We start from the raw sequence: 55,140 nt of genomic DNA on the forward strand, positions 1-55,140 counted from the left end.
GAAAAAGTTTTTTTAAAGGCTAAGCATGTACGATATCCGCCTTATAAGGCATCCGTAGATGTAAATGTTATCTCTCTTATTCCATATTACCTTTCATATCTATATTATGCTTTTATCCATGCCTTACATACTCGCACATTATTCGTACCGACGTCCCTTTTAATGTGGGACGCGCGCTCATGCCCGCAGTAGGCAGAGAGCCGCATCGAACCTATAGTGTTCTATCGGCCGGATTCTCGGGAGCACTCCACTTTCTCCGAGCTACGCTCCTTATTTGGTATTGGTCCTTGTGATCATTTGTATCTCTATGTAGAGGTTCGTGTATACAACTTAGACATTTTATAGCTCCACCGGGGTCATATTATCGTATAATATATTAGTATTCCTTGTCCTGTTGATGATGAGCATAGTTGTCGACGATTATTATATTGCAGATGCACCGTTATGTTATGATATGTGTCCTTACAGGTTATGACAACCATAAGCTACCTTTGGGGTCCACCTAGAAATGATTTTGAGATGTATGCTTAAAGGTGATCGGTAGGTTAGCTCCGGGTGCCCGTCATGGCCCTCTGGTTTGGTCGTAACTGTCACGACCCGCCTAAAGGGCCGTGACGGGTACCCGGAGCTAGGTACCGAGCACCATACATCGTACTACTATCGTCTTGACCTGTACACATATATGCTTCATAAAACATGTGCACATATCCACATATACAAGCCCTCACGGCCGCAAAAGAATATGCATACAGACACATCAAGAGTGACATAACCTTCGTTACCCACATACAATCTACACAGCCTCTAACCGAAACTCGAGGTCATGATGATGGACGATTTAACCCCATCATATCCAAATATGTACACAAAAGAATATATCAAAGACGCGCACCTCGTGGCCTACGAAAGTGCTCCGGCAAGAGGATCCGGCTCCTAGGAAGCCGGGTCGTCTCTACTCCGGGTATGAGCACACGAAGCATCCAAAAGAAGAGGATGTCAGTACGAACAATGTACTGAGTATGTAAGGCATGCATCATAAAGTAACAGGAGAACAAGTAGATAAAATAAAGGTAAGGGGGATATCGATAATCGCTTGCCTCTCTTAGGCGGAGCCATGCATGCATACGCGTAAATATCATATCATGTATTGCTGCGGAACGTGCAGCCCGATCCATATATCGCCGTGGAACGTACTGCCCGATCGATTACCCATATAGCCCGCGTCCGGGCATCCTGCGTCCAGGATAATATCATAATATGCCAGCTGATCAGGTGACTATGCGTCTATAGCGCCTCTCCTTTCCCCATATCCCCTATATACATATACATATCATATATATACATATATATACATACATATCATATACGTAGCATGCATGAGAGCCCAAATAAAAGTGCGCTTTCTCGGAGTGACATAAGGTCGTAAACCTCCGAGTACATTATGACGTCATCATCATCATTAGATCGTGTCTGGTAATCCATGACGTAACCTACGGCCATATGTAATATAGCTCGAACATAAGTCGAAGCTATATGCTTTATAGCACGGGGGCCATATGTAATATAGCTCACTGAGACACGAGCAGTGGCCATATGCTTTATAGCCCACTCAGTCGCGTCACGCAGTCATTTGGAATGTTAAGCTCGAAAATTCTTCGAATTGGAGTCATTGTAAGATTTTTCAGGAACTATAATCTTTTGGCATTTCTGGGAGTAGAAATATAGAGAATGACATATATAGGATCAACATATAGGGGTCATGCCTTTGAAAGGAAGAGGGGATAGCCTCACATACCTTTGTGTCTCCTTAACGACGTCGACTAAAAGCTCTCCTTCTGACTTACGATTATACATATAAGAGGGTTCGTACAAAGGTTAGATTATTGAAGGCATACTTAAGTTTAACCTAAAGCGGATAAGGCTAACGAAAATTGGACAAAGATTTCGTTTGTTACGACAACTTTTCCTCATACAACAAAACAGCTCCCAAGCAACACAACAACATCCATAATATCATAATACACAATTTTCCCTCAATTTAAACATTATTTAACCTCTAAACTCATCTCCGAAATTCCCCATGACCATAGCTATAATACAACTTCATACTTGTTTATAATTCCAATTCTTCAACTACTCAACACCCTTCCTAACATGAAATAATTGTAATACTCACCTTGATTATGTAAGGATGATCTTTGGATAAAAATACTCCACCTGAGAAGAACTCCACTTGACTACCAAGGATATTTCCAACTTCTATCAACCTTTAGGAAGCATTTACACCCTTGATTCTACTAGCTTTTGATGTTTGCTCCTTTAATTTTCCATACTTGGATATGTATTAAGGTGTTGGGAAGAGAGTTCTAGAGGTTTTTGGAAGTTTGGAGAGGTGAAAAATGAGAGAAAAGAAGAGGAAACCGTGTATATATGAAAATAAATTTTGGACCCGACCCGGAATATACGGTTCAATATACGATCTGTACAATTTATACGGTCCGTATATTGGACCGTATGTTCCTTCAATCTCTAGAAATTTCACCCTTCATCGGAAGGGTTCTACGGCCAGCATCTCTGCGCCGTATAAAATATACAGTCCGTAAATTGGACCGTATAATCCAGCTTTTTCCGATTTCGTTCTCGTCGCCCGTTTGATCTCGAATCCTTATGGAACTTTCTTGGTACTCGTGTAACACTTCCTTAACGATCTAATGGACCTTACAACTCGTCCTCAAGACCTTAATAAATACTCGTTAGTTCAATGACCACGAAATCTTTCCCAAACATGACGTGTACTCCACTTCCTTTTGACGAATCTAATTTCCACCAAGTCCTATGACTCCAAAAATCTTATCGTCTATACATTAAGGCTGCCAATCACTCTCTGGTAGTCATGAAGGTCTCGTGTCCACCTTGACCGACGTCAGTCCATTCACGACGCAACGTCACGAAATTACCGAGGTATAACAGTAACAAAACAGTCCCGATATTTTATGCCTTTGTAAAACATATCCAATTAAAACTTGGTATGCATAGTGTGAGCACTAGATTTGATCACGGTACTAAATTCGAAAATACAAAGTTTGATGAGTTCTGTGTTGAAAATGTTATCAGTCACAACTTTTCTGCCCCTAGAACACCTCAACAAAATGGTATTGTGGAGCGAAAAAATAGAACTCTTGAAGATATGGCTAGAACGATGTTGATAGCGAGTGGTGTGTATAAAAGTTTCGAGGCTGAAGCTGTCAACACAGCTTGTCATATAATAAACTAATGTATGATCAGGTCTCTGCTTGAAAAGACCCCTTATGAGCTGTTAAATGGAAGCATGCCCAAACTGACATATTTACTAACTTTTGATTGCAAATGTTTTGTCCTAAACAACGGCAGGGAAGCCTTGGGAAAGTTTGATGTTAAAAGTGATGAAGGGATCTTCCTAGGTTACTCATCCTACAACAAGGTATACAATAAAAGGACGCAATGTGTAGAGGAAAGTGTGCACGCGGTCTTTGATGATTCAAACTCCTAAGGAAATGACAAGGCTCCTAATGATGAGGATGAACATGGACCCTTTCCAAAGGTACCAAATGAAGCAATTGAGATACCAATGGAAAGACAGAGTTGATGAATCAAATCAAACAATTTGCTGAAGTAGATACTGATAGCCCCTTAAAAAGTGCGGAGGAACCTGATTCTAAGATTACTACACTTGAAGCAGAACATAAGGTGGTAAATGGGGTCTCATGCACTCTTGAAGCTGATCAAGTAAGTGGAAGCCAAGTATTAATCAATGCTAATGATGGATCCAACACTGAGGAAACTGGTTCTTCCACTTCGGTAGTTCAAGCCTCTAAATGGAAGCAGAGAGGATCTCATCCTCTTCAAAACGTGATTACGCCCTTAGACTCAGGTATTCAAACCAGATCTAAGACGAGAAATATGTTAACATTCTCTACCTTCCTATCCCAAATTAAGCCCAAAAACATCAAAGAAGCATTGAAGGATGCTGACTGGATAGTTGTTATGCAAGAAGAGCTTCATCAATTTAAAAGAAATAAAGTGTGGCACCTGGTCCCCAGACTATCAAATAGATCAGTGATAGGGACCAGATGGGTCTTTCATAACAAACGTGATGAACAGGGCAACACTACCAGAAACAAGGCCAAGCTGGTAGTTCAAGGGTACAATCAAGAAGAAGGAATAGAATATGATGAAACGTTTCTCCAATGGATAGAATGGTGGCAATCAGGATTCTTATAGCCTTTGCATCCCAAATGGAATTCAAATTGGTCCAAATGGATGTCAAAAGTGCATTTTTGAATGGGTATCTGAAGGAGTAAGTCTTCATCAAGCAATCCCCTGGCTTTGAAAATCATGAACATCCAGAGCATGTGTTCAAGCTTGACAAGGCATTATATGGTCTGAAGCAAGCTCCTTGAGCATGGTACAAAAGATTGTCAAAATTTCTTCTTGAAAATTGCTTTACCAGAGGAAAGATCGACAACACCCTGTTTCTGAAGAAAAGAGGAAGAAACATGTTAATTGTACAAGTCTATATAGATGATATCATTTTTGGTGCTACAAAATTCATTGTGTGAAGAATTTACAAAGCTCATGGGGCGTGAGTTCGAGATGAGCATGATGGGAGAGTTAAACTTCTTTCTCGGTCTGCAGGTAAAACAAACCTCAAAGGGGACTATGATCAGTCAACAGAAGTACATCAAGGAGCTACTCAAGAGATTTGACATGAAAAATTCTAAGCCCATTGATACTCCAATAGCTACTGCCACTCGACTTGACATGGACTAACCTGGTACTCCTATAAATGAGATGATGTCTAGAGGCATCATAGGATCTTTGTTATATATACTTGACGGCTCACAGGCCTGATATAGTGTTCAGTGTAGGGCTGTGTGCAAGATTTCAATCCTGTCCCAAAGAATCTCATTTGAAGGCTGCAAAAAGAATCTTGAGATATCTCAAGGGAACCCCAGACTTAGTTCTTTATTCAGGAGACAACTTTGAATTGATTGGGTATGCAGATGCTGACTATGCTGGTTATTTCGTAGGTAGGACGAGCACATTTGGCATGGAACATTTTCTAGGATCATGTTTGATATCTTGGGGAACAAAGAAACAAAACTCAGTGGCTCTCTCCACTGCCGAAGCTGAATACAAAGAAACAAAACTCAGTGGCTCTCTCCACTGCCGAAGCTGAATATGTTGTTGTTGCATCCTGCTGTGCTTAATTGTTGTGGATTAAGCAACAACTAGAACACTTCGGTGTTCTAACCAATTGTGTACCTTTGCTACATGATAATACAAGTGCACTGAACATGGCCAAAATTCCTGTGTATCACAAACGAACCAAGCATATTGATGTCAGACACTATTTCCTGAGAGATAATGTTGAAAAAGATCTAATATGCATGAAGTTTTGCAAGACAGAAGAGGTTGCTGATATCTTCACAGAGGCCTTGAGCAAGGAGCATTTGGAAAGAAACCGTCTTGAGTTGGGCTTGATTAAGCCTAACTGATTTTTCCTTATTTTTGGCTATGATAGGAGAAAATTTACAATACAATAAAGTGTTTTTTGATGGCATCCAACTCAATCTTATACTGTTACAGGTATACACCCATGACAGTCTCAAAACCAATGCAATCTTATGTGACAGTGCACACCCTAGAGTCTCTCTTAAATCTGTCATAAACCAGTCAAGGGACATGCTCCTTGTAACTCAAGTTAGTAATCCTTTCAATGCGTCTATAAATTTTGCAATTGTTATAGTGCCATGTCATCTCTAAATCGATCCACTCAACTACCTTTCCATAAATTCATGATTCTTCTCTTCTCTCTCTTCACTCAAGTTCACAACCCTACCTTACTCCTCCTTTTCCATCGTTCTAGATTCGCCTTCAACATACCTTTCTCTTTGACCAATTTATCATCAAGTATTGGTATTATTATTTTCAATATGTCTACCTTAGCTAAAACTATTTCTACTTCCTCCCCTTTTAAATTTGCATCCCCTGCCTCTGCAACCAAATCTTCAAGCTCCTTAGATAACAATCTACCATCCTTCATAAGATCCAAAATCTCTTGCCTCTCTCGGACTCGCAAAAATCTATCTCCTAGAAAATTTTTAGCCTTCCTGCATAATTCTGACCAAGCTGACCAGCTATACTGGACCAAAGAGACTGAAATATAAGGTCAGAAAACTACACATAAAGCTATTGCCCATACGCCAGAAGGGAAGTCCGTGGGAATTGAAATGAACCAACCAGTGAAAAAAGATGGGTTTGTCCTTCCTGCTATAAAAGGAAACTTGCCTTCCTCTAAAAGAAACAAGGACGTTGTTGAATCGTCCATGGAGCTAGATAGGTGCCCTTCAAAAAGGAAAAAGGTGGATCTAATATCCCACACAGCGACGCTGCGATGTTGGTTGTTCTTGCACAAACTTTGCAAGCCATGGAAAACGGTGAAGGTGTTATTGGTAATTTATCGTCTGGGTTTGTAAAACTAACAAGGGACTCCAAAGAGGCACCTGCTCTCTCAGCCCGAGACGAATCTGGGTCTTCTGCGTTGTGTGCAAATTCAATTTCTGATGATATGAAAGGTGTGATCCAAAAGAGAAAGTCGTAGACAACAAAACCCTTCGGGTAACAAATCATCCGATCACGAGTCACCAGACCTCGTTCCTCCCTAAGGAGCACAAGTAGAAGTATAAGGGAATCCGGTTTCTCCATGCACCAGCACAGTGATAGAAGTTCTTCTCAACTCAGAAGAGAACGCATATAAAATTCGAAAGGGTCTAAGAGACGTGTGTCCAGGGTAGGAGGCGTTTGCCGAGTCTCTCCCATCTCTTCACTTCTTGGATCTCCGAAAGAAGCCAAGCTATTGGAACGACACAGGAGTCTGGCTCCTCTTATGCCTTGGAGGCCACCATTGCTGAAATCGTGCGTCTGAAGGTCACAAATGAATGACTTAAGAAAAGGGTCCTACGTGCCCCGTGGGGACCGGATGATGCAGATCGGCGCGCCGCATGCACATTTTGATAAACTCCTGACGGCCCTTCTTCCTCAGCTTTCATCTTCCTCTCCCTCACCGGTTCCTCCTCCTTCTTAAGTCAGCATCTATGCTATTTTTTTTTCTGCTCTATGATTTGGCACTATGGCAGGTAACTTCTTATACACTATTAATCTGATTGATATCTCCTGCTTGCCATCTCCGCTATTTTGGGTGTCCCTCTATCTTATGCACTGTTACTCGCTTGCTCGTTCATAAATTGTACATGCCGTGTTTCCCTAGTGGCTCCAAATTAATGCTATTGAACTTCTTTGTGCTCGATTAACTTTGTCTCATTTCAATGATGCCAAAAGGGGGAAGGAGACATGAGTGATGCTATGATTAAATGTTACACCTCGGTAATTTCATGACATTGTGTCGTGAATGGACTAACGTCGGTCAAGGCGGACATGAGACCTTCACGACTACAAGAGGGTGATTGGCAACCTTAATGCATATACGATAAGATTCTTAGGTTATCAGACTTGGTGAAACTAGGCTCGTCGTGAAAGTGAAGTATAAGTTACGTTTGGGAAAGATTTCATGGGCGTCGAGCTAAGGAATGTTTAGCAAGGATTTAAGGACAAGTTATAATGTCCATTAGATCGTTAAGGAGGTGTTGCACGAGTACCAAGAAGGTTCCATAAGGATTCGAGATCAAACGAAGCGACGAGAACGAAATCGGAAAAACTGGGGATTATACGGTCCAATGTACGGACCGTATATTTTATACGTCCCGTACATCTGGCCGTAGAACCCTTCCAGTGAAGGGTGGCAACCTGGAGGAAACATACGGTCCAATGTACGGACCGTATAAATTATACGGTCCGTATATTGGACCGTTTATTTCGAGTCGGGTCCGAGTTTTATTTTCATATATACACGGTTTCCTCTCCTTTTTTCTCATTTTTCATCCCTCCAAACTTCCAAAAACCTCTAGAAACCTCTCCCTAACACATCAATACATATTCAAGAAGGGGAAACAAAGATTAAACATCAAAGATTAGTAGAATCAAGGGTGTAAATGCTTCCGAAAGATTGATAGAGGTTGAAAATCTCCTTGGTAGTCAAGTGGAGTTCTTCTCAAGTGGAGTATTTCTATCCAAAAGATCATCCTTACGTATTCAAGGTGAGTATTACAATTATTTTATGATAGAAAGGGTGTTGAGTAGTTGAAGAACTCGAATTACAAATAAGTATGAAGTTGTATTCTAGTAATGGTTATGGAGGACTCCGGGAATGAGTTTAGAGATTGAATAATGTAATTTGAGGGAAATTTGCGTATTATGATATTATGGATGTTGTTGTGTTGCTTGGGAGTTGTTTGGTTATATAAGGAAAAGTTGTCGAAACAAACGAAATGCTGCCCAATTTTCGTTAGCTTTAGTCGCTTTGGTTTAAACGTAAGTATGTCCTCAACAATCTAACCTTCGTACGAACCCTCTTATATGTAGGATTGTAAGTCGGAAGGAGAGCTTTTAGTCGACGTCGTTAAGAAGAGACAAAGGTATGTGAGGCTATCCCCTTCTTCTTTCGAAGGCATGATCCCTACATGTTGATTCTATAGATGTCATTCTCAATATTTTTACTCCCAGAAATGCCAAAAGCTTATAGTTCCTAAAGAATCTTACAATGACTCCAATTTGAAAGATTATCAAGATTAACATCCTAAATGGTTTCCTGACGTGACTGAGTGGGCTATAAAGCATATGGCCACTGTTCGTGTCTAAGTGAGCTATATTACATATGGCCCCAGGCTATAAAGCATATGGCTTCAGCTTATGACTGCGTTATATTACATATGGCCGTAGGTTACGCCATGGATCCTCAGACACGATCCAATGAGGATGATGTCATAATGTACTCGGAGGTTTACGACCTTATGTCACTCCGAGAGAGTGTATTTTTATTTGGGCTCTCATGTATGCTACGTATATTATATAAATGCTATAGATGCGTAGCCACCTGATCAGCTGGCATATGATGATGTTATCCCGGACGCGGGATGCCCAGACGTGGGCTATATGGATAATGGATCAGGTCGTACGTTCCACGACAACATATGGATCGGGCTGCACGTTTCGCAACAATATATGATATGATATGTCACGCGTATGCATGCATGGCTCCGCCTTAAGAGGCAAGCGATTCACAGCTATCTTTTCATCTTTGTTTTGTCTTTTTGTTCTTCTCTTACTTTATGATATATGCCTTACATACTCAGTACATTGTTCGTACTGACATCCTTTTCTTTGGATGTTGTGCTCATGCCCACAGGTAGGCAGGGAGATGACCCCGCTTCCTAGGAGTCAGATCAGCTTGCACCAGAGCACTTCCATAGACCGGAGGTGCCGTCTTGATATATTCTTTTGTGTACATATTTGGATATGATGGGGTCTGTCCCCATCGTCACGACCTCGAGTTTCGGTTAGAGGCTCGTAGATACTTGTATGTGGGTAGCGTTGTCATGTGCCCTCGATGTATATTTCGTACATTATTCTTTTGCTGCCTTGAATGCTGGTATATGTGGATACGTGTACATGTTTATGAAGCTTATATGAATACAGGCTAAGACGATAGTGGTATGATGTATGGTGCTCGGTACCTAGCTCCGGTACCCGTCGCGGCCCTCTAGACGGGTCGTGACAAAAGTGGTATCAGAGCAGTTCGTCCTAGGATGTGTCTACGAGCCGTGTCCAGTAGAGTCTTGTTTATGGGTGTGAAGCGCGCCACACTTATAAACGAGAGGCTGCGGGGCATTTAGGAATAATGACCGTCTTTCTTTCCCTAGATCGTGCGATAGAGCTATAATGTAAGGTTTCCCCTATTCTAACTGTGCGTTATGATTTCAGCGATGCCGACAAGAAGGAAGAAAATTCGCACCATATTGGATGCCGCCGGGGAAGGCACCAGTCGAGAGCCTCCAGCGGAGTCGGGACATGGCGAGGCCCAGAGTGCTACTCCCTCGCCTACTGCTCCCATTCCTATTCCTCTAGCGGCAGAGGGGCACGAGAGGGCCCCAGTCCCTCCCCCTGTTGCTCCAGATCAAGATTTAAGGGATCTTTGTCCAGTTGCTGACTCAGTTAGTTGCCGCGCAAGCTCAGCGGCAGAATGCGGGTTCAAGTGATAGGGAGACCAGTGCCCGAGCTCATGATTTTATAAGTTTAAACCCTCGTATGAAGACCCGCACACTTCTTCGGGTCGAAACCGGATGAAGCTAATCCTATTTAACGACGGGGTATATCTATTAGATGAGATATTGAGGACGTTGAGGATTATCGGTGGCTTTATTGATGAGATATTGAGGACGTTGAGGATTATCCATGCTTCTGATACGGAGTCCGTGGAGTTGGCTTCGTATAGACTCCGGGACGTGGCTGTTTTATGGTATAATAATTGGATTTCTTCAAGAGGGGAAAATGCACCTCCTCCAAAATGGCAAGAGTTCGTTGATGCTTTTATTCGGCATTATTTGCCACCTGAGGTTCGGCGGGCTCGCGCAGATAGATTCCTGAATCTCAAGCAAGAAAACATGAGTGCCCGGGAATACAGTCTCCGGTTCAATTCATTGGCTAGATATGCTCCGGCCATAGTAGCAGATATGGGAGACCGGGTACACCGGTTTGTGAGAGGCTTGGGGCCACACTTATTTAAGGATTGCTTGACAGCCTCGTTACTAGAAGGAATGGATATTTCGCGCATTCAAGCGCATGCTCGAACTCGGAAGAACAACGGAAACAAGGAGAGATCGAGTTATGGACAGGGGACATGGTAAAAGGACTAAATCAGCGAGTACAGAGGAGGCCAGGGGCAGTAGTATTCCAGACATTCTAGCCAGTCTGTATCTAGTGTACCTTAGGTTTGCGGCGAAAGTTTGATCGTCCTACTTATTGCGGGGTCGAGTCGGGGCTCGGGAGCCGGGGTCCCGATCGTGGCGATTCTAGTCGGAGGCGGCACGGCGGTACCACGGTACGGTCGGTGCGACAAGTTATATCCGAGTCAGTGTCACCGAGGCTCAGATGCTTGTTATGCCTGTGGTCAGGTTGGCCACATTATGCGCGATTGTCCAGTGAGGAGCGGCCGAGATAAGGCCCAACCTACAAGTTCAGCAGGAGTTCATCGTCATCCGTACGCCCCGTAGGGACGGGCTTCCTGAGTTCCGGCGGGGCGTGGCGAGCAGCAGAGAGGAGGAGCCTCTAGTTCGAGTGGTCCCCAGAACCGTATTTATGCATTGATCGGACGACAAGATTTGGAGATCTCTCCCGACGTCGTGACAGGTATAATGACAGTATCTTCTTATGATGTTTATGCATTAATTGATCCGGGCTCTACCTTGTCATATATTACTCCGTACATTGTCGGTCGTATCGGGATAACACCCGACCAATCAAAACTTTTGAAGTGTCCACTCCGGAGCCGGTGACCGGTACTAGCAGGCAAATCATAGGGTTGTATAGTTGTAGTGTGCGGTCGACACACCGTAGCTGATTTGATTGAACTGGAGATGCTGGACTTCGACGTTATTATAGGCATGGACTGGTTAGCTTCTTGTTATGCAAATGTAGATTGCAGGGCCAAGGTGGTCCGGTTCCAATTCCCCGGAGAACCAATTTTAGAGTGGAAGGGTAATACTTCATCCCCAAGAGGCAGATTTATTTCTTATCTTAAGGCAAGGAAGATGATTGCCAAGGGCTATATTTATCACCTAGTTCGGGTCCATGATACGGAAGCAAAGCCGCCGACTCTTCAATCCGTTCCAGTAGTGAACGAGTTTCTAGATGTATTTCCAGACGAGCTTCCAGGTCTTCCACCAGAACGGGAGATTGAATTCACTATTGATGTATTGCCGGACACTGAGCCCATATCTGTTCCTCCCTACAGAATGGCTCCTGTAGAATTGAAAGAACTAAAAGCGCAGCTGAAGGATTTACTCGAGAAGGGTTTTATTAGGCCCAGTTCATCGCCATAGGGAGCACCTGTTTTATTCGTAAGGAAGAAGGATCGATCCTTGCGGATGTGTATCGATTATAGGCAGCTGAACAAAGTGACAATAAAGAATAAATATCCACTTCCGATAATTGACGATTTATTCGATCAATTGCAAGGAGCTAAGTGGTTTTCCAAGATAGATCTGAGGTCAGGATACCATCAAGTGAGAGTCAAAGAAGAAGATATTCCGAAGACGGCTTTTAGGACCAGATATGGTTATTGTGAATTTCGGGTGATGTCGTTTGGTTTGACTAATGCTCCAGCAGTATTTATGAACCTAATGAATGATGTGTTTAGGCCATTCTTGGATTTGTTTATAATTGTGTTCATCGATGATATTCGCAGTATACTCCACATCTGAAGGAGAACATATAGAACATTTGCGTACCGTTCTTGGAATTCTCCGAGCTCGCCAATTGTATGCTAAATTTTCAAAATGTGAATTCTGGTTGAACTCTGTGACTTTTCTGGGCCACATCATCTCAGCTGATGGTATTCGGGTTGATACCCAAAAGATTGGAGCTGTGAAGACTTGGCCAAGGCCTACAACGCCCACAGAAGTCCGTAGCTTCCTGGGTCTTGCCGGGTATTACATTAAAAGGAAAGGATTGAAATTAAGGGGGTTGGTTTGTTCGTTTGTGCACTACCACTGATGAGTGATTTGGTTATTATGCTTAAAACTGTTCTATGTCGCGCGGGGGGAACAAGTAGGACTTGATTCTCAAGGGGAACAATTGTGTTAAAGTTTATTATCATCAAAAGGGGAAAATTGATAAGACAAAATGCATTTTACGTTTTGATGATTGTCAAACTACTGGAGAAATAGAGAGAGACCTGGTTCGCGATTTGCTCTCTCTCTATACGTCATACAGTCAGCAGCAACAATTGAAAAGCTACATTGCTAACTGCTTCAGCCTATGCTTTAAATCAAACATAGGATGAGTGGACTCTATCTAACCCACATGCTCCCCAATATATATACAACATGTTCCAACATATTGTGTAACACTTGGAAAACCTAGAATCACTCTAAAAGTGTCCAAGAGTTCAAAACAAAGCTGACCACTGACTGAAGGACCAAATCCCAACAACTGAAGATGCAAACGTCCCTTAGTTTGTTTTGAGCTTTGTTTATGTTCTCTATCTTGTAAACTTACTCTTCTCTAAAGACGCTGTTGTAGGTATTTTAAATTCTCAGTAGTTGTACACTTGTTTGTAGCTATTGAGTGGTACCCTTGGCTAGAGTTAGCCAAGGTGCATTAGTTGGTTTGGCTAGAGGCAGTCAAACTTTGTTGAGTGCGTGGCTAGAGTTAGCCATAGCGTGCAACTTACAATAGGGTTATTTTAAGGGTGAGGGATTAAGGGTTTAATTACTAGATTACAAGAGTATGTAATTTGAAATTGCTAAGTGTAGTGGAGTTAAAATCCTACGTCGTAGGTCGTGATTTTTAATCCGTTGAGCAAGGAGTTTGCCGCAATAAAATCTTATCTTGTTTTCTTACTGCACTGCATAAGGGAACTGGTAGACAACCAGGTCCCTTCTACCAGTTCCCTTCATATATCGTTTAGTGAACACATAGCCTACATCAACCTAACTTGGGATAGTTGGGTGTCGTCACGACTTAAAGGAAATTGAGTCATGGCAAAGTGGTATCATAACACTAGGTTCCTAATTCTTACAAGTAATGAGACGTCTCAAATAGAGTCTTGCGAGTCGATACAAAGACATCTGTACTTATCTCCGAGAGGCTGCAGTGACTTTTAGGAAAAACTCCTTTCTTTGTCTATTTATCATAGAGATATTTTTTTCAGCTCAAAGTTTGAATCTTTATTTCATAATCTCTCACGAGTGGCGATGATGCATTCTACTATGTCAAGAGCATGGGGGACAATATCAAATGTTGGAGCCTCTATGGGAGGTAGGGATAGGTTTAAAGGACACACTCATACACAAACCAAGGCTATCATTGTGTCTTAGGCTAGAGACAGAGCACCTACTGTTACTCATGGCCGTGCTAGAACGGTTTTAGTTGATCCAAACATTGCACTAGACTTGCATCACGCGCCAATATAGACACATAAGGGCTTCATTACTATGCTCGTACTTGGGTCTATTGGATAGTTTTGTTGGGATGACACCTACAACTGCAGTTGGTTCACAGGCTTAGGTCGGTGTAGAAGCACAAACCCTCACTATTTGTACTCCGATGCAACAGGATATACATATGTTTCAGACTCATAGATTCCAGCTTGATATGGCACCTCCACCTACTATTGCACTGCTACCTATTATAGTACCTCCACTAGTATTTTACGCTCCAATTACTGAGGACGGGTATGATAGGATGTATAGATTCCAAAAGATGCATTCACCTTCCATTATGAGTGAAGAGACAATGGTTTATATTTATGACACTCCGCAGTGTAGATATATTGTCTACTTGAGAGCCATGGGGTTGAGTTGCTACTTTCTAGTTCATTGGGAAGGAAACATAATGTTGGAAATCATACAAGAGGGTATGATGAGCTAACTTACATCCTCTCACTTGTGCTCACGAGTAGATATTCTTGGAGAGGTTCATTCCTACTAATCTACTAAATGGTTGGCTTAGATAGTTTGATCCGCTTCGTCAGGGTTCTAGGAATATGAGTGAGTACAAGATGAAGTTTATAGAGTTGTCCTGTTATGCTACTATCTTGTTACCTACTGTTGGAAACGGATGTACACCCATTGATGCGAAAACCCATAACTTGCTTCATTCATGAAGACAAGTTACAACTCAACTAAATATGATTCATCAATTAAGTGGAGTTAAGGCATAAAGGGTGATGTAACTCTTGAATGAATTGGAGTTATAAGTTTCAACATTGTCCTATAAAAGGGATCAGTAGAGATCATCCAAAAAACAACACAAAATATATTGAGTGAGTTTTTCCTTAAACAAAAGAGTGTAGTTGTTGTGGATAATTTACAGGACTCCACAAGTGATCTTGTAAGAAACCGTTTGGTAATTGGTGGTAGTAACACACATCGATCCTAGGGAAGAAGGTTTGTATTATTCCGCATAAATCTCCGAGTTCAAATTGCTACACCTACCAAGGAGGAGAAAATGAAGAGGTTCTTGAAGGTCTTGAGTATAGCTGTAGATGGTACCTATAGCGAAAGGTTGAGTTTGGTACTCTATACATGTAGGTAGATAATATGGCCGGACGTATTAGGAATGTTTGTAGACAGGAAAGAGAGAAGTGCGAGGGAAAGAAGCCCCCCAATTCTAGTGGTTTAAGTGGTTACTCATTTTGAGGGAGAGGTTTCGTTGGTAGAGGCCCATTTATGCTAGTACACTCAACTTTGCAGACATCTCACAATGCACCACCTAGATTTGGTGCATACAATGCTCCTGTGGGATATCACGGGCAACCTCAACAGTCATGTCAGTAGATGGGTACTCCTGGAGCTTGCTGTGAGTTTGGTTAATTGGGTCATTTTCAGAGGGTTTGTCCTAGACTTTATAAAGGTGTTCCACATAAAGATATTCCTATTACTACTCAGCCTCTAGCCATTATTTGCTACATCACAACCAGATAAGAGTGTTCCATAGCCTACTAGAGGCTGTTCTTAGATAGGATAAGGATGTAGTAGAGGTGGAGTTCAGATAGCGGGCGGTTAGGACAATTAATATCCATTTTCTAATATACTAGAGGCAATGGCATTAGACGTAGTCATCACATGTATTATTTCGATTTTGTTATCGAGTATGCACTTGTTCTATGTGATCAAGGTTTCACTTATTCATATGTGTCATCATATTTTGCATTAGGTTTGAGTATGCTGTGTGACCTATTTTATATTCATGTATATGCATCCACCCCTGTTGGTTATGCTATTATGGTAGATCAACCTTATCGGTCTTGTCTGATTTTTATTCATGGTTATGATATGACAGTTGATCTTTTATTGTTGGATTTGGTGGATTTTGAGGTTATCCTCAATATAGTCTGTTATATTCTAGGTATGTGACCTTGGACTAGTGTGCCAAACTCGTGACTTAGCTTTGGCTATTTCAGGCATGTCTAGTGTGGTTTGGAGAGGGGCATGTAACTTGTCCTCCTCAAACAAAGTGATGTCGTTCATGAAGGCACATTATATGGTGGGTAAAGGCTGTCTAGATTATCATGCTTACACTTGGGACACAAATATGGAGTCTCCAACTTTTGGCATAGTATCTTATCTTTCGTTAGGGAATTCTCTTATGTATCCCTACAAATTTCTAAGCATTCCACTTGATCGTGACATCGACTTTGGTATTGATTTGGTTTGAAGCACATAACCATTTCTACTCCGCATTATAGAATAACGCCTGCTGAGCTGAAGGAGTGAAAAGAACAGTTGCAAGATTTGTTAAGCAAAAGGTTTATTAGACTGTGTGCTTTGTCTTGGGTTGCTCTGGTCTAAAAATCTAACCAACACTGCTTCATCTAAAAAACTAATCAGACTTTAAGAAAAAAGAGTATAGAAGGAGATAATTAAAGAACTTGTACTGAATCGGTTCTTCTTGTGGAGATTAATGCAAATACCCAGAGATTACTGGGAAATTGATTCCCAAAAAAAAAAAAAAAAATTAAAGAACTTGTAAGAAAGAAAAGAGAAGAAGCAACCCAATCAAAATATTTGAACCAAAGCAACTGATGGAGGATGATGCAACTTTTGATTTGTAGTTTGCAATTTGATCATTTTCCTTTTACCCGGTTGAAGACGAAAAGAAAGAATGAGAATTAGGAATAAGAATAAAATATCTTATCACTTTTAAGTTTTCTTTAAATTCTTTAATTTAGCAACAAGCCGATTTTGTGCTTTTGGTATTAAATTGAGGACTTATTAGTAATATTTATTTTAATTTATAGAGGTTTTCTAGACTCATACCCCAAAATAAAAACTCGCACAATGCCTAAAACGTACGTCCAGAATAATGAGGTTTACGCCTCGCGATATTTTCGGCCCCAGATAACCCCGATGCAATATTGTTATTGTGCCCTTCCCTATGACTCGCCCCGAAATGCCCAACAATAGTTTTTAGAGAGAGCATACTTTTTAATTAGTACATATATGTCTTCAACACGCCCCTCACGTGTGGCTCTAACTCTAACCCAGAAGCTCTACCTGCTTTGATACCATATTAAAGTGTGTTACCGTTTTCATTTAAAAGATTAAGCTGTTCATTAGAGAGCACACTTTTAATTATACTTAGTATGTCTTCCAAACAAATAGTAGAACATTCTCAGGTTATAATTGATGAATTGTTTAGTGAAGGCTGTGCAGCCACATATCTATAACCTACTGATCCAGAAAAAAAAGTGAAACAAATGATCTCCTCTCGTATTATATATATTAACAGTTCAATGTTCTCAATGAATTAAAGTAACAAAGGTAATTGAACACCTAAAAAGAACCAATTATTTGCCACTAGAACATCCTCCTAATTTAGAACTCCGATGATGTTTGAGTTTGGAACGTCTCTCCACGTGTTAATCCATACCAAATTGCCATGCGCACACAAATGGAACGATTAAAGTAAAGCTAGCCATAAACTTTAAAAGATCGAAAACAGACAAAAGCAAAAAGAAATAAAGAAGAAGATGATGAGAAGAAGAAACCTAACAATAGTGTGTTATTAGCTTTTTATTATAAGGTACCATAAAAATAGAACTAGTAGTACTATAGTAAGGTAATAGTCATTACTTATCCCAACACAAAGCTAAAAAGGGGGGGTCCAAAGAATATCACTCTCATGATAATTGTGAAGTTTTCTATGATAATACACTGCCCCATTTGGAATTTCAATTACGTAAGAGGATCCCACCATAAGCAAATAGATAATGTGCACATTTTTTATCTCTCTTTTATTCATGCAATGCAAGTGAGGAGTCACAACACTACTTTTCTCTAGCACTATTATATAGGAAAAATTACATATTTCGCCGTCAATCGTCAAATATAATTACAGCTGCTAGTCATATATACAAAAAAATATACATTAGTTATATTATAAAATATGTAGTCTTTCTGTCCCAGTTTTTGTGATATTTTTCGCTTTCCGAGATTCAAACTGCATAAACTTTGATCAACATTTTATGATGTATGTTTTCACGAAATTGATATGAGAAAAATGCATCTTACAGTACTTTTCAAGTAGTTTTCAAATCATAAATTTTAATCTTAAAATATTGAGTTAATCTAATCTAATTTAACTTCAAAGTTTAGTCGAATTGACTCTCAAAAAGCGAAAGTATCATATATTGGGACAGTTAAAGTACATTACATGTATACGTACATTACTATTAAAAAAAAATTATACATTGCTGACTGTTAATTTGGTGAATGGCTATTCAGTGTGAAAGTCCGTATTATTTATATATGTAGTGAGTCCAAGGGCATCATCAACATAGAAAGCTTCAACGCGAAGGAACTTATTCGCCCACTCAAATTTTACAAAACCCTAAAAAGATATAGTAATAAAAACAAAAAGAGAGATAAAGGGAGAATGTGATGAGGGAAAAATAAAAATTAAACAAGCTAAAGTTCCTCTCTTCTTTAATTCCTTCGTCTTCTTTCTTCTTTTTCCTCTCTTTCTCTTTGTTGAATGCTCTGGTATTCCCTTCTTCTCTCTTTATTGTGATTCTCCCCCCATATATTTCCAAAAAACCCATCAACCTTTATTAAAGATAAAGAGTAAAGACATCAAAGAAAAAGAATTGAACCATGGTTTTCTCTTCTTTTCCAGTCTATTTAGATCATCCTAATTTGCACCAGGTATGTCTTTAATCTTCAATTTCACCTTTGATACATCAAAAAGAGTAATATTCATATTCATATTCCTCTTCTTCTTTTTTTTTTCTCTACTAGTCTTTTTTGTTGAATATACCATATATAGCTAGATGACTACTTGAGTTGTGAACAAATTAAATTCCCTAACTTGCTTCTTTTTTCTTCTTTCTTGGTATTTTTTGTAGTTACAACAACAGCCTGATCATCAGCAAGGAAACCCTGGCCTTGACAATCCTCAGCTTCCGCCTCTCCTGCCACCCACTCAGATGGGTGGCGGGCTGGGCTCGATCAGGCCCGGTTCTATGGTCGATCGAGCCCGGATGGCCAAGCTTCCGCTTCCAGAAGCTGGCCTAAAGTGTCCAAGGTGCGAATCCTCGAATACTAAGTTCTGCTACTACAACAACTACAACCTTTTGCAGCCACGTCATTTCTGTAAGAACTGCCGCCGTTATTGGACGAAAGGGGGTGCCTTGAGAAACGTGCCGGTGGGAGGCGGCTGCCGGAGGAATAAAAGAAGTAAAAGCAGTAACAACAACAATAACAACTCAAAAGCAACAGGAGGAGGGCAAATGGGTAATTCTAATACTACAACAAGGGCAAGTCCTTCAAGTTGTAGCATGGAAATGACTGGACACCACTTTTCACAAGCATCTACACAATTTACACCCCTTATGGCTGCTTTCCAAAACCTAAATAATTATGGAGGATTTCAGCCTCCTCTTGGTGAAATGGGATTTCAGATAGGGAGTACTAATAATAGCAACAATTTATTGCCATCTTTGGCAGCTAACTTTGAGCATCATCCAACAAATTTGTACCCTAATTTTCAAGCTGATCAAGGTACTAGTATTGAAGCATCAAACGGGGTTTCTCAAGTGAAAATGGAGGATAATAATCGACAAGGGATGAATTCAACCAAACAGTTTTTGGGTACTCTTGAAAATAATCAATATTGGGGTGGTGCAAATGCAAATTCTTGGACGGGATTTTCTACTCTCAATAACTCATCTACAACCAGCCATCTTCTATAATCATATGTTAACTTCAAATCTTGAAGCTTCTCACGTTGTTCAGTTCTCAAGCTAAAGTGGAAATGACTCGTGGATGGTAATTAACTTCAAAATAATCAGCCCTAATGTTAGATGAAAGTGAAGATTCCCTTAAAGGTTCTTGCCAGTGGCGGAGCCACAGTGCTGGCTAGCTACGGATTCAACAAAACTCATAAACTAAAAGTTCTAGCTCCGCCTCTGATTCTTGTCTCATCATGACCGTGTTGTTGTCGAGGAGCAATCAGTGAGATGCATGGTAGGTTTTGTTTTGGATTGCTCTAAATTAAATATATCTTTGTGATGTTTGTTTCTTTACTGTGTTGTAATTTTTTTGGAGGTTCTTTTACGATGTATGTGAAGTTATGTGAGTTTGGTATCTGACATTATTACGTTGTACTGTCCATTATATAATTATTTGTACTGTTGTTTCACAAATCCCAACCCTAGCTACTGCAAGATGACATATATGATTTGCTTAGTACTCCTATTAGAATATTTGTGAAGATATATATATATATATATATGATATATGAGTTCATGAGCACAATATGCTCAAGCTGTATGTTCATGAGTTAGTTATAAATGTTTACCTCTTCATGTAAGGCGGTCTCCTATGATCACTTATAAAATTAGAAAATAATATTTTCAGGTTTCATATTTGTTATTTTCAGATCTCTTAAGTATAAAAATGAACATCTTTTGTAAAAAAGGCATAAAATTAGAAATAAATTTATAAAAGGATTACAAATTCAATTAATCCAGTTGATGAGTTTGGCATTATTCTCTCCGTCTCAATTTATGTGTTGCATTGTGATTGAGCACAATATTTAAAACAAATTAGTAAGGCTTTTACAATTTTTGATTTTAAACAAGCTATAAATATTTATGTGTTACAAATCATCTGATTAAAGCTTAAAAAAAACGTTGGAAGTTATATTATTTTTAAACACCGTAAAAAATCTATCATTCTTTTTTTAACAAATCAAAAATAAAATGCATCAATGAATTAAGACGGGGGACTACAAACTTAGATTTAACTAGACTACTATTTGGAATGTTAGATCAGCAGAATTTATCTTTGGAGATATGTTGTCGGTCGAAATAGAGAAAGCAAATGAAGCTAATCAGCTTTAATTAGTGTACGTAGTATCTTTAAAACACAGACAGATGAATGCTGCCACATGTGGGTGTGTGAGTGTGCGAGATTCTTCATGGATGTTACACTGCTAAGCTATATATGGTGACATTCTCTTGCACATTATAGCCATTTTCCTCAAGAATTTAACTTCCTTTATACTAATAGTGCAAAAAAGCTTCTGTTCAACCGAGTCACCTCAAAAAGACCTATATATAACCATTAACCCGTCCATCAAAAGTGAACTTAGTATATTTTCTATCTCAATTCATGTGACATTATTTGAACTTCGAGAATCAAACAAATTTTATTAAAGTTAATAATACTTTTTACGTAGTTCCCAAATATGTAATTTTATTTTAAAAAGGATTACATATCCAAAATTCATGGTCAAAATTAATTAAGAGGTTTAACTCTCGAAATCCGAAAGATGTCACATAAATTGGAACAGAAAGAGTACCATTTTTCTCAAGAATTTAACTTCCTTTTTCTTTACTGATAGTGCAAACAAGCTTCTATTTTACCAGGTCACCAAAAAAAAAAGTATCAAAAGTGACATTGGTAACGTGTAAATAAAACATGTTACTTGTATATTTTACTACTAAATATACTCCACCAATAGTGTAAGAAAAATTTGTACCGTCTGTCTGTGTGTATAAATTGAATTTACGTGAACATGGACAACGCAGTGTTAGGCTATCCATGGTGACATTCCCTTGCGGTACTATATATTTCTGAAAGGAAGAGAGACGGGAGATAAGATTAGTAGTCAAAGAAAGAAAACGCCAAAGTTCCACTAAAAACAATGCAACTGATTATTAACTGCATGTAACCATAAAACACAATGAGGGAAAACAAGGATATAATTCTCATCATATTCGTCAAAGAGAATAATACTATCATGATATGATGACACCACCCCCTTCCCCACGCTCTACGTCAATCCTCTATCTCTCTTTCTCGGTACTTTTTCGTCCCAACTTATGTGACCGTGTTTGACTGTACATAGAGTTTAAGAAAGATTTTTAAAAAATATTTATGATCTAAAATAAACCATAGATATTAGTATAGCTTGTGCGCAGATTTCTCAGGAGGTTTTTGGTTTTATGTCCCCCTCCTTTGTGTAATTATTTCTTTATGCTATATAACGAGGTAGGGGTCAAAGCCAAACCCCCCACCACTGCGGGAGGTAAAAGCCCGGGTGGATGGTTTCTCAAAAAAAAAAAACGAAGATATTTGTATAGCTATAAGTCATCTCATTAAAGGTAAAATGAAAAGTTTAAAATTAAATTGTTACTACTAATATAAAAATATGTCACTCTTGTTTGGACTGACTAACAAGGAAAGATTGTCATATAAACTGGGACGAAAGGAGTGTTATTAAAGGATAAAGGGATAATTTGGAGGCAAAATCTTCAAGATTCATGATTACAATACATGAAAATTACATCACAAAAAGAAGTGGTCTAAAGAGAAAAAGGAAGGGCCATCAGAGGATCTTAACTTTTTGTAAGGACCCATGCTACATCTAGAGCAATAAGGGTTCGATTAAAGTGATAGTATATAGCTGTGTATACATGAGGTAAAAATCTAAAGCTGACACTGTTATAACACAATAAAGCAAGCCCTTAGCTCCTTTAATTCCTCAAAATACTACTTAGTATACCAAGAAAAAGAGAGAATAAAGGGGGTTGGGGGGGGGGGGGGGGGGGGTTGGGGGTTTAAACCTGTTTGTGGTCTACTTGAGCAGCGAATACAGTTATCGTTTCTAAACGGTAAACAAGAAAATGAATTAAAAGTGGAATTGGTACGCTATATCTTGGCTTATTAATGTTGTATGTATGTAAGTACGAGTGGATGCAATAAAATCGAATCCAACCAGGCATATTCAAAGGTTGAAGTAATACTTACGTTATGAGTGTTTAATTGTACACCATGTTTAAGAAAAAAGTTTATTTTTGACATATATATCATAAGTATTCTTAAAACTTATTGTATTAAATATATTATCATATTTTTGTGTCTATATGAGCATGTTACATGTAAGGAAAGTTTAGAGTTAAAGATTTTTCAAATAAATAAAATATCATTCTCTTGATACGGATTAAAAAAGAAAGAGCGTCACAAAAATGGAATAGATGTAATACAAGTTTAAGTAATTATATTACATTTCAACTTAAAGATTATATGTATCATCATTGTATTTAACATATGATAGCAAATTGATTGTCATTTTTACCAAGTTAACTACCATTTGTCCCAATTTACGTGAAGGGTTCGAAGTATGATGCAGATCAAAATAGCTAACATTTGGTTTGGAATCAAGTAATGATTCTTCAAAATTTTCAAAATAAAAATTGCATACTTCATTTGAAAACTACATATAAAATACTATAAATCAGCATAGCAATAATTCAATATAAAAAATTATTTGATTCCTTGATAATAAAATTGTCACGCAAAATGGGATGGAGGGAGCAATCAAAAATAATCCATATGTTCTCTTTTACTAGTTCAGTTGTGACTTTGCACTCCCTTAAGAAATTATTTATTAAGTGTTACTAAGTTGCTCATTAATTATATTTTGAAAATCTAAATATGACTAATAGTACATTAGTAGTTATTTAATGATAGGTATAAAATTGAAAAATATTAAATGTATAAATCTCTTGATTTGTTAATACAGATCAGTAAAAAATAAAAAATAAAAAATAAAAATAAAAAACTATTTTTGACATACTTTACTAGTAGTAAAAAGGAACAGATGAAGTATAATAATATGTGCATGGATGAAGGGATAGATAGCTTGGGGATGTGCTCCTCCGCTGGGGCATGGATAAGTGTGAAATGTTTTGCTTTTTGTTGCTCTCTTTCCCCTCTTTCAGCTTTCGCTTTTTCTAAGTGCCTAGCTTCTTCTCTCTCTCACTCTCCAATGGGAAGGCTGTAATTTGGATGTAAAAGGGTACTTATAAGGAGCTGTTTGGACATGGTTTGAAATCATGTTTGGACTTGTAATTTGGATATCTTAAGTTGTATATCTTATAGACATAAAAATCCACAAGTTGTGAAAACTATCAAAACATTCCTAATTCTTATACAATCTTACCAAATGAGCAAGTCATAGTTCATAACAAAATTAATACGCTACTAGAAGGCCTTTCTAAAAAATACAATATCAATTGATCAAAAGTTAGTTCAATAAAAATGAAAATTTAACATGAATAGTAATGTAACTACTCTTTAATATAATCCTCTCACATGATAGATATAAATAAAGATTGGTGGAAGTTAATGAGGTTGGCAAATGGTTGGTGGGAGTAATTGTTAAAAATATTTACGAGTCTTTTTTTATAAAATATAAACTTATGGGTCAAGTTTTATATTTAAAATTTTTGAAACCATGGTTTCAAACCCCAAATCATGCCTTCTTGGATGATTTGGATGGTTTGAAACCATGAGATGAAATGCATGTCCAAACGCTGGTTTCATCTCATGGTTTCAAACCACATGTCCAAACGCCTACTTATAATTTTGTATTTTGTTGTGTTCTTTTCTCTTAAAAACTACTCTCCAAGTCAAAGAGTGTTTACTTAGCCATTTATATACCCCTTAAGAAAATACTAAGTCCTAGACAAAAATAAGTAATTTGACTAAACTATCCCTAATTAAATAGGTATTGGATTTGATCACATAACACTTCATAGGGACAAATCTAGCAAAATAAAGTTAATTTTTTCTTGATTTGATAAGTGGACACTCTTTTTAACCTAAAAAAAAGGCTAAGTGAACACTCTTTTTGATCCGGAGGGAGTAATAATTATTGTAAGTACCATTTTGAAGAACAATTGTTCCAAAAACCTTCCCTCTAGATTTCTCGTCGAGAGTGGACTAAATTAAATGCTACTCCCTCCGTCTTGATAGGTTATGTGAAATGAGAAGTTCAAAATTAAATTATTACTCTCTTTGTCTCAATTTATATGGCAATTTTTGAATTTTGAGATTCAAACAAGTCCTTCTTTTACCGTAATGTTTTCATATACCTTTTAGTTATTTTGAATTATCAATTACTGTGACTTATAATACTTTTTACGTAGTTTCTAAATATGTAAATTTATATTTTTAAAAATTTAAAGACTTCAACGCCCGAATTTACAATCAAAATTAATCTGTTTAACTCTCGCAATTTAAACTGTGCCACATATGTTAGGAAATAAGGAATATTAAATATAAAAATATGTCATTTTTTTAACTGACTAAAAAAAAAAAGTTACATGCATAGAGACGGAGCGAGTATATGTCAGCTTTAGATTTTGGTTTTGGTTTTGGGCACTAGGCAAGCACTGGATCAACCATTGGCTCTCCAAATCCAAACCTCTTTTTTTTTTTTTTTGTCAAAAAGAGTGTCCACTTATTAATCAAGAAAAAATTAATCTTATTTTTCTAGATTTGTCCCTATGAAGTGTTATGTGATCAAATCCAATACCTATTTAATTAGGGATAGTTTAATCAAATTACTTATTTTTGTTTAGGACTTAGTATTTTCTTAAGGGGTATACAAATGGCTAAGTAGACACTCTTTGACTCGGAGGGAGTGGTTTTTAAGAGAAAAGAACACAACAAAATACAAAACTATATATACGAACGTAGAGTTTTCACCTTCAATGCGTCTCCCCTGCTGGCTGGAATGAGTACTACAAGTGGTGACAGAGCAAGGAATTTGGGAAAGGAAGTGCAAATATTCTTTCACTTGTGTTGAGGGCGTACAAAATTAAATATGTACTTATAATAGCTACTCCCTCGTCACAATTTATGTGGCACCATTTTCTTTTTAGTCCGTCCCAAAATAAATGTCACATTTTCTTATTTGACAACTATTTAATGGAACAATCCTCATTTTACCCTTATTGGATCTCACTTACTTTTAAAGATGTACTTATTGTGAAGAAAAGTCAACAAAAGTAGGCACTAAAGTAAGGACAGTTTAGTAAACATTACAAAATCTTCCCTTATTTTTTAAACATCGTGGCCGGTCAAATAATGCCACATCAATTGGGACGGAGGGAGTAACATTTAACCTATATACACCACGTAATTTCCCGGTGAAGGATGTGCACCTGACCTCCCTTCGACTAAGGTGGCTCCGTCCATGACTACAAGTGAACTTGATCGAAGCTTGTCACTTTTATTTAATTAATTTTGTGTTCATCTGAAACTAAGCAAAATAATCTAGTGAGAGGGGCTGCCCTCCTGTCTCTTTAATAAGAAACCGCTACGAACAAAAGGTCAAGGAAAGAGTGCAGACTTACACTGGCTCTCATTTCTAGTAAGAATTTGACTAATTAAGCTTATATTAACAAAGGGGGTTTTGTAATGGAAAGCATCTCCTTCGATAAAAACTGAGGATGATTACACTTGTACAACTGTTACAATGATACATCAGACATTTTTTTTTTGCATGTCAATTTTTCCCTTTTGTGTATACGCCTCAACCCAAGAAAATCAAATAAATAACTTAATGAACGGGATTGGTGATCTTCCACCTTTCCCTCACCCCACCCCCTTTCTCTAAGCCATGCTAAGTGTCATCAAATGCTTAGAAAAGATCCACGAAAGAAAACCCACGCGAACTTGAAAAAACAAACAATAAGCATCCAACTGTCATATAGCCGACCCCAACTTGTTTGGGATTGAGGCGTAGTACTTTTTGCTGTTGTCGTTGTACGCATTCAACTGTCAAAAGAATTACTCGATACGGGTGGCGACCGGGACAGCTGGTTATGTGTCTGAGACTCGGCTTGTGCCTGGAGCTCTTTTGGCTGTTCAGCAAATCTGTTCATTCTTTCAAGCAATTGGGTTGCTTTCCTTCTACCTCTTTCTGTGCCATTTTGTACTAAATCCTTTAAAGGACCCATCAAACCTAGTCGCTGCGCTTCGACCAGATGATGTTGGTCCCCAGAGCAGAGATGTACTAAAACTGCAGCTGAGTTCTCTTTGTTTCTGGGAGAACCATTTGAGATCACATCCACCAAAACAGGAACTGCTTCTGCAGCTCCAATAGCTGCCTTTGCTTCCGGGTGACTCGACAATATTGCTAAAATAGCAAGTGCTTCATCAACCATACCACCTTGAGGTTCTGTGAGCAGCCGCATCAGTGTAGGTACAACTCCAGCCCTTATTGCCTTGCCCTTGTTCCCTTGATAAATGCATAGATTGAAAAGTGCTGTAGCCGCGTCTTTCTTTCCCCTTTGTGTACCTTCACTTAGTAATGCCACAAGCGGAGGAATTGCTCCTGAAGCACCGATGGTGACCTTATTTTCATCTATCACTGAAAGGCTGAACAGGGTGGCTGCTGCATTTTCACGTGCTTCCATGCTCCCCTTCCTGAGCACATGCACAATACCAGGCACTGCCCCTGAAGTTACAATGTTTCCTTTATTGTTCTCACATATGGAAAGGTTAAGAAGTGCCGTAACAGCATGCTCTTGGGTGCGAGAATCAGGTGTGGACAGAAGATGGACGAGCAGAGGTATGGCACCAGCTTCAGCTATTGCGACACGATTATCAGTGTTACGCTTAGCAAGAAGGCGGATCTCACCAGCAGCAGAACGCGCCTCTTCAGGGCTGCCAGATTTGAGCTTTCTCATGAGATTTTCTATCTTCGAGCGCTCAGCAGGGGTGCATGCAGATGCAGACTTATTGGGTTGAGAACTACCTGGTCTTTTGGGTGGTTCAATCCCATTCGCTTCACACCACTGTGCTATAAGGCTACGCAATACATAGTTGGGTGTCAGAGCTTTGCTTGTGAGGGCTTGTTGGGTCTTCGGACAAGTGCTATGCCCAGCTTCCAGCCACTTCTCAATACAAGAACGTTCATAGGTCTGCAATGAAGTAAAATATTAACCTGTTAAAAATATTATAATATGGAAATCAGAACTCTTACCATTAAATGAAATATTGTCTAGAGGAAATCACGTGTCTTGTTTCTACAGACATGCATGAACGAACCGCCACTAGTGAGAACAGTATTAGGAGATACAAAGGAGTTTCTATAACAGTGGGTCTACACCCAGGATCGTCATTGAACTCCTACTTGTCTACGGATGAGCTATCCAACAAGATACAAGAAAAGGTTCCATGATGTATGCTATTTGCCAATGATATTGTGTTGATTGACAAGACCAGCAACAGTTTCAACCAAAAGCTTGAACTATTGAGAAGCACTTTCGAGAGTACGGGTTTTAGGACAAGCAGAAGTAAGAATTAATGATTAAAAACACACCTAAACTATCACTTTTTCTCGAGTTTCATACCTCAACTATCCATAGTTCCCTTTTCCTACCTAAACTATCACTTCCTCTGTATTAAAACGCACCTCGATGCTGAGCTACTGGTGCCTCTGGCATTTTAGTAAAAAAAGAGTGCCAAGTGGCACTCTGCGTGGCTAATTTTGTGCACCTAATCTAATTAGGACATTTAATAGAGATTTGAATTAAATGAGTAAAATCTAAGGGGGGTTAAAAATCAAAATTAGGATTCTAACATCATAATTAAATAGGTAAAACTGCTCAGCCTCAATTTTTCCCCTATTAACCTTCAATTTCAGCATGAATTATCATTTAGCTTTTGATTCTGGTAAAACAAATTAGGGTTCTATAAAATTCTAGGGTTGTGTAAAACTCTAGGTTTCATTATATTATAGGGTTGCATAAAATTCTAAGGTTGTATAAAATTCTAGGGTTCATGGAGAAATGAAGAAGGAAAAAGGGGAAGAAAATCTGAGAAATAATGAAAAAGTAAAGAAGAAAGGGGAAGAAGAGAAGGATTCAAAAGGAACATAGAAAAAAAATTAAAAGAATTATTCAGCTCAATTAGCTGTTGTAGATGATATGTGGATCAATTTTTATGGGTGTTTTAAAGCCCCCACGTCTATTATTGAGTGATTTCAAACATCTGGTCAACTCGGCAACGAGGTGTGTTTTAATACAAAGGGTGTGATGGTTTAGGTAGGAAAAGGGAACAATGGATAATTGAGGTATGAATCTCGCGAAAAAGTGATACATTAGGCGTGTTTTTGACCATTAACTCTTGAATATATGCACAACAAGTTTAGTCAACATGAGAAGAGGAAAGTTGAGGTAAAACTAGACGGGATTGCGGACCCAAAACATATGGAATTTAAATACCTAGACTCATTGTTGCAAGAGAATGGAATGATAGCTGACAATGCTACTCATGTAATTAAAACAAGATGATTGAAATGGAGAAGTGCTACCAATGTGTTATGTGATAGATGGATGCCTACCAAAGTCAAAGATAAGTTCTGCAGAATAGTTATAAAACCAGCAATGTTATATGGTGCTGAATGTGGGGCCGCTAAAGTCTAACCACAAGATAAGAAGTGTTGCATAAAATGTGGATGCTAAGATGGATAAGATAACCACATTCGCCAAAAGGTGCAAGTAGCACATATTGAGGATATATGAGAGAAGGTCACTTGAAATGGTCTGATCATGTCTTGCATCAGACATGAGATAGACCTAAAATCACATGGAAGTGATTTATCAGACCTACAATTTCTTGAAATCAATGCAGACTAAGCTAAAGATATGGAGAAAAAAGATCCATATAAGTGATATCTACCAGCTGGGAGTAGATTTTAGTCTTGTTAGAAGACTTCTACGACTAATACTACAGTTACTTACATAGATTTAACTTATTTTCACTTTTATTTTTATTTGGTGTGATGATACCATGAGTTGAGCTTAAATGAAGTAGTAAGGATTCATAGCCGACCCCAACTTGTTTGGGAATGAGGCATAGCTGTTGTCTTGTTTCTATTGATGTTTGTGTATACAACATCAGCATGTATGATGGTCCATTTATTAATTCTTTTTTTGATAACTAGTAGATGTGATAGTTCTTCAAAATCATTTCTTAAAATATGCATATCAAATACTGCCACCTAATAGAACGAGAGATTAAGATCTGCAGCAATCACTGATGAAATTATAGCGGTGACAGACAACTAATAAATACACAAACACGAAAAAGCAAGATATTAGTTATCTATCCTCGTAAATGTATGACGCGATGAAAGGGAAGAATCAGGTAATAACATCTTTCTGTAATGAAAGAATAAGAAAAAGATAGTTTCAACTAACTTTTATACCAATAGGGTAAAAGGACCCGGCATCAATACCTGCCCAGTTGAAACAATGACGGGATCTCTCATCAACTCCAGGGATATAGGGCAACGAAAATCATCTGGTATAACTGGGGCCGCCTTCTGGCTTCCGTCTGCAGATGCTTGTCCACTAACAGTTGAAGACTTATCCCTTGGATAAGAATCGATGTTTGGATTCTCAGTCTGTACAAAGTCCTTAATTTTCTTAAGTAGCATTGACATCTTCTCTATTCTCTCCTCGGGATCCCCATCAGTAGCAATGACCATTTCATGCAAAGCTAGTGATTCTTGTTTAAGGTCATCTAACTCAGACAGCTGTAGCTTATCAACTAACCTCCTTAGGACAGCTTGATCTACAGCGGCATCATGACTCCTGCTATAAAGAGACAGCAAATCTTCGTGCAGTTCATCATCAGGTGTGTCAACCCTTCCTTTGGCTCTTCGGAACTGAGAAAGAACAAGCTCAACCTGAAAGCAGAAGAAGTTATAGATGGCAAAGAACTGCAGATGAAATGTGTTTCTAACTGTAGGCCATCTATGCCATCACGTTTATATGCTACGAAAGAGGAATGCATCACTTGAACCACTTTAATTTCTGACTAAAATATGGATTGAACTTATTCACTCGTCTAGTTCTTATGGACAGATGTTCTTGAGTACTTAGAAATAATTAATAGATCTATTGTGCCAAATCAACACATGTTGGGTACATAATTGGAGAGTGAAGAATAATTATTAGTTAAAAATGATCTCGTAATCATGAAATCTGATACTTGAGACACAGAATTATGGAAGGGAATGAGGTAAAGTAGTTATGTTGCTTCTTCCAGAACAATATCCCCCTTTGGAATGAAGAGTTAATTAGAAAACGATGTATACCTGTTCTTTAACTTCGTCGGATATCTCAAGCTTTTCATAATAAATTCCACTCAAAGCTTGTTCGAGTTGCGATGTCACTTCTTGAAATTTATTCATGATATGCTCCCTTTCTAGCACCTGCAAATACAAATAGACACCATTTCCTTGAGTATTTAAATTAAATTCTGTAGTACATTGTAGGGCCGATGGTTCAAAGAATCTCACTGCATCTACAAGGATTAGATATCCTACTTGCAAGGAATGCATTACCCACAATGAAGTAGAAAACTGTCCGATACCAAATGCCAGCGTCAATACAAAATTGGTTTCTGAGAAAATTATTTGGCAATGCAAATTGTGAATCACCAGATGAAAGCATCACATTCAGACATCTCTTGACATCCTAAGACCGATTCAGTTTATCGTGTTTGGATATCAGGGCAATCAAGCAGTTTTGGATATCAGGGCAATCAAGCAGTTAATGTAAAGTTCACGAGAGACCAAATTCTTAAAAGTTAATAGCTATATATGAAGAGCCCCGCCCATATTAGCTTTCACAATTACCATCAAGTCCAATAGCAATTCCTAGTAGCAGCTATCAGCTAAGAGGAGGCAGGTACGCTTCTCTTACTGTTTATTTTAGAATTTTCACAGTTTCACCAATTTACTCGGCATAATATGATGTTCTTCATAATCTAATTAAGCTTCTCAAGTAATTGTTGAGGCATGATCAACTTGATTCAATTGCAATGGCGGATCCAGAATTTTTAAATGGTGGGTGCTCAACTATTTTTAATCTGAAAATTGCTATTGAGACTGGGTGCTCAGTTAATGTATTTATATGGATACTAGCTTTCTTATGTAACTAATAGTGTTTGGCTCTAAAAGCAATGGGTGCTCAAGCTCCCATAGACCATAGAGTAGATCCGCCACTGTTCAATTGCACATAATTAGAGATAAGAACATGCAAAATGCCCTTTCAATGTCGTTGAGAAGATTTTGCCACAAATGCCTTGGAAGGGAAAAGAGGATAAAGAAGAAAAAAAAAATGTGATGACCTCAGAGTCTCAAATTACCAAAACTACATCATTAAGTATTGATGCTAAACAGGTCGTAAAGCATTGTTAGATTTTTCTTCTTTTGATATGCCACACCCTTTTAATTCGTTTAGTGGTCATGTATTCTACTAAAACTTCTCAAAAAATCTTATGTTCCCTGCTGGCAACTCTCTTCAATTCTCGCAGTAGAGCATCCTATAAAGATCCTAGAATTGCTTCCTTTGCAGCTGTGGATGATTCCAAACACCTGCCAAAGGTCCTCAAAAAGCTTGTTATGGTCACCTCTGCCCATTGTTTATACCAATCCAATAAGTACATGGCATGTGTCTTGTGCACATACTTTTGGTGTTTAACCGTGGTTAATTGATATATATTAATTAGGCCAAATACATAAGCGGCCCCTTAAAGTTGCCACGATTTTACAATTTAGCACCTTAACTACGGGTTGTTCCTATTAGACACTCCAACCTAATAAGTGTCCATTAAACACCTCGTTGGTAATGAGTCAAAAAAACAAAGTGTGTGTACTACACACGCAAATGATGTGGCAAAATCACAGATTAAATGCAAACGCGTGGCATTTAGGCCCAAAAATTTTATTAAAAACATTTTAACTAAAAAACAAAATAGAAATTCTATTTTTACATAAATCCCCAGCCCACCCCACTCGGTTCCATTTTCTTCCAGCTCCCGTCCCCCCCGGTTTCCTCCGCCATCTCCATTCCCTTTCAATCATCTTCTCTGTCATTACCAATATACCTACCCAGCAGAAACTATCATCCTCTTCCTCATCTTTTCTCCTTGTTTGTTCTTCTGTGACTTTTATCCTTGAAAGTATCATGAATCAGATGGAAGATAGGTGATGCCTGAAGACATTTATGGTCATCCACAAAAAGAAGGGATTTTGGTCTGAAATTTAGCTTTTCGGGAACGCAATATTCTTGGGAACGATATAGTTTTTCTCTCTAGAAATTGTCAAGACATTTATGCCTGCATATGGAAAGAAAGGAACGAAGCTTAAGTGAGAAAAGCTCAATTAATTGATCATGTCGGCGATACTTAAGGTAGAACACTGGCTTATCAATGGCATCAACTGAGATGTTCTTGAACTTGCTTGAACCAAATGATGATTGAAACATATGAGAAATTTTTGTTTTTTATAAGGTAATTTAAACTACAGTAACCAAGTACCAAGAAGGAAAAAATATATTTTGGAATGGGGGAATTTATGCAGTGAATTGGCAGCAGTGGCTCGACGCAAGGAGAAGATGGTCGGGATAGAAAATGTGATTTTTAGAGAAGAAAAAGGAAAAATATATTCTGGATCTATTCACGTGCCTAAAGCATGCTTAGAACACATCTTTTGTCCGGTCAGAATTTTGTGTTTAATAGACATGCTTTGAAAGTTTGAATTAGGTTGGAGTGTCTAATAGGAACAAGCCGTAATTAAAGTGCTAAAATGTAAAATCTTGATAACTTTAAGGGGACGCCTATGTGTTTCGTGTATTAATTATGACCTAAAACTATCATTTGACCAGAGTAAATTATTATGGTTTTGTGTAAACACCGGCGAGGGTAAGTTTTTTTCCTAACTGCCCCAATAGCTAATGTCACGGGACTAAAAATTTTACACACATAATATCTCAGTCTAGAGCCTAATCTTCGATTTCTTTTTCCATCTTAACATGATATGTATAGGTTTATCTCCCTCCCTTTTCCTTCTTAATTTTTAAACGTTGCTTATTTTTAGGACAGCAGGTTAATGAATCACATAAGTCTGATAAAAATATTCTGCCATGAAGAAATCCATAGACAAAAGATATAGAATTGTGCCAGAAGAATAGGATCATCTCTGAGAGGCTAGGAGGAAAAAGTAGTGGAATTTCTCTAAGAAATCTTTAGTCATGAGTTAAGATAATGACACTCCTTCCAGTAGTGTTAGATTAATGCATGAAGTCATACGAGCATCCTGGGTAGGAATTGATTTCCTTGTTACCATATCAAACTCAAGATGCGAGAATACATGGAGATTTCAACTGAAAAGATTGTAGGTGGAACACCAACCATGTGGAAATAAACTTCGCGAAAAATTTGAATCATAACCCTAATCAGGTAAGTGTGTATTGTTGCATTATTAATTGCCAGCAATCCTGAACCACAGTCCGCATCATGGATTATCGAAATCCATCAGCGTCGAGGATTGTGGGAATCCAGAAGTACATCCGGCATTAAAGCCATGTGAAACAAAATGAGTCAACGAGTGAGCCATGTCTATTAATAGAATCTTCAACCGTCTAGCGAACAAAGTATAACGAATTTACTAGGTTTAATCTGTTTTTCTATTTGCTCCAATCATTTCAGCAAGTAAACAATTTCCTAACAATTCGAATATATCACAACTATTTCAAACAGTAGAAGCAAGGAAAACATAAATCAAATAAAACGAATCTAAAAAAAATCGAAAATGTAAAGAATTTACTAGGATTAATCTGTTTCTCTATTTCCACACCAAATTTCATAAACATCACAACTATTTCAAACATCAGAAGCAAGTAAAACACAAATCAAACAAAAAAAAAAAATCAACTGAACGAACTTATAAATTATAATTAACCACGAGCACAAATCAAACAAAAAACCTAAAAATAAATCAGTTGAACGAACTTTTAATTAAACACGAACACAAATTTAAAAAAAAAAAAATCTAAAAACAAATCAGCTGAATGAACTTATAATTTTTTGTATGACAAGGGAACCGCAGCTGCTACCCTTTGGGCGCACAGGGTAAACCCCGCTCCTATGCAATAGCTGAATGAACTTATAATTAAATGCGAACATAAATGAAACAAAAAAATCAGCTGAACGAACTTGTAATTAAACATACGCACCAGATTAATTTGAAATTTTCAAAAAATATATCACATCTATTTCAAACAGCAAAAGCAAGGAAAAACACAAATCAAACCAAAAAAAAAAAAAAATCTAAAAAAATCAACTGAACAAACTTGTAATTAAACGTACAGATAAATCCTAATAGACATGCATTAAAATACAAAATCCAAATAAATTCTACAAAATAGAAAATGTAATTTTAAGAGAAGAGGGAGGAAAAATATATTTTGGATCTATTCACTGCCTAAAGCATGCTTAGAACACATCTTTTGTCCGGTCAGAATTTTGTGTTTAATAGACATACTTTGAAAGTTTGAATTAGGTTGGAGTGTCAAATTAGGTTGGAGTGTCTAATAGGAACAAGCCGTAACTAAAGTGCTAAAATGTAAAATCTTGATAACTTTAAGGGGACGCCTATGTGTTTCGTGTATTAATTATGACTTAAAACTATCACTTGACCAGAGTAAATTATTATGGTTTTGTGTAAACACTGGCGAGGGTAAGCTTTTTCCTAACTGCCCCAATAGCTAATGTCACGGGACTAAAAATTTTACACAAATAATATCAGCCTAGAGCCTAATCTTCGATCTCTCTTTCTTTTTCCATCTTAACATGATATGTATAGGTTTATCTCCCTCCCTTTTCCATCATTTTTTCCTTCTTAATTGTTAAACGTTGCATATTTTTAGGACAGCATGTTAATGAATCACATAAGTCTGATCAAAATATTCTGCCATGGAGAAATCCATAGACAAAAGATATAGAATTGTGCAAGAAGAATAGGATCATCTCTAAGAGGCTAGGAAGAAAAAGTAGTGGAATTTCTCCAAGAGATCTTTAGTCATGAGTTAAGATAATGACACTCCTTCCAGAAGTGTTAGATTAATGTATGAAGTCATACGAGCATCCTGGGTAGGAATTGATTTCCTTGTTACCATATCAAACTCAAGATGCGAGAATACATGGAGATTTCAACTGAAAAGTTTGTAGGTGGAACACCAACCATGTGGAAATAAACTTCGCGAAAAATTCGAATCATAACCCTAATCAGCTAAGTGTGTGTTGTTGCATTATTAATTGCCAGCAATCCTGAACCAGAGTCCGCATCATGGATTATCGAAATCCATCAGCATCGAGGATTATGGGAATCCAGAAGTACATCCGGCATTAAAGCCATGTGAAACAAAATGAGTCAACGAGTGAGCCACGTCTATCAATAGAATCTTCAACCGTCTAGCGAACAAAGTATAACAAATTTACTAGGTTTAATCTGTTTTTCTATTTGCTCCAATCATTTCAGCAAGTAAACAATTTCCTAACACTTCGAATATATCACAACTATTTCAAACAGTAGAAGCAAGGAATACATAAATCAAATAAAAAGAATCTAAAGAAAACGAAAATGTAAAGAATTTACTCGGATTAATCTGTTTCTCTATTTGCTTCAATCATGTTCAGCAAGTAAACAATTTCCACACCAAATTTCATAAACATCACAACTATTTCAAACATCAGAAGCAAGTAAAACACAAATCAAACCAAAAAAAAATCAACTGAACGAACTTATAATTAAACGCGAGCACAAATCAAACAAAAAACCTAAAAATAAATCAGTTGAATGAACTTTTAGTTAAACTCGAACACAAATTAAAAAAAATCTAAAAACAAATCAGCTGAATGAACTTATAATTTTTTTTATGACAAGGGAACCGCAGCTGCTACCCTTTGGGCGCACAGGGTAAACCCCACTCCTATGCAATAGCTGAATGAACTTATAATTAAATGCGAACACAAATGAAACAACAAAAAAACAGCTGAAGGAACTTGTAATTAAACATACCCACCACATTAATTTAAAATTTTCAAATATATCACATCTATTTCAAACAGCAAAAGCAAGGAAAAACACAAATCAAACAAAAAAAAAAAATCTAAAAAAATCAACTGAACAAACTTGTAATTAAACTTCCAGATAAATCCTAACTAGACATGAATTAAAATACAAAATCCCCAATAAATTCTACTTTCTTACAACTTCAAATTATTTTTTCCAACAATTTCAAACAACAGAAGCAATGAAAAACACAAATCAAACAAAAAAAATCAACTGAACGAACTTGTAAAAATTCAAAGTACGTCCCAGATAAATCTTGCTACCTTCGCTACTAATTTGACTATAAATCCTAACTAGACATAAATTAAAATACCAAATCCCAAACAATTTTACTTTCCTATAACTTCAAATTAATTCTCCAACAATTTCAAACAGAAAAATCAAGAAAAAAACACAAATCAAACCCAAAAAAAAAAAAAAAAAAAACACAACTCAACAAACTTGTAATTAAACTTATAAAAATTAAAAGGACGTACCAGATAAATCTTGCTACCTATGCTACCAAATTGAAGCAATTCCATAGCAGATTGAAGTGCATTTTTCAACAAAATCAGTCCATTCAATGAGTCAACAGGTAATATCATTTCTTTACTATCACGAATCTCTTCAAACATTGGAATCAACAATTTAACTCTTCTTGCTAAATTACAGTACTGTTTTTTCACTGTATTTCTGAACTCTGTAATGCTTGATATTTCATTTACTATTTCAACTAGTTTCTTTGCTATTTCTCCTTTATCTAATTCTTCTCCCATTGCTTAAAAGATCCAAAAAAACAAAATATATGGAAAAATGTTAGAATTTTTTTGGTGCTAAATTTGAGGTAAAAGAGATTGAGTATCCATTTTAGAGAGAGGAAATTGAAGAGAAAAATGCCGTTTTTTTTTTTTTTTGGAGTTGAATTGAGAGTATAGAGAGAGAGAAAGGGGGCAAGGAGGTGTATTTGTTTTGTGTTTTTTTTTGGTTATGCGGCTTGGCTTGAGATATTGAGTTAGCTTAACTAGGGTTAGATTTTAACGACAATCTTTTTACGGCTTTGATTTTAGAATTTAGACACTTAACCAAGCTTTTGGACTTTTTTCTCACCCAGAAATAGTAGTAAGCCGGGAGAAAGACATTCATATATTTCCCAAGCACGGGATAAAAGGGAAAGAGAGAGCTGAGAGCCGGGGATTGTCTTTCCATTGAGCCGGGGAGACAATCTAAATCGTAATCAGTGTTCATTATTTAATTAAGCACGGCATGCTCTGCTAGTCACGTTAAGCCATTCGAAGGAATACCGCCAACGTTCTTGTGGTAGTAATTGCGAATGAGCAAGTAGGGTATTGCGAATGAGCAAGTGGGGGGCGGCAACTAAAGAAGTAGTGAGACTGATCACAATTTCAAGAATAGGCTGACTTTCTTTCATTTTTGTTAAGCATATTAGTGTCCACTTTCATCTTCTTTTGCTCTTTTTAGCATTCATCTTACTTACGCTTATCAGCAAAAATCAGAGAATTAATCCTCCTAAATCGTGCAACTCGATAAAAGAGCACTACGATGCACGTAGCATCCCGCATTCGCGTATAATTCAGAAAAAAGTTATATACTCCAAGAGAGTGTGATGTAGGCAGTTTACCGTAAGAGATAGCTAATAATTTGTGCAGCTAAATAATTTTAATAACTTCTTGTTAAACGTTAAGAATTTCATAGGTTACGACCAAGCAAGTTGATCAAATGTATTTCCTTCATAATCCATAAGGAAAGGGCTTGTTTATCACTAATAATTGTCTATCTTTGCCACATTTATTAGTTGTGCTAAGTTTGCTGATTTGTTTCCTCTTGTAATATATGTGAAAGTTAAAATGAATTAATTTTTTTCGTAAAAATAAATTAATGAATGAAGCAACATTCTAGAGATGAAGCTCATAATACGAAGCAAGTACACGAGCAGAGAAGTGTAAAACACTAAAAACGAATTTACAAAAATTATATACTTTAAGAACAAAAGAAATACTTGAAAGATAAAGGATAAATAAAGCACTTTTTTCCTCCTTTCTTTTTTAACAAATTTTTTATTTAAAAAAAGGGGCTTCTGACTTTGTGTTTTTGCTTAGCTGTAGACAGAAAAATATTAAGTGTAGAGTTAGCTGGTTTGTGAGGTTTCGGCTTAGCAGCTTAACTCAGCTGCTGAGGTAATCTTCCGTTTTATTAAGGTAAACTTGTGTTTACTAAATGTAAGTTTACCATTTACTGCGGTGATTCTGGAATACGAGGTGGGTCCGAGGAAGAAGAAGGTGTCTGTTTTGGGATTTTTTGTTGTAACCGTTTGCCAGGTCAGCATGAGTTTGTCCGTAAAAGACAGGGAGCTAAGCACTATAAAATTGAAAATTTTGTGCTTAAATTTGTACAGAATCAACAAATGTAAGACTTGTAATTTTTATAAATGAGTGTCCACTTAGACATTTATAGATCTCTTAAAAAAAACTACTTTCTTCATTCAATTTTACTTGTCCACTTTTAACTTTTCACGGTCCTTAAAAATTAATAAATGAAGTATGTATTTTATTATAATACCCACATTAATTGATGTATAGTCTCATTGGACTTGGAGAATGATTTGGAAATGAGTGATTAACGTAAGGATAAAACAAGAAAAAAAAGTTTGTCTTTCCTTGATATGCTAAAGTGGACAAGAAAAAATAAAAATTTATTTTTAGTATAGTGGACAAGTAAAAGTGAACGGAGGGAGTAATTTATAGGCAAAAGTAGGTAATCTGACTAAACTACTCCTAATTAAATAGGTATTGGAATTTGGTCACTTAACACTTAATAAGAGCAAATCTAGAAAATAAGGTTAATTCTTTCTTAATTTGGTAAGTGAACATTTTTTTAACAAAAAAATAAAGGCTAAGTGGACACTCTTTTTGAACCGGATGAAGTATTATTTTATCGTGACTTATTAATAGACAATTCTTATTTTAACTAAAGCTTTGAATGTTCTATTTATTAATTTGTACAAATATTGAATTTAACCAGCTGACTGAGGACATGATTTAGATACGAAGATTTGGAGATCGAGGATTAGGGTAGAAGGTCAATAGGTAGTTGAGTATTATCGCATTTTGTGTGGGAGAGGTAGGGGGTTAGCATCCTCTTCTCGTTTTCTTAATAGTATCATTTAGGATCGCGTTGTTCTTTACTCTCCAATGTGTATTACTATTTGTTGCTTCATCTATTTTGTATCTTGATATTTTGTTGTCGTATTTTCCTTGCAATCATGCATCAATTACGTTTTCTTTTGAGCAGTGTGTCTATCGGAAATAACCTCTCTAACCCCACAAAGGTAGGGGTAAGGTCTTGTGTACATCCTACCCTTGCACCAGACTTACGGTGATTTGTTCGGAAAGATTTTGACTTTGAGAGGGCACCAACGACCACTGCCTTAATATAGATATGTCACTTATTATGTGAAAGTTTGGCGTGCAACTCTTTGAAAATTTAATAATATGCTAAGTTGTTGGAAAAGTAGTAGTATAAAGTATAAACTTCAAAATTGGAAGAAACGAAAATAGGTTTAGAACAGAAACAAAACAAACTCAACAAAAAATAGAAATAAAGGTGCTACAAGCGAGACTCGAACCTAGATGTCATATAAGGACCTAAGGGGCACAACAACCAAATGCACCAAAGCAACGGATATCTCTCAGGGGTCGTTTTAAATACATATACATTCTTTGTATATACACCATATATGTACAGGATATTCCCGAAGTTAGGGGGGACACGTGACCCCCCCTCCTAATAGGGTGAGTCCGCCCTGACACTGGGTATGTTATTGTTGTATTGAATTTAAATAAATTGGTTTCGTAAAACAATAGTAGTACTGAGATTAAGAGAGTGATCAAGCTAGGATGCTAAACGACCAGAGTGTCCGACCGATCACGACAAGCAACCCTTACGCAGAGTAAGTCATTGTTCCAGCTTTTGTTCGCTTTCGGCACAGTTAGATTAGAAAAGTCAACTTATCAGGTAATTTCTTTTATATATTAACACGTGCGCATTATTTATGACTAGTCTATTGTCTTAGAGTAGTAGCTCGAATTAACCCTTTTAAGCCACTAATGCTTACATTACGATAGACTGGTTACATCACATCTTTCGGAATTTTTTTTTTTTTTTTTATGTAACCCGAGGATGCTTTCGATAAAGTTTGTCCTTTTTATAAAGATAAATATGATGAAGAAGTAAATCTATTCAAATTAAAAGCAAGGTGTAAAAATCTCAATTTAATACTGTAGGTCATGATATATGTTTCTTTTGTTGGGAACACACATCAAAGTTCAACTTGAACAACTATATGTAATTGTTTGTAAGTTGAAAAAGCTATAGGTGCAGACCACCTGCTAGCAAACCACTAAATTCGCCACTGGTATTATATATTGAGTTTTTTGTTGTAGGAAAAAATTATATTCTCTATCCCAATTTAGAAATTGAATTGCACGCATTTTAAGCATTAATTTACGAAAGCAGATAATAGAGTTATAATTATAATCTGACTATATGTGACTGCATTGCGTGTGAATCCAATGGAAGAGAACAGATCATCCAAAAATAAGAACAGAATTTATTTTTTAAAATAAAATTGGAATACGTACAAATCATATAAAAACAATGAAATAAGATGCAATTTATTAATTTTTTTATAATAGTAAATATGCTCAAGATTATTTGGTACAAAGACAAATAATATATCTATAATTCAATGTGTGCAGAATTCACTGTATGTGTGACGTGAGACGAACCTTTTCTTTAAGCATTGAAAGAAGGAAGGAAAATAGGAAGCAATGTTTTCCCCAAGGAAAATCCCCAGTATTTGTTTGATGAATTTAAGCTCAGTGGGTTTACGGTATATAAATTTCTTACATTACTAAAATAAGCTTACTCATAACAATAAATAATTCTTTATAGTAACCATTATGTGGTACTTGAAAAATAAGGTAATATGCTGCTGTAGAAAATAACTTAATAATTTGTTCGGAAAAGGCTCAAATATGTCATCCAACTATCGGAAATGGCTCATTTATGCCACTCGTCAATAGTTTGGCTCATTTATGCCATCAAACTATAGGAAATAGCTCATTTATGCCGTCGAACTATAGAAATGGCTCATTTATGCCACTCATCAATAGTTTGACTCATTTATGTCATCGCCCGTTAATAAAAATGACTCATCCATGCCATATTTCATTAAAGCTGATTTTACAATACCATATATGACACGTGGCCTCCAACTAGATTATGGTTGTAAGTGGGTAAGGTGTATGGGTCGAATTTTTTATTAATTTGATATTTAAAACCCGACCCAGGTTTAATTGAACGACGTAGACCTCTAATTGGAGGTCACGTGTCATATCTGGTATTATAAAACCGGCGTTGATAAGAAATGGCATGGATGAGTCATTTTGGTAACGAGCGATGGCATAAATGGGTCAAAGTATTGATGAATGGCATAAATGAGCCATTTCCTATAGTTCGATGGCATAAATGAGTCATTTCCTATAGTTCGATGGCATAAATGAGCCAAACTATTGACGAGTGGCATAAATGAACCATTTCCGATAGTTGGATGGCATATTTGAGCCTTTTCCGTAATTTGTTTAATGCAATGAATTTACCCTTAGTGACATGGTAAATCATCTAAAGTTTTCTATTAATACATGATTAGGCCATTGGCTGCCCCAAAAAGAATGTTTTGTTAACAAAAGTTTAAATTGTGTTCCCCTTTTAGCATAATGTAATTTTCAAGTTAAGTACAATAAAACCTTGACCAAAAAAAAAAAATTAATTGCAAAGAAAAGTAAAAAGAAAAAAACATAAAAGAGATGAAACTCATTGTTGTGAAAAGCTAAAATATCTTTTTCTTTTTTCTTTTAGGGAGTAATAATATATAAAAAAAAAACTAATGAGATACTCCTTCCGTCTCAAAAAGATTGTCTTAATTTGACTTGACACAAAGATTTTGAAATGTGTGGTCCAAAATAAGTCTTAGATATTTATGTGGCCGTAAATAATCTAATAACGTTAAATTGTTTCTAAATATAAAAAGATGTCAATCTTTTTGGTACAGATTAAAAAGGAAAGGAAAAAAATCTTTTTGAGCCGGAGGGAATAATAGTTTCAACTTAAGTAGAACTGCGTTTTATATTGGTTAAAATAAATGATGATTAGATACGACAAATCCCACCTAAATGACTGCTCTAATGACAGCTATTTTCTCTACTTTGTTTAACTAAAGCCAAAAAAAAGGGGGGCATCCAGATCATGTGAGCTTAGCTAAGCAATAAAATATTTATTAATCTATCTAGTTATGACTTGGCTTCATTTATTTTCAGCATAATAATAATCGGGAAAATAGAAAATATTTAACTACACAATGATGACTAAATTGAAATTTATAAACACTAAGATTCGATTGTAATATAAGTAACATTTTAACCCTGAAAACCACTTAATCATACTAGGTATTTAAATCAAATCAAATAATTTAATCTTAAAACTTCAAATGAAAATAAGAATTTAAACAAAAAAAAGTATATAGACATACATATTTTGCATTGGCTGATCCGGTATAAATATCCTGTAATTCGAGTAAGTTTTTCCTCTTAGCTGCTTTTTTGGAACCAATAAATAACTTGCTTTTAAACTACTTATAAAATTGTGAGTCTTTTAATCATGATAATATAGAAATTAGAAAAGGTTTATTAGGACAACTTTTAATAGTCATTCTTTTTCTAGGATCATTCGTCCAAAGAAAACAGAATTAGAATCTTGAAAACATGTGCTTCATCATGGACCAAACCACCTTATGACTCTTTCCCAACTTTGATGATTTGCATAACAAGTAATCCATTAGTTTCAATTTATCCGAACTTATTTCTCTTTTTTTTTTTTTTTTTTTAATCTGTTTAAAGAGCAATAATTTCTTTTAAATTTAATACTTTTAATAAGGAACTTTTATAACTACACAAATGTAATGATATACTTAAAATCATAAGTTTCAAAATTCTTGTGCACACAATTTTATGGGTGATTTGCACAAATAGGATTTTCGGGTGCCACCATTTAAACTTTAGCCTCGGTAAAATATGGTGCGAAAATAATTGTTTCAATAGACTCTGGAGCAAACTTCTGGCAGATCTCCCGGGCTTTTTATTTGATATTGGGCAAGATTTTTCTTAACAGTAAGTTCTGGTAATTTTAAAGATTGTTGCCACAAATGCCTGCGAATTGTCAGAACTTCAGTCATAAGACGTGCCTTTACAATAAGTTATAGTGATTGTTAGGATTTTTACCATAAATCTTGACGAAACACTAGAATCTTTTCAAATAATTTCTTGACGATTATAATAACTTGTTGCAGAAATTTCAGCACCACATTTTTGCTTCACAATTATTTCAAATGACTACAAATTTGATATTCATCCTTCTAATTGTAACAACTCTATCCCTAGTTTTGAGTTTGAGCGCCTTGAATAGGTTGTTTTTATATTTTGAGATCTATTGGCATGGCTCGGGTTGAGACTCAAGAGGGTGTTTTGGCATATTTTTACACTGAATTCTCACATGACAGTGGGTGCTGGTGCATCGCAATTGTGTCACGTTTTGGTATTGTTAGAAATTTAATTATTTGCATAATAGTCCCTTAGGTTCTAGAATTGATGATAGACTTCTTTAGTAAGTTAGTTGTCTTTATATTTCAGTAACAAAGGTAGTTGTAGAGGATGTTGAATGAAAATCTTAATTTTATCTTATTATTTCCTTTTCTCTTTCCTTATTTTCTTTCCTTTATCCTTTCACGGTGATTCCAACGTGCGAATCGTTACAAATGGTATCAGAGCCAACGATTCTCGGCTTGCAATCTGCTGCAATGACTGATTTTGGATTTAGCAATAATGAGCCATATTCATATGCCTATCACTATTTGAATGGCGTTATTAATTGTGTTGAGTTCAGTGACGGTTACATCCGAGCTCCGTCTACCACAAACTTTCTCTCTGAGGCCTTCAGATTGTTGCGAGAACAGCGTCGGATACTAGACAAGATGATAGCACCAAGGGAATCCAAAGAAAAGCAGCAAACGGTTAACAACACTGACATTATTGAAAATCATTTCTTCTACTTTGACAAGGTTGACGAACTGGAGAAACCCAACCAGTCCACCTTTGCAATTGTTGAATCTGATTCAGGTGCTAGGACCCCGGAGAACTGGGTCCAAGAAGCAACTATGAAAATTGAAGGTGTAGATTCAAACAACTCCTGAAATGCGGACATGGTGTTTGCTGAAAATTTTCTTACAACTGGTGACGTAGCTGACTGTGAATCCACACCCATCACTCGGAATAGCATTCCTGACTACGATACTTCGAAACTAACTGCTGATAATGAGTATTCACCTCTAGAAATTGAAGGAAGTAATGAGAAAAATTTGAAAAATGATGAACAAGAAGTGTTTGATAAAAGTCTTCAAAAAAATGAAGAGCTCTTCTTTGAATGAAACGTTCTGAATGATGGACTTGCTTCAGACGAAGTTGGTTATGCCAACGTCAACGAGTTAGAAGAAGCAAGCCATCCATCTTAGCAATGGTCAAACCTGGATAAATAGAGGACCAAAGAGAAATGGAGATAGAAGGTGCAATTGCTGCTCTTCATATTGTAGACCAGGTGTTTGACAAAATTCCTGAGAAGGATAATGCTGAAATGCCATATGAAAAGCAGTCAATGTTTGATGGAGAAGCACATATCGAAATCGAAGTTGAAGATGCTAAAGCTTCAGAAAACTATGGAGTCCAGCTGGTCTATAAGAACAACTTGCTCAACTGTAGTGAATAATTGGAGAACACGATAATTTTTTATATCACTATTAATTACACCAGTGAACTTAATGTTCCCTCCTTGATGGGTTCACTAGGACCTATCTGCCCTATTATTGATGATGGAACACCATTACAGAGCGATGTCGTAAAAGCTTACGAAAAGTCCACAACCGAATATGAAATGCTCGACCAAATTCTTCTAATGTATGGAATCAATGTGACCAATTTGCAATAGGATGATAGTGAAGAAGATGAGCCTCTGGAGCTTGAAGATGGTGAACTTTCAGAAAACACTGTAAGCCATATGTTCGAAAAATGTCCTTATAAGGTTGAAACTGATTTACCAGTCTCCATGCCAATATTGGTTGTTGATAATCCGGAGTTACAAAATACATCCCTCGTATTTTCTAATTGCAAGAAAGATTAGGTAGTTCATAAATGTTACAGAGATAAAGTGGGATTTTCTGCTACTATAATGACAGTGATTGATGGTGTTTTTATGAAAGCTCAAAGTGAACTCAATTGTGAGAATTTTGTGTTCGTTGAACCCAAGTTATCTCAATTACAAAGTGAATTCCATACTGCGATTGAGCAAGCCTTACGAGAAGGATCGAACGAAACTGAACAACTTTTGGTAATTGCTTGCTAGAGCTTCAATGATAGTGTGGTGAGTCTAAAAGAAGTTGTAGCTAGGGTCAAGCTCAAGAAGAATGAGACAGAGGAGAAATTTCATTTCTCCCATATGTACACGACATTTATGTCATCATTGAACACGCCATTTATGTCGTCATTGAACCACTGCTGATTGATAAAAATTATTATGCTCGTTTCATAGACAACATTGAAATTCTTATCCATACTTACTTCCATTGGAATCACATTTACACCTACCAGGGATATACAAGTGGCAGCTTTGAGGAAGATGTTTCATTTGTGAGATTGTTTGCTAAGTGTTAGGCAACGACAAGGGGGAAAAGCCAGCTAAAAAGGAATGAGGAGGAATATACATCTGCTAATGAAGAATTCCCTGATGCTCCTTCAAAATATCAATGTACTGTCACTATTGAAGTTGGTAAGAACATTTTGATCTATATTGAAAGAAACTTGGTTGTTGGGGTAGATGATGAGGGCTAGTTTCGGAGTAGAATTGCTAGCTTTAGTAAGAATTATGAAAAGACTGTTGATAATGATATCACTCGAGCAATGAAGAAGAAATGAGTTCTTGTCCATTGTAAAAAGGTTATGCATTTTAACCCTTTATGCTTTGAATTTGATACATCTTGGAATGACATATCAAATCTTAACTGGTTTGCGAGGGTGCAAAAGATAGATCAGTTCCTATGGGATAATGAACAATCATACTCGTATACATTTTTCCACATGTTGAGTAGTGGGGATGACCATAAGATAGTAGCTATTGATTTCATGGACCAAATGGATAGTCTCTTTGGTGTTAAGATGATGAACTTGACTTATCACATTGTTGAGAAGGTATTCGCTCTTGGAATACCTCCAACTACTTATCAAGGGGCACGTGATGCAAAATCAATTATCGAATTCACATTGCAACAGATCAAGGCATTGTTGAAGGAGCGAGTACATGGAAAAGCAGCAGAAAATTCTTTTGAGAGTCCTGGGCCTAGTGTATTAATAAAGTTGAATTTGCCAATTTTTGTCGGGAAGGTGCTTAAGAGCAAAAATATATGGATAGTGGAGCTTTTCATTCTTTGGTGTGGGTACCGCAACAAGCTTGCTCCTGCATGGAAGAAAACTACCAAAGACCTTTAGGGTAATTAAGGTGAAGCAAGGCCATGTAGATTGTGATGCAGAGAAGTCTTTGGTGAGCGGGTACGATGTTCAAAATTTCTCCACAATTTTGGTATTTGGCACTAGCAAGGACAACCTCCTCCCATATGAAGGTGCAAGTACAGCTTCACCCATTGAGTCCTTTTCATTAGAGAAGCAGGAAACAAATGTTACACCTCCTAAGATCATTGAGTCGACTAACCCAGTTGTCATAGAAGGGAAGTGTAATTCTCATTGCACATTGTTTTGTTTCCTTCCTACTAGATATGTTAGATTTCAAGGCAGAAGTAAGGAACAAATTCTTAGAGATGTTGTCTGCTTTGGTAAAGCTTAAGAGAATTTCCTACAGCTATGCTATAGCTTGGAAGGCCCTTTGGTAAGCAAGAAGATCTTGAAAAGCACGTCGGCTTTGGTGTTTATAGATATTCTGCAATGATAGCTTCGCTAAGTGCTTACTTTGTCAAATGTAAAATGGAGCTGTTGGAATTCACTAGGCATATAATTTCCTTGAAGAGTGATTTGGGTAAAAAACAGGGCAACAACTTTTTTTCGAAAGCTACAGGAGTTAAATCATGGAGTAGACATCTTCAGTTCATTTGCAAACTTCAGCAATAGTGTTGTTACATCTACAATAAATGCACTGGAGATGAAGGATGGTGAAAATAACATTTTCATCTTTGATCTGAAGTGGTTTGATCAACCTCCAATCCCATATTATTAATGTCCAACCTTGAGGACAAGGTTGATTTAAAGGAGGATGGAATGTCACGTTTTGGTATTGTTAGAAATTTCAATTAAATTGCATAATAGTCCCTTAGGTTCTAGAATTGATAATAGACTTCTTTAGTAAGTTAGTTGTCTTTATATTTCAGTAACAAAGGTAATTGTAGAGGATGTTGAATGAAAATCTGAATTTTATCTTATTATTTCCTTTTCTCTTTCCTTTTTTTCTTTCCTTTAACCTTTCATGGAGATTGCAACGTGCGAATCGTTACAAATTGTGGCCATCGAATTGCATTTAAGAAATTGCAATTGCAGGCCATCCATTGCAATTATGAAAGGGAATATGTTGCATCTGCGAGCCACTGGCCGCTTTTGTAAGAAAGAAATTGTGGGCTAGCCACCACAATTACATAGGTCACTTATAGTATAAAAGGCCTATTTTAAAACTTTTGACGTTCTAACGTCATTTTTGGACAAACTAAGTTATGAGTTGAAGGAATTTCAACTTGGATTTGTCACCTAACTTCAATGTAATGATTCCACACTTATCGATGATGATTATAATATTTTTATTTTAGATTTGAAATCTAAATCATGGAAGCAAATGTAGAAATTAGGAATTTTGGGTCTAATCCCTAGAAATACTAAATTGGGGATTTGGACATCAAAATGTACTCAAATTGGAAATCTAATTGTAGATTTGAATTTGCGGGATTATGGGTAACTTGAGAATGTAACTATCTTGGGGTTTGATCATGTGAGCTCGAGGTTGACTTGGACTTTGACCAATTTAACAATATGGAATAAGGTTTAATGAATCTGTTTAACTGTTGAGTATTCTTTTGAATAGATCGAGCTCGTGTGGTGGAATTGAGCGAGGAAAAATGTTTCGCGAAGGTTAAGGCTAGTTCGGATCTAGGTAAGTTAATAATTTGACCTCAATGAGGAAAGTTTCTCAAATTAGAATTATTTTACATATACCATGTATATGAGGAGTGATCGCTCAAATTACACCGTTTAATAGCGTAAAGAGGACGATGTCAAATATAGTAACCCAACAAGGTTGGGGTCGAATCTCATAGGGAATATGGTGTGAAAAGTTTACTAAAATCGTAGATGTTTTATTTAGGTCTAATGTCTTACTCCGGCGAATTTGTAGAAAGTTGGTTGTTTATGACTAATTGCTAATTAATTGCTTTGGATTGTAATACATGGTAAAAGAAACCAAGGTTGTGTCCCTGTCAGATAAAGTGTATGATCATAGGTATTGCTCTTGATATACTTCTAATGGATGGTTATATAAATGCACTTAACCTCTATGTGAATCTCTACTATTTCCCAATAAATAAAAGTTATTTCTTTCTATGATTTTCCCAAATATAAGAAAGTTGATGTGAAGAATGGTTAATTATACCAAGTAAATTCCTCTTATTCCTAAGTGAATTTATTAAACAAGGGTTAACGCCTTGAGTTCTTGTTACTAGTTCTTACCAAACCCTAATTATTTTCCCAAATAAACCAAGGTTTATGACATTAGCTAATGTTTGCAACCACTAACTATTAACGAATAGCGAAAAATAAGTAAACCCTAACAATCCATTATGCATATATCAATCTCAATTCTCAATCACCAAACACCCATCTTTGGGTTCACAACCTTAGTAGGGTGTTTAGTTACTCATGACAAATAACAAAGAATAAGAGATTGAAGAATTCATAATTGCATACTTTTGATGATAGGAGAAATTAATAATACTTGAATTAATGTTTGAAAGCTCCAAAACAAAGGAATATTCAATGCTCTAAGTCAAGAGTCAAAGTATAATAGTTGATCATAAATAAACCCTACATTGGACTATTTATAGCTTTTAAAAAAGCGTAAAATTACAAGATTTGCACTTAAGTCCCTGACGGCAACTTATATGGTCCGTATAATATTACACGGACCGTATAAAGTTGTACGGCCACAATCTTCAATTCTTCAGAGAAAAACACGAGCTGATATTACACGGTTCGTATAACTTACACGACCCGTATAACTCGATCGTAAAACTCCCTGTTCAGACACAGCTTCATGTCTTGCCTAAGATCCTTTGACACGACCAACTTATACAGCCCGTATAATATTGTACGATCCGTATAAGTCACTCGTATCTCCACATCATCAAGTTCAACACTCTGCTTCAGTCTCCTTCTTTTATACGACCAAAGACAGGGTCCGTATAATATTGTACGGACCGTGAAAGTCCACTTTTGTGCAACTTCAACAACTTTTTAGCTTTTGATCCTTAACTCCATGATTTACCTGAAACACAACAAAAACACATCAAAACGACACATACTTGCTCAAAAACAAGTAAAACTTCTCGTAAAAAGATATCGACTGTGCCATAATTTCACGGCACATCAGGGAGTACCATATATATGTGGATATCAGGGTTATAAATACTATATGGTGTATAGATTGATTTTGATATACATGCTTAATATGTTCTTTTCTTTGTCAAGACTACCTTATGTAATCTATCATGCTTGTATAATGTTATACGCATTTCTCACATGCTAGCGTTAACATTTTGGGATATATGTATGTCACATTACATGTTTAGCTTATAGTCATGCACTGTGGCATATGCATTAGAATTTGCATATTTGATTTCACACCTACATATGATCATGACACGTGAATCGTCTGTGCGATTTGTGATATATGTATGAGTTTTTCAAATTTAGTTGAGCCCAAGGGTGAGATATGGCGTGTGGATATTATTTTTTCCCTCATGAGTCACAGTAGCACTTGGGTAAGGGAAAGTGTTGTGTACACCAACGACGTTTATGGACTTGATGAACTCTGTGTTAAAAGTATATCTAGATTGGTTTGGATCGTGTTCATTGATTACATACTTATATACTCTACTAGTAGGGAAGACAAGAAGCAACATTTGAGGATCGTACTTCAGATTCTGAAGGAACGAGAGTTTTATGTCAAATTTTCAAGTGCGAGTTTTGGCTCGATTCAATTGCATTCATGGGTCATAATTTCTTTAGTTAGGGTATCAACGTTGATCCCAAGAGATTGACATACCTTCATTTGGGAACCACAACCTTAGTTCCTTTACAAATTCTATCAAAATTGTTCGTGTATTATTAATACTTAATCAATTAATCCATTTATAATTGTATTTATAGATTTCAATATTTTCACCTACTATCATAAAATTATAAGACAGAGTCAGGTTTTATATTTAACAAGTAATTTAATTTTCATCGCATTCTCCATGGGATTCAACCACAACCTTGTTGGTTCTATATTTGATGATGATCTCTTATACCATTTTAAGGTGGAATTTGGGCGTATCAATAATTTGAGAGGACTATTTAGATCCTCGAGGACATGTTGAGGGCATGTGTTATTAATTTTGGAGGTCATTGGGATTATTTTTTGCCTTTATTCAAGTTTGACTACAATAATAGTTACATTCTATTGTATGGTAGGTGGCATGACTCTCCAGTTGATTGGTTTGATCTTAGTAAAAGATAGGTCGTATGGTTCAGATTTGACAAAACAGTCCTTGAAAAAGGTTAATTTAATTCAGGAGCGGTCCCGTGCGCAGACTAGAAGGTTCGTGACTTGGAGTTTAGAGAGGGAAAAATAGGCTGTGATGTGATTCGGCAAGAAAGAAAATTAAGTCTGAGGTTCATAGGTCCACTTGAGGTTTTAGAGCGGATCGGGAAGGCAGCTTATATAGTACGTGCCACCGGACATGACAACGGTACATTTTGTGTTTTGTGTATTCATGTTGTAGAGATATGCTGAGGACAAGTCCCGCGTGTTGAAGTTGTATATGGTGCAGTAAGAGGAGATTCTGACCTATGAAAAGAAGCCGTCAGCTATTTTGGAGAGGTATGTCCAGAAGTTAAGGTCAAAAGAGATAGATTCAGCGAAATTACTTTGGAAGAATCATCTGATTGAGGAGGTTATTTGAGAGAGTGAGTCAGACATGCGTAGCAAATATCTACAACTATTTGACAACTCGGATATAGTTCTAAACCCTCTTGAGAACAAAATTTGTTTCAAAGAAGGATAATGTAACAATTCAATCTCTCGTTTTAACTTTTAGCATTCGATTTGATCTTCTGAGACCTTAGATAGATTATTTTTATATTTTGGAACTTCATGGCATGGTTCGGGTTGGAACCCGAGAGACTCAGGTTGTTTTGACTCATTTTGGACTGGACTCTCAGTTGAATCAGATATGGTGCTGGTGTATCGTGATTGAGGGATAGCCACCACAATTGCAAAAGGGGTTTTGTTGTACTTGCGGGCCCTTTGACCGCTTTTATGAGATTGCAATTTCAGGCTAGCCACCACAATTGTGAAGGTCACGTGTAGTATGAAAGGCTTACTTTGGGAATTTTACATGTTAACACCATTTTTGGATGAACTAGGCTACGGGTTGAAGGGGTTTCAACTTGCATTTGTCACCTAGCTTTGAGGTAATGATTCTATACTTACCCATGATGATTGTATATGTTTTTATTCAAGATTTGTACATTTAAATCATGAAATTGAATGTAGAAATTAGAAATTTTGAATCTAAGTCCTAGAAATACTAAATTGGGGATTTGGACATCGAAATGTACTTGAATTGGAAATCTAATTGTAGATTTGGACCCGTATGGGTAACTCGAGTGTTAGTTTTCATGAATTATTATTGAACTTGAATTCAGTCATGTCAAAATCTACAATAGATTTCCAATTCAAGAACTTAAATTCGGTCATACCAATTTTTATTTTACTTAAAATTTGTCTAACCCAACTATTATTGAACTTGGTTTTTATGGATGTTCAGTTAAACAAACAGAACAATAAAGTGCGGAAATAATAAGAACCCAAGATTTTTACGTTGAAAAACACCCGGCTCAAAAGGTGAAAAACTCATGACCTCTAGTAAGATTTAACTCCAAACTCCACTAACACAAGTAATCCAAAATTTAGATTACTAAATTTTTACAACCTAAAACTTAAATCTAAACCTTAACATCAAAAATCACCCGATTGTTATGCTCCCCTCAAATCACAGTAACTTGAAACAATAATTGTTCTTCTCACTAAGAACCTACAATGACTACAAACTGTTCATTACAATTGAACTTACAAGTTACAATGACTCCACAATTATTCTTTTCAACAAGAACTTACAATGACTCCACCACCGTTCTTTTCAACAAGAACTTTCGGCAACTTAATTATAGTACTTCTCGAAAGCATATAAGGATACAACTCAATGCCTGATATAATTGAACTAGGACAAGACTCGATGCATAAGCACACTACACAAGGACCAGAGTCTTCAATATGATTCTTTACTACGAATTTTGCAATTTCTCTCAATATGCGTGAATAATGGTTTCATGCGAAAAGTCTACAATATACATTATTCCGTCAGAAGTACATAAAAAAGGAAACCATATATTGTCGGAGATCCTATCAAGTAAGAAATGAAAACCAAATCAAAGTATTTAACTGTTTACCCCGAAATTGGGTTACAAGTTGAATTTGTAAATGAGGTATAGGATGTGTGGGCACTTTAATCTATTTTTGATAAATAAAGAACGTATGTGTAAGTTTACTTATATATAATGTAAATGTATGTAAATCAATGTGCTAATGCTTTGGACGAATATGTTAGGATTAAGGATTTGAGCTAAGATATTTATATATATTTCCGTGCAATATTGAATGATATGATTCAATGACTTATATAAGCTATAAACCGGACCAAAATCAGAGAAAGTGAGGGAGAGAGAGAAAGCTTCAATATACATTCAAATATAATATTTTTTGGATCTGAAAACCCAAGCCCTAAAAGTAAAGAAGTGCTCCCTATTTATAGTTTTCCTCTATGGGCCCTTCATCATTATGAAGCCCTTTTAGAAATAAAGAAGCCCTAATATGGATAAGGTTGGGTCATACGGTCGGACGTACGGCCCATCGAGAAACGGCAGTGATGACGGCGGGATTTTCACGCGTGGCGAGCGAATAGCCGATTGGGACCAACGGCACGATCATAACGGTCATGAAGAAACCGGGCTAACGGCCACGACTGATTCAGCGATGTATGAACCGGACCAACGGCCACGATCAACTCGGCCATGAAGAAACCGGACCAACTACGCTCCCGGATAAATCGAACCATACGGTTTTCTTCAAACTTCTTCTGACCAAGCACTACTGGTACAATACCCTCGGTCTGAGCACTTGTGTTTGTCTTCTTTCTTTTGTCGGCCCCCGGTCTTCACCGGACAAACGTTAACCAGATTTTTACCGTATACAGATAGTCCCCACACTTTCCGGACCGAGGCCTTACTGGAGTAACGGGAAGTGGATGAATCACGAAACCGGTGGTTCCGTTGGCTCGTTCTTATCTTCTCATTTTGGCGGGAACGGTTGTCACCTCTTTCTGCTTGCCCGCACGTGTCGCACCCCGAAAGGCCAATCTCATGGCCCCCATGTCGTTATGCACGTTCTTTCAAATCACTTCTCATTAATTATGGGACACGTGGCGTCCCCCGATTGGTCGAGATTTGTAACCGCCCAAACCCATGCCTATATAAGGCCTTCGACGTCCTCCATTCTTCACTTTCACCACTTCATTTTTACCACTTCAGTTTTCTTCACTTCTTCTCCTTCATTTCTGTTCTTCATTTTCATCGTTGATTCAGCCATTTCAACACCCATATTCGTTGCTTGAAACTGCAAGAAACTCGTTTTTACTTAAATCTTTGCTCTTTGATTGAAGGCATT

At 36.9% G+C, this 55,140-nt stretch overlaps 2 protein-coding genes, 1 long non-coding RNA gene and 1 pseudogene across 3 annotated transcripts; 3 read left to right on the top strand and 1 right to left on the bottom strand.

Moving 5' to 3' along the window:
- Nucleotides 1–18,500: 18,500 nt before the first annotated feature.
- On the top strand, nt 18,501–20,308 carry LOC132065731 (dof zinc finger protein DOF2.4-like). Its single transcript, XM_059459254.1, has 2 exons — nt 18,501–18,863; nt 19,064–20,308. Exons 1-2 carry the CDS (start codon nt 18,813–18,815, stop codon nt 19,907–19,909), a joined length of 897 nt encoding a protein of 298 aa, XP_059315237.1. The 5' UTR covers nt 18,501–18,812; the 3' UTR covers nt 19,910–20,308.
- A 6,117-nt stretch (nt 20,309–26,425) lies between these two features.
- Nucleotides 26,426–37,864, bottom strand: LOC132065732 (U-box domain-containing protein 13-like). Its single transcript, XM_059459255.1, has 4 exons — nt 37,425–37,864; nt 31,126–31,242; nt 30,262–30,714; nt 26,426–27,940 (listed from the first exon to the last, which is right to left on the bottom strand). Exons 1-4 carry the CDS (start codon nt 37,701–37,703, stop codon nt 26,789–26,791), a joined length of 2,001 nt encoding a protein of 666 aa, XP_059315238.1. The 5' UTR covers nt 37,704–37,864; the 3' UTR covers nt 26,426–26,788.
- Nucleotides 28,478–28,868, top strand: LOC132065733 (uncharacterized). Its single transcript, XR_009416775.1, has 2 exons — nt 28,478–28,744; nt 28,781–28,868. It is a non-coding gene; the product is annotated as an uncharacterized LOC132065733 (long non-coding RNA).
- Nucleotides 37,865–47,045: 9,181 nt separating the features above from the next.
- Nucleotides 47,046–48,510, top strand: LOC132063011 (protein disulfide isomerase-like 2-3; annotated as a pseudogene).
- Nucleotides 48,511–55,140: the final 6,630 nt, after the last annotated feature.

The sequence above is a fragment of the Lycium ferocissimum genome, chromosome 7 (assembly GCF_029784015.1).
Source record: "Lycium ferocissimum isolate CSIRO_LF1 chromosome 7, AGI_CSIRO_Lferr_CH_V1, whole genome shotgun sequence".
Lineage (NCBI taxonomy): Eukaryota > Viridiplantae > Streptophyta > Magnoliopsida > Solanales > Solanaceae > Lycium > Lycium ferocissimum.

Bases quoted from the DNA above. Each gene is read 5' to 3' on its own strand.
- LOC132065732 (XM_059459255.1), bottom strand. From the start codon at position 37,703: ATGGGAGAAGAATTAGATAAAGGAGAAATAGCAAAGAAACTAGTTGAA. The intron at 31,243-37,424 runs GTACGTCCTTTT...TTGTATTTGCAG, and splicing joins TAGGTAGCAAGATTTATCTG to GTGCTAGAAAGGGAGCATAT. The intron at 30,715-31,125 runs GTATACATCGTT...TTCTGCTTTCAG, and splicing joins CCGACGAAGTTAAAGAACAG to GTTGAGCTTGTTCTTTCTCA.
- LOC132065731 (XM_059459254.1), top strand. From the start codon at position 18,813: ATGGTTTTCTCTTCTTTTCCAGTCTATTTAGATCATCCTAATTTGCAC. The intron at 18,864-19,063 runs GTATGTCTTTAA...TATTTTTTGTAG, and splicing joins ATCATCCTAATTTGCACCAG to TTACAACAACAGCCTGATCA.